The 71419-nt window shown below is 37.9% G+C and overlaps 6 protein-coding genes and 2 pseudogenes across 7 annotated transcripts; 5 read left to right on the forward strand and 3 right to left on the reverse strand.

The window, feature by feature from the left end:
• Positions 1 to 437: 437 nt before the first annotated feature.
• LOC133866297 (uncharacterized) lies at positions 438 to 2705 on the reverse strand. The gene has a single exon (XM_062302824.1). The coding sequence runs from the start codon at positions 2703 to 2705 to the stop codon at positions 438 to 440; it is 2268 nt and encodes a 755-aa protein (XP_062158808.1).
• A 2955-nt stretch (positions 2706 to 5660) lies between these two features.
• Positions 5661 to 10619, forward strand: LOC133867393 (uncharacterized). 2 transcript variants are annotated; one of them, XM_062304135.1, is made up of 4 exons: positions 5661 to 5817; positions 5901 to 5966; positions 8150 to 8492; positions 9630 to 10619. In XM_062304135.1, the coding sequence occupies exon 4, from the start codon at positions 9632 to 9634 to the stop codon at positions 10349 to 10351; it is 720 nt and encodes a 239-aa protein (XP_062160119.1). In that variant the 5' UTR covers positions 5661 to 5817; positions 5901 to 5966; positions 8150 to 8492; positions 9630 to 9631; the 3' UTR covers positions 10352 to 10619. The 2 variants fall into 2 exon arrangements, with proteins under 2 accessions (XP_062160119.1, XP_062160120.1); XM_062304136.1 differs by lacking the exon at positions 8150 to 8492.
• A 338-nt stretch (positions 10620 to 10957) lies between these two features.
• LOC133866587 (pentatricopeptide repeat-containing protein At1g28690, mitochondrial-like) lies at positions 10958 to 13306 on the forward strand. The gene has a single exon (XM_062303155.1). It carries the CDS (start codon positions 11628 to 11630, stop codon positions 13224 to 13226), a length of 1599 nt encoding a protein of 532 aa, XP_062159139.1. The 5' UTR covers positions 10958 to 11627; the 3' UTR covers positions 13227 to 13306.
• Positions 13307 to 20706: 7400 nt separating this feature from the next.
• On the forward strand, positions 20707 to 23412 carry LOC133866488 (ABC transporter I family member 17-like). The gene is made up of 4 exons (XM_062303027.1): positions 20707 to 20934; positions 21060 to 21389; positions 22635 to 22822; positions 22903 to 23412. The coding sequence occupies exons 1-4, from the start codon at positions 20919 to 20921 to the stop codon at positions 23155 to 23157; spliced, it is 789 nt and encodes a 262-aa protein (XP_062159011.1). The 5' UTR covers positions 20707 to 20918; the 3' UTR covers positions 23158 to 23412.
• Positions 23413 to 25430: 2018 nt separating this feature from the next.
• Positions 25431 to 25988, reverse strand: LOC133866489 (calvin cycle protein CP12-1, chloroplastic-like). Its single transcript, XM_062303028.1, has one exon. The coding sequence runs from the start codon at positions 25930 to 25932 to the stop codon at positions 25546 to 25548; it is 387 nt and encodes a 128-aa protein (XP_062159012.1). The 5' UTR covers positions 25933 to 25988; the 3' UTR covers positions 25431 to 25545.
• A 5435-nt stretch (positions 25989 to 31423) lies between these two features.
• Positions 31424 to 32623, forward strand: LOC133866298 (uncharacterized mitochondrial protein AtMg00810-like; annotated as a pseudogene).
• A 9770-nt stretch (positions 32624 to 42393) lies between these two features.
• LOC133867063 (uncharacterized) lies at positions 42394 to 42961 on the reverse strand. The gene has a single exon (XM_062303741.1). The coding sequence runs from the start codon at positions 42829 to 42831 to the stop codon at positions 42610 to 42612; it is 222 nt and encodes a 73-aa protein (XP_062159725.1). The 5' UTR covers positions 42832 to 42961; the 3' UTR covers positions 42394 to 42609.
• Positions 42962 to 47616: 4655 nt separating this feature from the next.
• On the forward strand, positions 47617 to 48364 carry LOC133866299 (ethylene-responsive transcription factor CRF3-like; annotated as a pseudogene).
• The last annotated feature ends 23055 nt before the right edge of the window (positions 48365 to 71419 follow it).

A 71419-nucleotide genomic window follows, 5' to 3' on the forward strand; every position in this document is an offset into this window, starting at 1 on the left:
AGAGGGAAACTATCTTTTGGGCATGCCTTGTTGAGATCGGTGAAGTCCACGCACATTCTCCATTTTCCGTTTGACTTTCTCACCAGGACAACGTTGGCCAGCCACTGGGGGTAGTCCACCTCTCGGATAAAACCGGCCTTTAACAGCCTTTCCACTTCCTCATGTATGGCTTGGTTTCTTTCTGGAGCAAAGCATCTTCTTTTTTGCTTAACGGGTCGGTGATTAGGGTCGACATTTAGCCTATGCGAAATTACCGAAGGATCAATCCCCGGCATATCGTCATGGCCCCAGGCGAACACGTCGGTGTTATTCCGAAGGAAAGCTACCAAGGATTCTTCGACTTCCGAAGATAACAGGGATCCGACCCTAACTTTTTTCCCGTTACCTCCTATTTCAAATTCTTTCATCTCCTCGGTTGGTTCCCCCTGCTGTGATTGCTATTTCTCGCCCTTCTCCCTGCAGCTCTTCTGTGAAGGGGTTCCTTTCAGCGTTATGTTGTAACACTGACGTGCCACTCCCTGCTCTCCCCTTACTTCCCCAACACCTCTCTCGGTTGGGAATTTGATCTTCAAATGTGAAGTGGAAGTGACCGCCTTCAGATCATTAAGTGCTGTTCTTCCAATGATGGCGTTGTAGGCCGAGGGTTTATCGATCAACAAAAACTTGACCATAATAGTTTTTGTGGTCGGATAATCCCCAGCAGTTACGGGGAGTTCAATGGACCCAATCGGCAAGACCTGTTCCCCAGCAAATCCTACCAGAGGGCAGGTAGCCGGGATCACCTTTTCTGGGCTGATCTCCATGTTCCGAAAGGCTGACCAATATAGGATATCAGCCGAGCTCCCATTATCAATGAACATTCGATGAATTCGGTGGTTAGCCACCTGCAGCGTGACCACGATCGCGTCGGTATGCGGAAGTGAAACTCCCGCGTAATCTTCATCTGAAAACCCCACCACCATAGATTCCCTCCTGTGGGATTTGTGGGGTCTTTCTATAGCCATCACCTCCTGATGTTTCTGATACCGAGCGTATGCCTTCCTATCCGCACTTGTTTCTCCTCCTCCGCCAAAGCCTCCAAATATAGTTCGGATGTCGGCGATGACCGGCCCATTCCGTGGCTCATGACCTTGTGCGCCTCTGCTTCTGCTTCTGTCTCGGTGAGGTTCATCCCTTCTGTCTCGGCGATCCTCATTACGTCTCTGAGGAGAACGCCCTCTATGTCTCTGAGGAGAACGCTCTCTATGTCTCTGAGGAGAACGCTCCCCACGTCCTTGCTCTCGGTCTCTACGCTCTTGAGGCCTCTGATTCTGCCGAGGCAGGCCCTGGTTGTCTGCTATGAAACGGAGTAACTTTCCGTTTTTGATAAACTTCTCGATCAGGATTCTGAGATTTCTGCACTCCTCGGTAACATGACCCCGAGCATTATGGTACGCGCAGAACTTGTGTCTATTTTCTTCCCTTACCTGCTTGTTGTGAAGGGGAAAAGGCCTCTCATAATGCGGATCCTTCTTGATTTCCATTAATACCTCGTTAATGGGAGCATTCAAAGGAGTCCACTCCTCTATAGAGAACTGGTAATACTTTGCTGGTTTGTTTTCTGTCCGCTTTTCTTCTTTCTGACTCTTTTTTTCCTTCTTTACGGAGTTGTTAGATTCCGCAACCTTCTGCCTTTGGGATTCCCTCAGAGCTGAGAGGGTTTCCTCTTGGTTTACATATTTCTCAATCACGTCTGTCAAGTCGGTCAAACTTTCAGGGTGATTGAGAGCAATTTCCGACATCAAGGGCCCTTCCACTCGTAAGCCCTGATATAAGGCAGCATAGACCATTTCGTCAGTTGGATTATCAACTGTGAGCTTTGCTTGATTGAATCGGGCCATATAGTCTTTCAGAGACTCGCCCTCCTTTTGGCGCATCGCCATCAGTTGCCCAGAAGGCTTCTTCCTCTTACACCCAGCCAGGAATTGAGTTACGAATTTCCGCCCGAGATCATCAAAACTTGTGATGGAATTTGGCGGGAGTTTTCGGAACCAATCCCGAGCCGAACCGGACAGGGTAAGTGGAAAAGCTCGGCATGCCATCTCCTGAGGGGACCCATGTAGGTCCATATGCATCTTATAGCTGTCGAGATGCTCAGTGGGATCTTCAATCCCGGTATATGCTTGAATGGCCGGAATTTTAAATTTCTCCGGAAGTTGAATTGCCAAGACATGCTCGGTAAATGGGGAAGACCTGTTCAACAGGCTATCCACCCGAGAAGTCTTTCCTTTGTGGTTTTGTTGGATTTCGAGTTGCAGTCGGTTATACTTATCTTCATATTTCTCATCAAGGGTGGCGATGGCTTCATTAAGTCTTCTTTCTTCATGTTGATGATTCACCATACCTCCACCAGGAGGGGGGTTTGCGATCCCTTCAGCTGCCCGGGGTTGATCTTCTTGCTGAGTTCTTTCTGTGACCCTTCTGCTCTCCCTGTCTGCTTCGTTGTGGGTATTGCTCTCTTCTTCTTCATTTCCCTCGGCCATTTCAGGAATTCGTTCGTCCGCCAATCGCCTTAAGAGACGAAGGTTCTGCTGAGTTAGGACCTCCATGTCCCTAGACATCTGGGCCAGTCGTGCCTCCGTCTCAGTTGCATTCTGGTGAGACCCACCTCCCGTCTCGTGGCGAGGAACGTTTGCCCCTGAGGTCGTGGCTCTTGTTCGTACCATTTCAGATAATTTTGTTTTTGCGTAGAAAACGACACACACGTACTAGTCGTTCCCACAGATGGCGCCAAACTGTTAGAACAGTTTTTGATATGGTAGTTGATGAACCAGTCGAGCCTATCTTCGCTATCCTGCAAGTAAAACAAACTAGGTCGGGGGGAATCCGACAATCCCACTCCGATGCCTTTGTCAGTTTTTATCTTAGGTGTATATCACTCTTATAATCAGAATGAGCAATCTAAATTACCTGCCCAGTAGTGAGGTATTTATACATGTCGTGTTGCAAGCGATCTGGTTCTTTCGTTGGACCACGTGTCAGGTTTGGAGTGGGATCAGGGCACACGCTTAACAATCGTGGCCAGGTTGGTTTTTTAACCGTCTGGAGATCGTGGAGAATAATGCTTCACGACCACTACTGGAATCTGTTCTCAACCGCCGACGCGATCGTGGTCCAGTCGGTCTTCAACTGCTCTTAGATCGTGGGGACACCTTCCTAAGTAGTAGCGGTCGTGTAGGTAGTGGGGTTTCCTCCCTGGCTGGTACAAGGTCGGTAATTTACCGTCCTTAGCCATATCGTGGAAGTCGGCAAATTACCGCCTTAAATACGCAGACTCGGCTAATTAGCCGAGTATGATTCTGATGGGTCGTGAATCTGGCCCATTGGGCGAGATCGGGATTATTTCCCAACAGCTGACTAATAGAATCTATTAATTTTTTGATGGAAAATATGTTCATGGACTGATTTGTAATTATTGTTTACTATGAGGATCTCTCATGAACTTTTTGAATCACAGGGAGTAAAAAATAATTATGGCCAATTCTAGGGACCAACAATACAATTATCCCTAAAAATTATACACTTACAAATATGAGTGTAAGTACATAACATTTTTCTTTAATTAGTAAAAGCTTTCTAGAGTCATTGGTGGTGGCTAAGACACGCCAAAGTGTGATGGAATTAGAATTTTCTATTTGGAGGGCTAAAGTATAAATGAGGGATCAAATTTCTTTTTAGTAAAGGTCTAATCTAATTTTTAAGCTTAAAAGTACATATATATTTAACTTAATAAAAAAACTTTAAAAGAAAATCTAAAAACTAAGGGAGACCATTGCCCCCTTCGTTTATACATGGGTGTGTCCCTAATGACTCAAGGCCGGTTGGAGCCTTAGGTGGATTAGGCAGTTGCCTAAGGCCCTCAATTTAATAAGGCCTTAATTATTATTATTTTATTATTTTTTGAAAAAAAGCCTTAATTACCAACAATACACTTTAATAAGCTCCGAAATTATGGTAAAAATAAATTTAAGAAATGCATTAAAATTAAAAAAAAATGCTAAGAAGATATGGAAAGTCTCAAAAGTCATAAATATCTTAATTACCAAAATTGAAGGCCTTAAGTTAAGTCCAAAGTTCAAAGATAAAATAAAATAAAATAAAATAAATGCTAAGAAGATATGGAAAGTCTTAAAAGTCTGGCTTTTGAGGCTTTAATTACCAAAATTGAAACCCTAAAAATTGAAAGCCTTAAATTAAGTCCAACATTCAAAGACAAAATAAAATGACAAAAAAAATAAATAAATGCTAAGAAGATATCGAAAGTATCAAAAGTCATGAAGTCTTTAATTACCAAAATTGAAGACCTTAAGTTAAGTCCAACGTTCAAAAAACAAAATAGAATGAAAAATACAAAATAAAAAATAAATACTAAAAAGATATAGAAAGTCTCCGAACTCAAAAGTCATGAAGGCCTTCTGTTAAGCTTTGGTATGTCAAGGCTTTAGTTTGTAATTTCGTTTTCAAGTATCTAAAATAAAAAAAAAAAAAGGAAAAAATAAAAAAAGAAAAAAAAAAAGAAGGTCATGAAGGCCTTAAGTTAAGTCCAATATTCAAAAACAAAATAGAATGAGAAAAAATAAATCCTAAAAAGATATGGAAAGTATAAAAAATTATGAAGGACTTAATTACCAAAATTGAAGGCATTAAGTTAAGTCCAACATTCAAAGACAAAATACAATAGAAAAAACCAAAAAAAAAGCTAAGAAGATGGAAAGACTCTAAGTTTCCATTTTAAATCATACTCTTTATAAGACCCTATCAAAAATCCTACTCTTTATAAGTTTCCATTTTTATCTCAATTTTTCTATCCAAGTCCTATTCGAATTTGAATTTATCTCTTCTTCTCCATTTTCATTATTTCTCAGTAACTTACTATGCAATTCCTTAAAATCATTCCAGAAATTTTTATTTTCAGAACTAAAAGTTTTAACAGAAATTTTACAAATAGAAGAAAGTGCTCAAATTGGCACATTAAATTATATAAAAATACTTGAGGTAAAAAAAAAAAAAAAATTATATAAAAAGACTTAATTTTTTTCTTGATGCAAGTATCGCTTATATAATTTTATTGACAATACCTGTTACAGTTGCTTATGTAGAGAGAAGTTTTTCAAAATTAAAATTAATAAAATCTTACTTAAGATCAACAATGTCACGAGAAAGATTAAATGGATTAGCCATATTATCAATTAAAAATGAAACGTTCCTATAAAAAAAATAAAAAGGAACAAGGTTAAAAAAACTCAAATATAAAAACTTGATAAAAAATTTTGCATCAAAAAAGCGAGAAGAATGATATTTAAATAAAAATATAATTTTAAATAAATAATATTTAATTTTAAATAAAAACCCTTTCTTAAACTTCTTCCCCAAGACTCCAAAATACATCAAGTCGGCCCGTAAAGACCAATGCTAAAGATATACTTTTAAAATCACATCAATTTTAAAATGACATAAAAATAAAAATAAAAAAATAAAGACATTTAACATTGTCCATCTCAAAAATCTTCGCCAAAGAGTAAAAAAGAAAAAAAGGGAAAAAACTGAATTTAATAATGGGAAGAAATAAGTTTTACTTTAATGAAAAATGTTTTTTTTTTCAATGAATAAAAAATTTCTTCAGACCTTTTAAATCTCGTTTGTATTCCTCTCTCCCACCCTACTGAAAACCCTCTCTCCCTCTCCAAATTCCCCCCACGAAAACTCTCTCCCTCTCTCTCTGGAACGGGTTCCAGCCCGGCAGTAAGAGCTCTGGCGTCTCCGGCGAGATAAAAACTGGTACTCTCCGGTTCTCTCTCTAGCATTTTTATGGGTATATTGTAGTGGGTGAAGTTTTGGCTTAATGTTTCTCCATGTTCTAGATCTCGCCTCCGTTCTCTGTCTCTCTCCGCTGGCGTTCTTCTCTACCGGTGCCGTCTCCACCGCCGGTGACTCTCTTCTCTCTGAAATTAGTGAAATTTTTGAATCATATTGTTTGAAATTTTTGCTTGGTTCTGATTTGGTTTGAGGGGAAAAAAAGAAGCAAAAAACAGAATTGTTTTGCTACAGTAGGTCTTTTGATTTATATTGGGTTTTGATTTTGGAAATAATATAAGCTGATTGTTGGATGGTGTGGGTGATTTTTCTTGGTTCTAATTCGGTTTGAGGGGAAAAAAACGATTTGATTTGGTATTGCGTATTTTGATTTATTTTGGGTTTTGATTTTGGTTGTAGTTTGTTGTTAGTGGGTGATTTTGTGATGAATTTTTTGCTTGATTATGATTCAGTTTTAGGGAAAAAAAAACAAGGATTTCTTTTGGTATTGGTAATTTTGATTTATTTTGGGTTTTGATTTTGGTTGTAGTTTGTTGTTAGTGGGTGATTTTGTAATGAAATCTTTGCTTGATTATGATTCAGCTTGAGGGAAAAAAAAAGAAAGATTTGTTTTGGTATCGGTAATTTTGATTTATTTTGGGTTTTGATTTTGGTTGTAGTTTATTGTTAGTGGGTGATTTGGTGATGAAATTTTTGCTTGGTTCTAATTCGGTAATTTTATTTAATTTTGAATTTAATAATATTTTTTACTACCGCATTAAAAATTATACACAAAAAAAATTGAGTACACTTATATGGTATTTCTTTTTAATTAATGAAAGCTTTCTAGAGTCATCGGTGGTGGCTGAGGGAAACAGATCCTCTCTAGTTCAAATGAACCGGAGAGTATCCAGTTCCTTATAGCCTAAGAGTATTTTTATCTTTTCACATTTTTTTGGACAAAAATGCCCTTACACTTTAAGGAATTAGATATTCTCCGGTTGAAATGAATTAGAGAGGATCCTAATACGTGGCTGAGACACGCCAAACAGGGACGGAATCTGGATTTTTCTATCTTGAGGGGCTAAAGTATAAATGATGAATCAAATTTATTATCAGTAAAGGTCAAACCTAGTTTTTAACCGTAAAAGTACATAGATATTTAAATTAATAAAAAAACTTTAAAAGAAAATTTAAAAACCAAGGGGAGCCATTGCCCCCTTAGTCTATACATGGGTTTGTCACTAACTGCTAATACTAAATTTGATGTTTTTAAAACCACATCAATTTTGAAATTACATAAAAAGGACATCTAACATTACTAATCTCAAAACTCTTTGCCAAAGAGAAAAAAAAAGAAAGTATTTTTTACGAGAAAAAAACTGAATTTGATCATGTGAAGAAACAAGTTTTACTTCAAAGAATATTTTTCAGCTATAAAAGTTATCAATTAATTCAAGTCAGTTTTACAATATAATTTGATAATTAGACTGTAAAACTAATTTTTTAAAAAATTAACAGTTAGTTTTTAGCATTTTTTACTATCACATTATTAATATAACAATTTAATAAAATACATCAAGAAGGGGAAAAACCCCTTGTGCAAGTAAAAGTATCACTGACATTTCTGATTGCTTCGATTGTAGCAAAAGGAATCATCTCATCTCCTGTTTCTTTCGCATCAAACCCATTTATTTTTTTTCCACTATTTTTTTTTCTTTTCTGATTCTCGGGACGAGTTTGTCTATATATTAGTCATCCATAGTCTCTTTAGGTTGGTTACCTTAAAATCTCAAACCTGAATCCCCAGTATTTGAAAAACATGAAGCCAAAACCATTGAACGTCACATCGCTTTCTCGTCCTCACATGGAAGATGGGAAAATGCAATAATTCCAATAACAGCAGTGGGAGGTTTTGGGAACAGGTGTTTTTATTCTTTGAATTATGCTTTATCTGTTTTTCATGTGTTTTTCTGTTGTCATGTTGACATATCCGAGGCAATATGGGAAAATGAAATCATGTGAGCTTTGCAAATTTGGTTAACTTAGAAAACTGAAATCCCCATATAAGTATGGAATAAGCTAAGCCGAAGTGATATTTGGCATACAATTTGGTAAAGCTTGGAATAACTGAGCTTTCATGACTGAGGTTACTTTTTGATTTGCTTAATTAATCGTATTGTTAGACGAATATTAATTTCATATAATGTCTAATGATGCACTATTAATATATTTTAGTGTAGGGAAGTCATTTTAGGGTTTTCATTCATAAAATTCTTTTTTTGCTAAACCATCGTGTGCGTGTGGTGGTGTGAAGGTGTGTTGTTTGCCGTGTGTGGTGGTCTGCGAGAAGTGTGCTGTGGTGGTGTGGTGGACCGTGTGGATGCAGTACTGTGCCGTGCGTGCCTCCTGGGCTGTGCTGTCGGTGGCCCGTAGCCGTGTGTTGTGGGTGTGCGAGGTTGGCCGTAAGTTGTGATCCGCGTGTAGCTGGTGGTGGAGAGCAGTCGCAGTGGTGTTACTGTGGTTGGGGCCGTGCAAGGAGGCCGTGAGTGGCGGCGCGAGGGGTGGCTGGCGAATTTAGGAGTTGCTTTTGTTTTTGTGAAGAGAGAAAAAAAAAGCCTATCGTTCAAACAGTAAAAATCCCTCGGTTCCTATCACAAGTAAGCTCCTCTCTCTCTCTCTCTCTCTCTCTCTCTCTCTCTCTCTCTCTCTCTCTCTCTCTCTCTTTTAAGAAGTTCCAATTGGGCTTTTCATTAAGCATATAAATGGGTTCTTTAGATTTGTGTTTTGGTTGGATACTTCTGCCTGAGTGAAGGAAAGTTAAACTGAAACATTGTGAAGCTTCAATTCTAGTCTTGTTTGTCGAGTTCGTTATCAGATAATGAAACCCATTTTGATGAATAAATAATCAAAGACTCTGACTTTAATGTATGTGTTTTTCTTTTCCCATAGTTTTTCAGCAGCCAAACCGGGTACGATTGGAATTGAATTATTTTGTTTAACTCGGGGAGTGTTCTGACCTTGTTTGGCTACTGAGGAAATAATACTAACTTCGTTTCTTTTTCCTTTTTTCTCTTGAAATTTGTATTTTTGTCTGTTTGCTTGCTGAGAAACTGAGGAAAAGAAGAAAAAAGAAATAATTGACTTCTCTTTTTTTGGGCTTCCAATTTAAATTGTGAAATTTCGGGTCAAGTAAGATGAGAAGCTATATCAATCTGCTTGTGGGCTAAGATTTTTTGTTGATAGGGAAGAATTAAGATGAGCATATCTGCTTATAGGAAATTGTATGCCCATAGGGACCTCCTGAATGAGAATTCTGAGGAGAAACTAAAACCTATTATGAGAATTTTGACTTTCAGAAATGATTCCGTTCTTTGATTCTTTTGTTAGTTGTGATTATATCCATATACTGAGAGAAACCAACCTTGTTAAGGAATTTGTTGCTACCTTTTATAGTGATACACATTGGATCAAATGATTGTTCTGTTATAAAGTTGATTAAAAGGGGATATGTCTCCTTGTAAATTCATTTGGGTAGTTTTTGGATAAAATTCTGAAGTAATGAACACAACACTTTTTTTTTTTTTTGTCGGGGGTGCCTGATAAATAGAAGCAAATAAAATTTTACTTTCTTCCCTATTCCTATTGTTGTAAAGCAACCCCAAATAAAGACTGTTTCTGTGATTGGTTTGGTAGTGTTAAAAAATTTGAATGTTCATATCCAACCATGCATGAAAATAAGGTTCGTATTGCTTCTATGTAAGTAACATTCTTTGTTTTGCGATTTCTTTTGATAGAAATGAGCCGATTACAAGGGCCTTCATCCCTGAAGCGTAAACAACCAGAATCAAATTCATCTTCGAGGTCTTTGACAGAACATGAACGTATCCTCTATGATCTGATTAGAAGCAAACAAGACATGGCAATTTGGACAAGGGACATGAAACGGGAAACAAACCTCCCTGACAATGTGGTTACCAAATCCCTGAAGTCGCTTCAAGCTAAGAAACTGATAAAAGAGGTAGTCAACATCCAAAATAAAGGTAGAAAACACTACATAGCGGCGGAGTTTGAACCATCAAAGGAAATCACTGGTGGGACTTGGTATGTTGAGGGAAACCTTGATACTGAATTTATAAACTTTCTGAAAAAGCACTGTGTAAAGATCATATATGAGCAGAAGGTTGCTACACTGGAGGGAATTTTGGACACAATCAGGAAGAGTAGAGCCTTCAATGTTGAGTTCACGCCACAGCAAATTAAAGAGATCGTGAATGCTTTGGTTTTTGACAATGAGGTAACTGAGGTGGAAAGCAATGGAATGGGGGAGTTTGATTATATTCCTGTTGGGAAAGTTTGTTATAGGTGCACAAGCAAAGGAGGCCTTAAGGGGGAACCGAAAAAAGGCGCCATGGCTTCCATTCCATGTGGAGTTTGTCCACAGATAAGTTTATGTACAGCAGATGGCATAATTTCCCCGCAGACCTGTGTCTACTTCACTAAATGGTTGGACTTCTAATTAGATTCCTGCCAAGTTTCCGATATGGTTACATGGGGTTTCTCTCTTCCTTTTCTTATCTCTTTTCATTCCCCATATAGGGTTTCTTTCTTTCTTTTCTTATCTCTTTTCGTTGGGGGCAGTTTTAGTGCCTCAATTTTATTTATTTTGAGTTTTGTTTTCTAGCTTCTTGAATCTCTTTTTGGTTGTTACTGCTGCTTGGGATATACAGAATTGAATAAGCAAATGTTGAGCTCCTCAAGAATGAGTTGATACTTTTTGGTTGTTACTTCTGTCAGACTGTCTATAAAACTCATCCATAGTCTCTTTAGGTTGGGTACCTCAATTTTAAAAAAGCAAACCTATAATTTTAAAGGTTAAATTGCGATTTTGTCAAACGTTTAACTACGTTTTTAAAATTTGCTTTTTTAAATCGCACTTTTTGAAATCACAAACTTAAACGGATCATTAACTATTTATTAAGTTACATGAGTTAAGTTGTTATCTTATTTGAATAAATTTAAATTTTTGCATAAAAAGTATGAGTTTTAAACGGTATATTTCATTTTTACGGTGAAATAGTATGTTTAATTAGCCATGGATTCTGATTATGAGAATGAAAGGATGAAAGGTAGTGCCTTTAATATTTTTTAAAAGCAATGTACAGGGCTAAAAGGGATGGAAATGTTTGTGCATGGTATATGATATTTGTATATACGGGCTTTTGAGATCATTAGAGGTCTTGCTTGTACACGAGATTAAGATTTTTTAAAGGATTTTTAGTATTAATTCAAATGATAAAGCATCGATTGATCGATCCTCGTCCTCGGTCAATTGATGCAAACAGAGAAATGGCAAAAAAATAAAATAAAATAAAATAAAATTCAGAACCAAATAAGAAAACAAAAAAACCATATGATTTTACTATTCAGGTTTCACTGTTCATTTGTTATTATATTTAGAATTATGGCCGAGAAGGAACCTTCAATAGTTGATATTTCTGTTTCAGTAATTAATTTATGGGGCATCTTTCCTGCGAATATAAAAAGAACAGCGCGCTCCAAAATTAAAAACCTTCCTACCCTCTTTCAACAATCTTTTCAAATCTCCGTTGTGCAAGTAGAAGTAAATATATATCACGGAATCACTGACATTTCTGATTGCTTCGATTGTAGCAAAAGGATGCGTCTCATCTGATCTACAATTGTACCTTGCTCTCCATGTCCGGCTTCTTTGCTATGCTTTCTCAGCTCAGGCGATCCGCAGGCAGTTGTTTTGTATCAGACGAAATGGGAAGATGAAAAACGCCAGACTACCGACAATCAGACCATCAGTGTTATCGTCACCCCAGAATCACAAATTTCCGGTTACACCAAACCAAACTTTCCCGCCAACACAAGAGACTCTCTCTCACCCAACTGCCGCCGCTCTCTCCTCTGCTCTGCAGCACTACATCAACTCAGATAACCCTTCCCATGGCCAAAAGATACATTCCCATATTCTCAAAACTGGGTTCAGGCCCAGTACCAATATCTCCATCAAACTCATTATATTGTTCTTGAAATGCCGTTGTCTGAAATATGCACGCCAGGCGTTTGATGAATTATCTCAAAAAACTCTTTCTGCTTATAATTATTTGATTGGTGGGTACCTCAAACATGGGCAGGTTGAAGAATCACTTAGTTTGGTTCGTAGACTGGTTTTGTCTGGTGAAAAGCCTGATGGGTTTACGTTTTCTAAGATTTTAAAGGCGTCAACTTGTGGTTGTAATGTGCCTTTGCCAAGTAGTTTAGGAAGACTGGTACATGCCCAGATACTGAAATCTGATATTGAACCGGATGATGTTCTTTATACGGCACTTGTTGACTCGTATATTAAGAATGGGAAGGTTGGTTATGCAAGGACTGTCTTTGATATGATGTTGGAAAAGAATGTGATATGCTCAACGTCCATGATTTCTGGGTACATGAATCAAGGCTCTGTTGATGATGCTGGAGATATATTCAGGAGGACAGTGGAAAAAGATGTCGTGGTATATAATGCGATGATTGAAGGTTACAGCAAATCAATTAAATATGCTAGGAGATCACTTGAGGTTTATGTTGACATGCAACGATCAAACTTTCGGCCTAGTATCTCTACATTTGCTAGTCTGATTGGGGCTTGCTCTGTGTTGACCACATTTGAAATTGGCCAACAAGTCCAAAGTCAACTTATGAAGACTGAATATTTCACTGACATTAGGCTGGGAAGTGCTCTGGTAGATATGTACTCTAAATGTGGACGAATAGAGGATGCAAGAAGAGTTTTCGACCGCATGCCTGAAAAGAATGTATTTTCATGGACTTCCATGATTGATGGATATGGGAAGAATGGATATCCAGGTGAAGCACTTGAGCTCTTTAGCAAGATGAAAAAGGAATACCACATTGAACCTAATTATGTTACATTCCTTGGAGCTCTATCAGCTTGTGGACATGCTGGGCTTGTTGAGAAGGGCCAGGAAATCTTTGAGAGTATGGAGAGAGATTACTCAATGAAACCAAAAATGGAGCATTATGCTTGCATGGTTGATCTCTTAGGTCGTGCAGGGAGTTTAAAGCAGGCATGGGAGTTTGTAATAGGGATGCCCGAGAAGCCCAATTCTGATGTTTGGGCAGCTCTGCTTAGTTCTTGTAGGCTGCATGGTGATGTTGAGGTTGCAAGCATAGCTGCCAATGAACTTTTTAAGTTGAACGCTAATGATCGGCCTGGCGCATATGTTGCACTATCCAATACTTTGGCAGCTGCTGGGAAATGGGACGGTGTAAGTGAACTTAGGGAGATAATGAAGGCAAAAGGGATATCCAAACATACTGGCTGCAGTTGGGTTGAGTCTGATAGTGCTTTATTATAAGTTTTCATGTTGAGCCGAAGATATAAACCTAAACTGACATTTTTTTATGAGGGAGATAATTCAGATTCACATAAGCCATCTCTTAGATCAAGTCATTCTTTTTAAGGATTTTCAAGTATTGTTGTGTTTCAATAAGCTTATTTAGCTCTGAAATTATATAATGCAATTTTCTTCAAAGCAACTGGCTACACTGAATGAACACTCATTCTCCCTTGTCGAAAAAAAAAATATTCTATGGTCTCGGAGGTAGTATGAACTATGAAAGAATGAAATCAATACAAAATTTTGCATGTGAGCTTTGCAAATTTGGTTTACTTAGAAAACTGAAATCCCCATATAAGTATGGAATAAGTTATACCGAGGTGATATTTGCCATACAATTTGGTTAAGCTTGGAATAACTGAGCTTTCATGACTGAGTTTACTTTTTAATTTGCTTAATTAATCGTATTGTTGGACGGATATTTATTTCATATTATGTCTAACAATGCCCTATTCATATTTTTTACATTAGTTCCCTTGAATCCATTCAGTTTGCACATTGGCGATATTTACTGTTTTAGTTGATACTACAAAATAATTTAGGTTTTTGAGTTGTTTTTTTGTTAGTGTCGATTGAACAAAACGACACTTACCAACGTCGTTTTAGTTTAAAACGACGTAACTCATGATAGTAATGGCGACATAATTTTTTTTTTTTTTTTTTTCAGAGTAGCAATTCTATCAGCTTATTCTCAACTAGAATATGAAGAAAGGTGATATATTTCAATAGTTCAAAAAACTCACATACTATGTCTAAAAGGTAAATGTAAGCATTAAAGAAAAAAATGAAGCTAGGTGGCAAACACCTAAAGATGACCAAAATATGCAAAATTTGAAAACAATGATTGAGATATTGGTTGGCTTAGCGTGGATGAGCATGAGCTAGGGAATTAATAATCCGCCTTTTCCCACTAAACCAAACTTCACATCATATAACATTTTCCAATCTCACTTCATCCAAATGGACAACAAGATTGTCAAAAGACAAAACTATGACTTTAGGAGGCAACTTATAATGATGCCAATCTTCTAAAAGATGGCTTGGGGAAGAAGGTATAACATAGAAAATATCATAGAGAAAGGAAACTGGAAACATGGTGAGTTACCCCTTTTTGGGCTTCAAAAAGCTTACATATTTTTCTGAGTTTCGATACACAGATTCTTTTATGTCACTCGACCTTCTTTTGGGTCATGTCTGTATTTACTTCTTTGACAATCATATCTTTCCTTATACCTTTTACCGACGTCGATCGTTTTTCTTCTTCCTCCTCTAATCCTTCCTACTACTTTCACATTAATATAATTACTCTTTCTTACTAATGCATTCGTGTCTTAGTTGTACAAGTCCAAAACATCTTAAATGTCCCTAGTTTTATTTTCAATTAGTGCCATCCCCACCTTCTCATGGTGATTTCATTCTTTATCCTATCTTTACTAGCGTTGTAACATATCCATCTTGATATCTTTATCCTTGCTAGACCCGAGAGCTCCTATTTGATGCAGTGTCCGAATAGTAAACTACGGGCTGCGAACAGTGAAGACAACAAGCAACCGTTCGGACGCTAAGGCTCTGCCGTCCGGACGTGCTATTGAAGACTTCTGAAGAAAAGCCTGTTATTTGAAGTAGGTTGCTGCTTGACGTCCGGACGTCCTTTGTCCTAGCCCGGACGCCGCCTAGGGAAATCCAAATTTGTGTCAATTAGGTTTTTCAAAACCTATTTAAAGGGGTTTTTAGGCTTTTGTTTTGTAAGAATTCAATACTAAATTCATTGTGCTAAGAGAGGGTTTTAAGGTAGAGATTGTGAGATCGGCTAACTATCTTAAAGTTTTATTTGTGTGATTTGACCAATCCATTGAAGTCTAGTTTAGAAAAGAGCCCTAAATTGATGCCACCCAAATTGATGCACGTGTGACCGTTTAGAATGATGTGCCTTACCAAGGTAGAAAGTCAAGCACCACACAGAATGTCATGTGCATTGCAGACCTAGACCTTTGCTTCACGTATCTTAGACTCGGTTTATAATACTTATGCTATGTTGGAGACTAGTCTTTTGACCATAATATTTGGAGACTTTATCTATGTTATGATATTTTAATCTTGCTCTAGTTGTTCATATCGTGATTGTGGATTTTAATTGCTATCTTTGTGTTATAAGCGAAAGTCTTCCGCTGCAAATTTTCTTTGGAGATGATTAGATCTCTGTGGTCTTTTTTTTTTTTAGACTAAGACTGGGAGGCGAACTATGAAGTTGACTACCATTTAGTTAATTTTATCACAGCGTTACATGAATGACAAATACAAGGATTGAGCTCAAACTTTTGTTATGATATCATGTTAAATCACAACTCGCCCAATAATTTACGGTTCTAATTCATGACTTTTATTCTGATATTATATTAAATTATCTCTTTTCCAAAATACTTAAGCGAATAAGAAAAATTAAGTTTAATTATTTAATTTATATTCTAATTAATGCCGTCAACTTAATAGGCATGCACCATGCTAATAATACATGGTTTAACATATTTATGCATATTCAATCCCAATGACAGATAGCAGATAGGTCATGCTGCCTACTAAACAATGCCTTTACACTTCAGAAAGCAGATGGCGGTGCAAATTAAAACATGGAATTAAACCACTAATGCGTAAATTCAATTGGAAACCTGAGCTGCGTTACCGAGATCTCCTTGGTCCTAGTGAAACAGCCACGTACGTGGGATATGTTCTGGAACAAAATGAACGGCAGAGATATGTTCCGTACACACACCGAATGCACTTGCAAAAGTGGTCTCTTACCTTTCAACCCCATTAAAAGAATCAGAACCAAGAATCCGTTAAACAAATATTTTCTCGAGACCGTGGCATTGGGATTACTTTTATCCGAGTGGGAAAGGTTGTATTCGGTAAGACAATTTATTTGGGTCCGGATGAATAGACATCCAACAAAATAGTTAATAATTGGTTTAGAGCATTCCTAGTAGCCTCATCAAATTTTACTCACCAAAATAATTAAAATTTACTTTTTTCTATTCTGATAAGCCACTTTATTAAAATTCCCCCAGCAGCCTCACCATTTTAACTAGTCAATATTCACTATTCCATTTAAATAATAATTTTTTCATATTTCTTTATTTTTTCTCTATATAATATTTTTATAAAAAATCATTTATATCCATGAAATAAGGACATTATCGTGTGAGAGATGGGAGATGAGAGAAGAAAATGAGAGAAAAAATGAAAAAAAGTGTGCTAATCATGTGAGAGAGAAATGTGAAACAAAATTTGGTGAGTGGGTTGTTGAGTGAAAATGTCTGGTCTAATTTGACTAGTAATTTCAGTCATCAAATTTTTTTGGTTAAAATGGTGAGGCTGCTGGGAGTGGTTTTTAAGAGTTTTCATCAAATTGGCTCACCAAAATAGCTAAAAAACTAATTTGGTGAGGCTACTAAAAATGCTCTTAGGTGTGTGATTTTTAAAAAAATCATAAATATTGAGAATAGGGACAGATTTAGGTGGCCGGCATAGGCAAGGGCCCCCTCAACTTAAAAAAAAAAATTAAAAATTAAAAATTTCAGGTAAGAAATAAAAGTTTAGCTTACTTGCCCTTTCTAACAATTTTTTTTTGGCTATTGACTCCCTGCCCATAAGAATTTATGGCTCTGTAATTGACCGAGACAAATTGTTTTTTAAAATTATGTTTGGATGGTTAAAAAATCTAAAGACAAAATTAGAAAAAGTTAGATAAATCTGAGTAGAATTTGATATTTAAAAACAGTATTTGAAATTTTTTTTTCACCCAAACATACCATAAATGGTTCATAATAATCAAATTGAATTATTATGAGTCAAATAGGCATAATAAAGTTTTTCTTTCTAGTGTGACGAATAATAAATAGGCAAAAGGCCTCCTCTCTCTCTCTCTCTCTCTCTCTCTGATATTTTCTTCCTTGAGAGCCCCCCTGTGAGTATGGCTTTCACCGGGAGGGGGGGTGGCCTCACGCCTCCCTCATCCCGATGGTGATTTTTCCTTTGGCTCCTCGTGAGTCAGGGTGGTTTTTTGTTTCCCTTTACTTGTTCCAGTGAGGATAGATTTCTCCTAAACAATAGGGTTGTGGAGCTTTTATTCCCCCCGGCTAGATTTGGTGATGGATGTGATTCTCCTAGCTTTTAAAGCTATGGAGTTTGTTCATTTTGCTTTGTTTTTTCTTCTTCTCGTTCTCTAACAGGAAGGTTCATCTTGAAATGTCCGGTGGTGAGTTATTGTTATCGTTTGTGTCACCAGTGGAGTGTATGGTCGGACTTCATCATTTCCTCTATTTTTTGATGCCAGATCTTCGCTTCTCCACTGGCCTCTGAGAGACACGCGCCTCTCAGATGGGTTCACCGTCGACTTCTGGTCTTGCCGTCGTTTGCATCGGCTGTGTGGGTTACCGGTGACCGGCGCATGGCTGTCACGCGCCAAGGAGGTTTCCTTCTTGTGCTGCGCGTGACGGTCACGCTTTGCCTTTTTTCGCCGTGCAAAGGTGGTAACGGGAGATAGGGAGGCCGATCTGCTGCTGGGTAGCTCCGGGGGAGGCATGTACCTTACATGCCCCGGTCTTTGGCGATGACAGTGCCCATACTGCCGACTTTGGTGATTTTTCTGTTAGATGTGTTTGCGTATTCCTTTGTTTCTATGTACAGTCTGCCTATGTATGACTTAAATTTTATTGGAATTTTATTGTAAGGGGGGCTTAAATGTAATTCTAGTGAGATTTATGATTCCGCCTAGGCAACTATTTTTAAGTCAGATCATTTTGGCTTAAAGTGTTGGGAGGTTTGTCCCTTAATTCTCAAGTTGCATGCCTTTGGGTTTTCCAGTATCAACAATAGCACATGCTATTTGTTAAAAAAAAAAAAAAAAAAATAGGCAGAAGAGCCTATTTACTATTCACACTAGAAACGGTTTTTTATTATGTTCTCTCTCCCTATTTTCTCTTACTCTATTCCACACAAAATAATTATATTTAAAGAAAATAAAGAGTAGAAGAGAGAATATGTTGGAGAAAGTATAGAAAAAACAATAGGTAAAGTAGAGAGTTGTACTTTTTCAATAGCTACTTTGACTATTATTGCTGGAGATGCTTTAAGAATATTCTTAGTAGCCTTACCAAAATAGTTTTTTAGCTATTTTGATGAGGCAATTTGGTGAAACCCCCAAAAACTACTCTCATCAGCCTCACCAGTTTAACCAAAAATTTTTGGTGAGTAACAATACTATTCACTCATCAAATCATTAAAAATTATAAAAATTGTCATTTCTCATTTTTTTTCCTTTCTTTCTCACACAAATCAATCCCAGCACAACCCCGTTAGAAAAGAGAAATTTTCAAAAATATGACCGTTAGAATAAGACAAATATTCATAAATATGACCGTTAGGAAAAGACAATTTAAAAAAAAAAAATGACCATTAGAATAAGAAATATTCAAAAATATGACCGTTAGGAAAAAAAAAACATTCAAAAAAGATTAAATAGAGAAAGAATAAAAAAAATATGAAAAAATATTATTTAAATAGAATAGTGCTAGTGAATAGTTAAAATAGTGATGTTGTTCCTTTAAAAAAGTGGCTAACTAGAATAGAGAAAATTGATTTTTAGCTATTTTGGCTTGTAAAATTTGGTGAGACTACTACGGTTATTCTTATTTAAATAACTACAGTTGCAATCGGTAAACAGGTTGCGGTTATTACCAACAGCCGGTTATTTGGTTATTAAAAATAAGTTTTTAAGCGGGTAACCGGTTTTCATACATTGTTGATTTTTTTCAGTTTTTTTTTTTTTTGAATCAAATATCCAACCATTCAATATTTAATGCTAAATAGTAAATACTACTGGGCGTGCATAATTTTTTTTACTATTCACCATTCATTCATCTCAATGAGCTGACAATCAAGTCCATAGATTAAATAAAATGATTGCAAAGAAAATCAAACAAACAAATATTATAAAATATAATGACAATTGTATTATAATTAAAATATGATGACAATTTGAAAAAATACCAAACATTCATATTAAAAAACTTAAGATAATTCATTCCTTGAATTTAAAGGTTGAGTTTGAGGCTCATCTACAATAAATATAATTATTTGTGTATATATATATATATATATATAAACCGGTTACTCGGTTATTAACCGGTTTCCTAAAACCTTATAACTGATAACCGCAATCGGGGTACACGATTATCCGGTTGCGGTTATTTTCGATTTTTTAGTTAGTAGTTATTGGCAGTTATTAACAGTTAATAACCGTCCCAGTTGTACACCCCTAATTTGTATGAACAGGTGAGTGGATAATTTGACATTTATTTGGATAGGTAAGTCTTATAAAAAAAATTCTCAATTGTTTTTGTATTATTAACAATTTGGGAAGCAAAAGAACTAGTGGGCCATTGCCGATCCGGTAGAGGATTTTCAGCAAGTCTTTCAAAGAACACAAATTTGGAAAATGCCTTCAGGTGAAAGAGATCGAGAAGGAAGATGAACAGTTTAAAGAGAGAATCTTGGACTCTTGTATGTTTAAGAGAGAAATAATTTCATTTGTTAGAACTTAGAAGAAGAGAGGAGTTAACCGTGTAGGATTTTGTAAAATGATTCTAATCAATTATTACTTATGTTTGCTTGTGGAGGTCAAAAAAGTGTTAGATTATCTCGTTATAAAGTGCTCATTTGATAAATCAGGATTTTTATTTATTATAAATGTTGCTAAAAATATGCATAGGATATGAAAAACGTTATAAATAAAATAATAAAAAAAATTATTTGAAGCTAAAAAAGAATTTCTAACAAATTTATTACTATCAATGTAATAACGTTGTTTCTCGGAGTGAAAAAATAAAAAAAATCACATTAACTAACAATCGATTTTAAAATAGTTTCTTGAATTTTTAAGTGTGCTAAAGTAATTCTTTAAACTACCGATGTATGTAAAAAATGTCATTTTTTTTCTTCTTCGATAATACTCTTATTTTCTTAAAAATTAAAATAAAAAATTATTTTTTTTTAAAAAAGAAATATAAAAAGTTAAATAAATTAAAAACTTTAAAAAATATATAATTTAAAAAATAATAGAAAAAAGGAAAGGGTAACTGCCGACTGGACAGCCACCCCAGAGGTGGTCGGGGCCACCTCTACTCCTTAAAAATTAACGAAATCTGTCAAGTGTTTTACCTGCAAAAAACACTTTAACTCACTCAAAAATTTATGAGACTATTTTAAAATCAATGATTAATTAAGGAAACCTTTTTATATTTTTATATTATATTTATATTTATATTAATATTTAAATATATAAAAAAAAAATGCCTCATCTAAAATTCTTGTCTTAAGCCTCACGATATATAGAGCGGCCTTTATGGTGATAGACTGATAGTGGAGTTAGAGAAATTTCATGGTGATAGACTGATAGTGACCACCACAAAACAATGGTCCTCTCAAATTCTCAATATCCTTTTGTAGTCATCAACTGAGCCAATCAAGCAGTTGGCTCCATCTGCTCGGAAGTCGGAACTAAGGAAGGCTTTTCCTACACCGTCCATAAATAGAGTCTGTAATTTCCTTTTGTCTCTCTCTCTCTCTCTGTCGACTGTCACAATACACACAATGGCTTCTTCTCTAGGTACGTCCAAATTCTATACACAGAAAACTCAAACACCATCTCTTCCTTTTTGAGGTATTTATGATAATATCCAACGGCTCTCATCTCATCTTATCTCATATCTGATTCTGTTTGTTTCTTTGCAGAGATCGAGCACGTACGACTGGTGGTGGACGTAGACGATCCCGGCCCAGATGAAGCCCAACCGAAATTTCGGATACGTGATCTGAAAAAGAAATCGGACGCGGGGGTTCCGATACTGAACGGGATCAACGTGGACATACCAAAGGGCGTGATCGTAGGGATCATAGGGCCCAGCGGGAGTGGGAAATCGACGATGTTGAGGGCACTGAACCGCCTGTGGGAGCCGCCTTTGGGTACCGTCTTTTTGGACGGCCGGGATATTTGCAAACTCGATGTGCTCAGCCTTCGCCGGAAGGTGGGCATGCTCTTCCAGCTTCCCGCTCTCTTCGAAGGTACCTTCGTCGTTTGTTACCACCGCTAACTAAGTACTCTCGGAGATTGGCCGGTAACAAAATGTTTTAATTCATTTTTACATGATCAGTTATTAAATTAAGAACAATACAATAAAGAGGCGGCCTTTGATCAGTGAAATAAGTTTATGATAGTGGAACAATGGATAAGATGATACACACTTTAACAAAGTTAGTCCCGCTCAATAGATTTTGAGGCCGAGATTTTTTTAGATTTAAATTTATATTAATTAATTAATTATTAAGTTGAAAAATTGTTTTTATTGCTTCTTGCAAGACATTTTGTTTCCATGAATGACATATTTTGTATATATTTGCCTACATAGAATTTTTTTTATGAAAATTAAATAAAATTTACTTTATTCTAAACATTATTTTAATGATGGAAACTTAGTCAATTTGTTAGTTTTATGTTCAGGCAAAATTACTTAGGGTGCCATTAATGTAAGTTTTCATTTCTTTTTTTTTTTTTTTTTTTTTCCCTCGAAAGTCGAAGTAATTTGGAATTCAATTTTTTTTTCTAAAGCTAAAGTTCACCTACTTCCCTCAAACTACTACTCAATGGATAATGTCCCACTGTAAACTACTAAAAATTATCAATGTTTTTCTAATAACAAAAATATCCTTAATAAAAAAAATTAAAAAAAAAAGTTATATAAAAGAAATACATAAAATTCAAGGGTGACCAAATTTAAAAATTAAATGAAAAATTAAAAAGTTTTACCTTTTTTTTTTTTTAAAGAAATTAAAATTTGTCTTACAAAAAAAATAAAAATTCTCTCTCTCTCTCTCTCTCTTATAAAAAATGATTATTATTATTATTATTATTATTGAATTTATGTGGGTATTTTTGTTTATTAAAAAAATTGTAAAGTAATTTTTGTCTTCTTGCTGGCCTTGAAATCACATTGATAATATTTTGGTAATTTGAAGAGATTGCCAATTGAGTAATTTAGGTGGTAATTTAAGGGCAGTATGTAGATTTTTTCCCCTTTTTAATCATAATTAAGCCTTAATTACAAAGCATTTGACTAACAACTTTACCATAATTGAGGTATTAAAAGATTTTTTTTGTGAACAAAACTTAATTATACTATTGCTAATTGTGGCCTTATTCCATTGGAGATGTTAAGCGGCCGCCTAATTTGCCGTGCCAAAGGTACAACTATTGCTCTTCACCAGTGTTTTGTGTTTTAGTCACCTTACCATGGATATCTATCTTTCCAGGCACAGTGGCAGACAACGTCCGATACGGACCACAATTGAGAGGGAAGAAGCTAAGTGATGAGGAGGTTCACAAGTTACTAAGGCTTGCAGACCTTAATCCCTCTTTTTCCAATAAGACTGGTGGTGAGCTTTCTGTAGGACAAGCTCAAAGGGTGGCTCTGGCTAGGACCCTTGCTAATAAACCAGAGGTAACCCCACCTCTTAACACATGATAATATATCTTCACATGTTTTGGTGGTGGATCTGATAATGGGGTCTCTGTTGGAAGGTTCTGCTGCTGGACGAGCCAACAAGTGCCTTGGACCCAATATCGACTGAGAACATAGAGGATGTGCTTGTGAATCTGAAGAAGAAACAGGGGATGACAATTATAATCGTCTCTCACAGCGTCAAACAAATCCAGAGGATTGCTGATATTGTCTGTCTCCTTGTCAAAGGTGAAATTGTTGAAGTGTTGAAACCTCAAAATCTCTCAGAAGCCAAGCATCCCATGGCACAAAGATTTCTTGAGCTCAGCTCATAGTTCTTTTTTTTCTTTTCTTTTCTTCTCAAAAGAAGATCATGTCTGATTGTCTGTGTACATATATATATATATATTCCTCTGAAGTCTGTCCATTACTAATATGTCCTTGTCTTCAAACTCTATTAAGCAAGTTGTCTTGATAGCATTACCATAGATAAAGTGTTGTGAAGCATGCATGGAGATTATAGACAGCGTGTTTGTTAATGGAAGTTAGTAACATGCTACTTTGGAGCATCGAGGCTTCAAATTGATGAAGACACACCATGGGTTCATTTCAAATGGAGGGCATGTTTTATCACCTTGAATAATGGAAGATTTTCTTTATAATGGAACATCTCATCAATATAAAACACAGTTATCAAATACAACTTATTCAGAAATTGGCTCCAATGATCACCAAATTACAAATTATTGATTCCCTACTAATTCCCATTCCAACTCTACATTTGATCCAACATACAAACTTGCCCTAGTCAATCAGGGAAACGGAATTCTGATGCAGGCAAATGACAAGGGTTTAGAATTCAGCATAACTTACCAAAGATTCTGCAATCACTTTGTAGTCAGCGTCTGGAACTCCAAACAACAAAACTCCAAACAAAGTAAAGATCTTGTAAATGCTTCTAAATAACATCAAATATGGAGGGGCAGGAGACATCAGTGCCTTAACTAACATTCTAATCTAGTGAAACGAGAGTCAAACGTTTCGTTTGATTTTATTATTATTTGGGAGGGAGGGGGGCTTATGCCCTTTCCATGGGTCCAGCTTATGACCAAGCAAATCAACAAGAAAAACAAAGAAACAAAACAAAACAGGGCCTACAAGCAGGTTGAACAAAGCCCAAGCTTCACCTAGAATTGCTCAGCTTGTAAGGTAGGTACATGGAGTGATTGATCATTGCATAGGGACGAAGGTTTTAAGAGAAAAAAGAGGACTATATCCCTTGGTTTAGCTCATTGACTAATTGGCTTTCTAGTAAAATAAAAGTGTGATTACAAAAAAGAAAACTGAAAAGCAATCATGACAATCATATGTCAAAGTTAAGGCAAATAACCAGGCAACTTCAACCCAAATACAAAGCAAAAAGGAAAAACAACATATAGGCAAACATCACAAATTTGATTATTAACATTCATACCTGCAAAGATGCCAACAGTTGCCAGATTTGCAATCGCCATTGTCTGATATATTAGGTATTCAGTAATAAAATGACCAAACGCATAGATGAATGATAAGAAGGTAGCCAAATAAAGTGGCTTATTTTAAAGGTTAAATGCACAAAGAAAGCAAAGGGTGCAAGTTAAAAGTGTCCAAACTCCAAATGTCCTTCCATGAACTTCAGTCACTACAAAGAGGGGAAGAAATTGACACATAAACCACAAAATGAAATGGAAAAATTGAAAATTAATATGGCATAAGAGAGCATAGAAAAGAGAAAGAGAGGAAACTGTTGAAATCTCAATGAGGGAAAACTCATTCACTGCTAGCAAAAGTAAAATAATCAAACAAGAAGAGTTAACCACTAAACCTTCTATTCATCTGTCTTAGATGTCCCGATTCATGCCATAATACAGATGCATATCATTAATTGATGCATGTGTTAAATATCACACCAATATATTGCATAAAAAGAAGGTCACAATGTCAACATTGTGTGAAATTGTCATCAATCATCATTCACTTTATGTCCTTTAGCAGGCAATCAAATTGTAATTATAACTCCTCTACAAAGTATTCAAAAGTAAAAATAAAGACAAAAATAAACCCAGACAAGTTAGACCACTTTCAATGGCTTATTTATTTTTTAATATAAAATAGTTAATTAAAACCCACTTTATCTAGTTTAGCTAAAGGATTTTAAAAAGCACCATCTATCCGATTATGGATTATCTATTCTAAACTCTATTTCTCTCCCTTAAAAAAGAAAAAAAATTATAGATGTGTGAATAGTACAACTCCACGTGTAGAGTTGCACGGTTAACAAGTGGTAGCTAAATCTATTCTAGCTTTTGAATAGATAAACCAATAGAAGACTTTTTTGCATTTTTATTATTTATTCTAGACAAAAGTGAATTTTACATAATTCAAAATGTGAGTGCTCTTAGTAGGCGGGATACTGTCCAGATCATATCTTTATAACTGGTTGTATTTTCATAGGCAGACATCCATGTATGATCATATTGTTATCTGGGTTATCCCTCTTTTTTAGTGGCCTAAATTTTATAAGAATTTAAATGAACATAAGGGGATCGGAGGCTAAAGAAGAAATCCATTTTTAAAAAGAAAGATAAAGGTTCTATCATTAATAGTGTATAAGACAGATAAAGAACTATCAAGCAAAGGATTACAAGAGGATATAAAGCGTAAACATGATCTAATTAATTCTTTCAGTCCTCGTACGTGCGGCACTCGTCGGTCTCCGGGTTGTCCTTGCAGTAGGTCTCCAACGGGTCGGACTCTTTCTTCCTGTCACGTGCGTGGCTAGCCGCGGCGCTGAGCTCCTCCACCTCGTCCCATGCCGCAACGCACTCGCCGCTCACCGGGTCATCGGAGCACGCGCTCTCAGCCTGCTTGATGCTCTCCGCCACCTTTTCCGATATCTTATCCGGTGCTGCAGCCAGGGGTCTGACGACGTGCATGCGACCGGCTCCGGCCAACTGGGTGGACCTCTTCCAAGGGTGGCTGAGCCATGGGCTCTTCAAAGCCTTTGGCGAGTCGGCTGCCTTGGCCAACACTGTAGGGGTTGAGAGGTTTACGCCGGCTATTGTTGCCATTCTGGTTGTTTCTTCTTCTTCGTGAAGTGTTGTGGTAGTAAATGTTTGGGGATACGATAACGAGAAGCCATATTATTGGAATCTGAAATGTTTTATGAACACACACATCTTATCAGGTGGGAGCCAATTCTGAGCTCCCACGTCAGACCGACTTTCAGATATTTTCCGCATAAAACGACGGCCATTTCTACACCATAGAAAATGATTCTATTGGATTAATTAGTTACTGTTCCGTAATCGTCTTTTCCTCCTTCTGTCTTCTATGGGGTTGGCGCTTTTATCTCTTCATATTTTTGGCTTATGCGAAGAGAAAAGTGAAAGAGAGGAATGGGTTTCAACTTCGAAGGACGGACACGTACGTCGCACACATGAAAGCATGTCATAGATGGGAAAACTCTGCGATAGTCACGTGACCTTGCTCTTCGCGTTTGAAGCAGTCAAAAGAAAGATGAGCATCTTTCTTTGTTTTGATAGATGAAGATGCTGGAGCCGTGATATTGGTTTTTGTGGATTGATTACTCTAAAGCTAAATAGATCTTGGTTGGAGACTTGGAGGCAAGACAAATCCGGCTGATACCTTTGCTGGAGAGACATTTTGGACTTGCAGAGACAAACCCAGTCGAAGAGAGGGGTCGATGCAGAAAGCCCATTTGTGCGGCCAGTGCGGGATAAGCCATACACTGCCCAGTGTCGCCACGCCACTTTCCACGGTCCAGCCCAGCGCCAACAAGCTTCAGCACTGTCGGATTTGTTTCCAGCGCTTCCCACTGTCTTCCATGGCTGTTTTCAGGTCCTTCATCCACGTCTTAGCATTTCTGGCGAATCCTTTAGTTTCCACCTCCGGCATCCTTCGACACTTCGTTGTTCTGATTCAGAAAGAAAGAAAGAAGCATTTATTTTGTGTTGTTGAGAAATGTTGAGATGCGAAGATTGTTTTCTTCGTGGTTCTGGTTCGGCAAGAAAGAAAGAATAGGTTATTTTGTTCGTGAAAAAAAGAAAAAAAAGGAAAGCAAAGAAATTAAGAAAAAAAAAATCCGGTCAAAAAGAACAAGAAGAGGAGAAAAGTAAAGTTGGAAAAAAAAAGAAAAAGAAAAGAAAAATCAAATAAAGTCAAGCTGCATACCTTTAGGCCATTTGTTTAGCCCAATTGTTAGGTTTGGTTTTGGTGGTTAAAATGTTGATCGAGGCCTATTTTCTGGTATGGTTCAAATTCAGGTCTATTTCAGCCTATTGTTGGTGATTTTATTTTGGCTTATAGTTGGTCTATAATTTTTTTTTCTTAATTTTTTTTACATTTGTGGTATTGTTTAAAATTCATGTCCATTTTAGCTCATAGTTGACTTTGATTTTTTGGCCTATAATTAACCTATTGAAATTTAAGGCGCATCTCCAACCATCGTCATTGACTTCCTCCGGTCATTGTTGTCGACCGTTGTCATATCCAGCAAAAAAAAAAGGGATAATTGCACCATTGGTCTCTGTGGTATTTCATAATTATTTTTCACTCCCTATGGTTTAAAAAGTGCATAGGAGGTCTTTGTGGTATGCAATAATTACAAATCGATCCCTGGCGTCAAATTCTGTTAAAATTTTTAACAGATTCCATCAAATACCACGTCAGTTCCACGTGTTGCCATCTTATTGGCGACATGTGGCGCTGACATGCACATCTTAATAAAATAATATAAATTTATTAATAAATAAATAAATATACTTATTATTTTTTTTAAAAAAAAAAAATGGGGCAAGGGGTTGGCCGCGCGCCACCCCCAGTGGCCGGGGGTGGCTGCCACCCCCTTGCCCCATTTTTTCTTTTATTTTGCTTTTTGTTTTTTTTTTTTTAAAAAAATAAGTATATTTATTTATTTTTTAATAAATTTATATTATTTTATTAAGATGTGCATGTCAGCGCCATGTGTCGCCAATAAGATGGCGACACGTGGCACTGACGTGGTATTTTACGGAATCTGTTAAAAAATTTAACAGAATTTGACGCCAGTGATCGATTTGTAATTATTGCATACCACAAGGACTTTCCATGCACTTTTTAAACCATAGGGAGTGAAAAATAATTATGGCATACCACAGGGACCAACGGTGCAATTATCCAAAAAAATAATTAAAAAAAAAAACTTATTACAAACTCAAGCTTTTAAATTGTTACACCTTGAGTTTGAAGAGGAATGTTAGAATATAAGAAAATGTATACATAATCCCATCAAACTACTACCTCATTGTTAATGTCCCTTCAAACTTTTAATTGTATCAATATCTTCTCAAACTATCAAAAAATGTCAATGACCCTCTAAGACCAACAAAAACACAAAAATAACCCTAAACTTTGTTCAATAAGACAAAAATAACTCTAAAAACAAAGACCACTCCTTAAGCCCTTTTTATTACGTGAAACTGCTTGATACATCTCTCCACCAACTCAGTACTCTTTACGGTCTTTTGTGGGGCGAATACAATTCATGTGAATGAATATGAACTGCTTTTTTTTTTTCATGAATTTTTTCGTTTTTGAAAGGCATTTATTTATTTATTAATCTAATTTTTTATTTATTCAATAAACATAGTTCTTAAATCGAACCACATAAAATTTTTGTTTATATTTGGATTTATTGCACTTTTCATTTTATGATCTATATCTTTTCTTTAGGTCCATGATCAGCATGCGTTGAGAAGTCACATTTATGAGAAGTCACTAGACTCAAAATCACGGTGCTAAATTAATTCATTGCCCTTGTTATTGTTCTTAAAATACTCTTATGTAGTTCCTTGAATTTTCAACTTGACTCAAAAACCAGAGTGTTTCTGTTGAATAGTCATTGAAATTGCAATCGACCATTGTGTATCTTTCTTGGTTTTGGTAACTGCATTCTGACTACAAACTTTAAGCAAGTCATTTTATCGAGATCAGAGACCCTTAGCAAGACTCAAACTCAAAATATATTTTTAGCAATGTTTGATATTGTTTCTCCCTGTTAGAATATTCTGAATATATATTTTAGCATTTATCATATATGTTGATTTACCATAATTTATGTTTCTTTGTATAAGTTGATTTATTCAGCCATAAATAGGACCCTCTTGTACACAGTTTAATATACACATAAATATAATATTCTATTCAGCATTCTTCAGTTATTTTAATATGGTATTAGAGTCAAGTTTCTGTGTCTAGTATACTAGGATCGTCCTGAGCACCGTCACGTGCCAAACAATTTTTTTTTTTAATTTTTTTAATTTTTTTGTTAGACAACCGACTCTACACGCTGCCCGGCCACCACGGGCCACTTTCGTCAATGTTCTTCCAAATTGAGCACCAGAACCCAGATCAGAGAAGGCCGATCTACCCTTCGGTGGAGTCTACGTGCCCAAACGTAACCTCCTCGTCATAAGGTTGCTGCTGTCACTCATCCTAATGCACCAGATATGTCTCTTACCAGCATTGCACCCTCACCTAATACCCTTTCTCCCACAAAAATTGAGGCACTTATTCATCAGGTTGTCTCTAAGTCCAATCTCAATACCGTCATGTCCACCACCCCAGGTACTTCTTATTGGTTTATTGACTCTGCTTGTTGTAATCACATGACACCAGACTCTTCCCTCTTTTCCTTCAAATCTGTTTTACCTAGTCCTACCAATATTTACACTGCTAATGGTACACAGCTAAATGCTAGTCACATAAGGTCAGTTTCTACTCCTCAATTGTCTATGTCTAATACCTACTTTGTGCCTAATCTTTCATTAAATCTTTTATCTGTTGGTCAACTTTGTGTACTTGGCCTTGAATTACATTTTTCTAATCGAGGTTGTGATGTGCAGGATCTGCAGACGGGGCAGCTAATTGGGACTGATCGTAAGGTTGGACGTTTGTTTGAGCTTTCATCTCTCCATCTTATAGCTTCTCCCTACTGTATCTGCTGCTACTCCATCTTGGTTGCCATCCACAACTCTCAGTTTATGGCATTCTCGTTTGGGTTATGCTTCTGTTTCTCGGGTTAGTTCTTTAGCTAATTAGCTCACAGTGGTCAGTTAGGGTCTATTGGGTCTGAGTCGTTTGATTGTGTTGTGTCTCAGCTTGGAAAGCAAAGTGCTTTACCTTTTAATAAAAGTGACTCTGTTTCTTCCTCTCCTTTTAATTTGGTGCATTCTGATGTATGGAGCCCTGCGCCCATTCCTACTATGGGGGGATCTCGTTATTTTGTGATATTTGCGGATGATTTTTCTCGATACACATGTCTTTATTTTTTACAAAATTGGTTTGAAGTTCCAAAAATTTATTCTAAATTTCAAAAAATGGTTCACACCCAATTTTCCCGCAATATCAAAATTTTTCGGTCTGATAATGCCATAGAGTATCGTGAATCTATCTTTCTTACCACTCTCAAACAAAATGACACTCTTCCCCATCGTTCGTGTCCTAGTACTTCTCAACAAAATGGTCATGCTGAACGCAAGCATCAACACATCTTAGACATGGTTTAGACTTTGCTCCTTTCAGCTTTTATCCCTGAACATTTTTGGGGAGAGGCTGCTCTTATTGCTGTTTACACTATCAATAGAGTCCCATCTCCCACTACCCTCAATAAGTCTCCTTATGAACTTCTGTATGATTCTCCTCCTAATTATCAATTACTTCGTGTTTTTAGTTGCTTTTGTTTTGTTCTCCTTCAACCCCATGAACACATTAAATTAAAACCATGTTCTCGCCTTTGTTTTTTTCATGGTTATGACATTGAGCATAAAGGTTATCGTTGTTATGATCCTATTGCTAAACGTCTTTGCATCTCTCGTTATGTCACATTCTGGGAGCATCGGTTCTTTAGTAGCATGGAGTCTTTTCCTCCTAGTCCTTCTAGTGCCTCGCCTATCTTTTCTGATGTCTCTTTTGATTTGCTCCCCGAACCTACTAATCTTGATGCAGGGACTATAAGTTCTTTTGATTTGCTCCCCGAATCTACTAATCTTGATGCAGGGACTATAAGCTCTTCTGACGACTTCTTGACGAGTGACTCCAATATACTTGACCCGCCTGCTGATCCACCTACTACCTCTTCTGAGACTCCCCACTTCTCTCCCTGTCGCTCAACTTGGGTAAAAACTCTTCCCACTCATCTTTGTGATATCATTGTTTTTCTACCATTGCTACTTTTCACGAACCTCACTCTTTTCGTGAGGCTCGTACTGACCCTCTTTGGCAGAAAGCTATGTCTGAAGAACTCTCTGCTCTCTCCAAAACTCACACTTGGGACTTAGTTGATCTCTCTTCGAGAAAAACTGCAGTGGGGTGCAAGTGGGTATACAAGATTAAGACAAAATCTGATGGATCTGTTGAGCGATACAAGGCACGTCTTGTGGCTAAGGAGTTCAATCAGGAGTATGGTATGATTATGAAGAGACGTTTGCACCGGTAGCTCGACTTACCTCTATCCACTCCATTCTTGTAGTTGCCTCTGTGCGTCACTAGGATCTTTTTCAGATGGATGTGAAAAATGCATTTCTCAATGGTGATCTCAATGAAGAAGTGTGTATGCAGCCTCCCCCTGGATACACTCATCCGCCGCACAAAGTTTGTCGTCTTCGTCGGGCATTGTATGGGTTGAAACAGGCTCCCCATGCTTGGTTTGCAAAATTCAGCTCTACTATTGCTCAGATTGGTTTTGTTTCTAGCTCCTATGATTCTGCATTGTTTATTCGGCGGTTTTATGCTGGGCTTATTCTTCTCCTACTATATGTTGATAATATGATTATTACCGAAGATGATACTGTTGGTATTCGTAATCTTCAAAAAAATATGTGTCAGCAATTTGAGATGTTGGGTTCCCTCAGCTATTTCCTTGGCTTGTAAGTCTCTTCTGATTCAGATGGCTATTATCTCTCTCAGGCTAAATATGCTTCTGATCTCCTCTCTCGAGCTGGCATTACTAATTGTAAAACTGTTGATAGCCCTTTAGAGACGAATGTCAAGCTTCGAGCCACTGATGGTGAGCCACTGCCTGATTCCACTCTCTACAGATAGTTAGTTGGGAGCCTCATCTATCTTACTGTCACACGACCGGATCTTGCCTATGCGGTTCATCTTGTCAATCAGTTTATGACCGCACCATGCTCAGTTCACTATGTTGTTGTTCTTCGCATCATTCGCTATGTGAAGGGCACCTTATTTCATGGTTTGCATTTTTCTTCTCACTCATCTTTAGACTTACATGTGTATTTAGATGCTGATTGGGTAGGTGATCCCACTGACCGTCGTTCCACCATGGGTTATTGTTTTCTACTTGGTAATTCTCTCATCTCTTGGCGTAGCAAGAACCAATCTGTTGTTGCCCGCTCCAGTACTGAGGCTTAGTATCGCGCTTTTGCTGACACCACCTCTGAGCTCCTCTGGCTCCGTTGGCTCCTACATGATATGGGTGCTACTCAGACATCTAGTTCTCCTATATTCTGTGACAGTCGGAGTGCTATTCAGATTGCACACAACGATGTATTTCACAAACGCACTAAACATATTGAGATCGAATGTCATTTTGTGCGTCATCATCTCTTGCAGGGAACTCTCCACCTTTGTCTAATTGCTTTTGTTGATCAGTTGGCTGATGTGTTCACCAAAGCGCATCCACTTGGACGTTTCTGTGATCTTGTTTCCAAACTCAAATTGACTTCAACATTACCACCTTGAGTTTGAGAGGGGAATATATTCTAAATATATATTTTAGCATTTACCGTATATGTTGATTTACCATAATTTATGTTTCTTTTTATAAGTTGATTTATTTAGCTATAAATAGGACCCTCTTGTATTCAGTTTAATATACACAGAAATATAATATTCTATTCAGCATTCTTCACATATTTTAACACTCCCTAGACAATCAAATGAATCTTGATTATCCAATTGGCAGGAAGGTAAATCATCCCTTCTCATCTAGATCTTAACAATTGTAAATGTACGAGAATGTAAAGAGAGCATGTTTTGATAATTAAGAACAGAACATTGGTTAGAAAGAAGTATGAAAATTTTAGAAACGTGGAACTGAAAAGGAGTGCAGACTGGCGGACATTTTGTATTAACAAGGAAATTATCAGGCACTTGTAACTCGGCCATCGAGGTTCTACCGTCAGACTCAGCTGACATCTCCACATTCAAAGGCATTCCTCTTGCTAATTAGTAAACCAAAACCTCAACACAAATACAAAATGCACTTGTCAAAATCCCTACAAGCTAAGATATAATTTGCTCAAGCATTCAGATTTCACTTCTCTTTGTTTCAAAAGCCAAAAATACAGAGATTTTAGCTTTAAGAAGCACGAAAAAGCACTTCCAATATGCAAAACATTAATCCCATTTCATCGGAGTATAAGAAAGATCCAAAACTTTGGGATTTGCCACCCCTTTTCTTTCTTTCTTTCAATGTTAAACACAGATCTCTTGCTTGAGGTACACAACCCCACATGCGCGCACAAATCTTGCACCTTGTCCCCTGGGTTCACCAGAACACATCAACATTGCCGATCTTTTGCTGAACAATCCCTTTATGGGCCGGAGTGAGTGTTCTTATTAAAAACTGTATATGGAATTTTTAGTTTAGTTTTTTTTTCATGTTGGGTCAACGAAGATGACATTGGTGTGTAATTCTGATCTATTAACATGAACTGAAAATTGAAAGAAAAGATACATTAGGAGAAATATATTATTTAATAACTACATAAAAAAAAAAGAGAGTACTAATTTAACTTAGAGCATTTATAATGGATTGTCTAAATTTCAATCTATTCTAGATAACTAAAACCTACTTATTGCTAGTTTAACTATCCACTCTTAAAACTATCATCTAACCGATTATCTAAATTTTTTATCTATTTTATTAAAATAATCATTTTTTTTTTTTTTTTTTATTATTCTTTTTGTTAAAACCTCATATTCACTCATCCCGGCCATGCTTTCCACCGAAACACCAGAATCTGCCTCTCCCTCATTTTCGTCTTCTCCTTCTCCGGGTGCGATCTGTCCACATGGCTCTAGAGCATGCTCTCTGAGTTTAACCCCCCACCTACCAATCAATTCAATCCTATGGTTTCCATCGACTCACCGTTGGAGCTCCGCCGATTCCTCTCAACGATTTGTTTTTGGGCCCAGCCGGGGACGCAGGAGCAAAAGCCACCGACCTGCCCAAGCAACAACCATCGGCGATACAAAGAGAGGGACACGCAGGGACGCACGAGAGAAAGAAGAAAGCCAGAGAGAAAAGGCAGGCGAAAGGAGAGAATAGAAAAGTAGAAGTTTCAGGAGAGAGAAGAAGACAAAAATTAATAAAATAATAATAGGTTCACGGTAGGTTATACATAATCCACTGTAAATGCTCTCAGAGTAAATAAGTTGATTTAGAGTAGGATTGGGATTAGCAAATACCACTTGTCTATCAAAATTAAATTTGGTGCCAAAAAAAAAAAAAAAAAAAAATTTAGTTAAGTCTAGCAGAAATGTCAGTATCCTGTTGTTCTAGACATTGACATTTACTTAAAATCAAAACATCCAACAATCAACATTCACTTAAAATCAAAGACAGTTATTTGTCAAACTTCTTCTTCAGCCTTCCTTGTTGGTAGCATTTTTCTTCAGCTTTCCCTTGTTGATAGCAGTTCCCTTCGACATTCACTTAAAATCAAAATATCAAACCATCAACATTCACTAACATAGTTATTTGGCAAACGTCTTCTTCAGCTTTCCCTTGTTGGTAGCATTTTCTTTCTTAATATCCAATGTCATATAGAAGATACTTATCTGCTTCAGGTTTTCCATTGAGACTCGATGGTCTCATTACATTTTCGTAACCGTCTTTTCCCAATCGTTTACCCCAATTATTTTTGATGGAGTAAAAATTGGTGCCTTCATCCTGCAACTATCACCAAATAAGGAATAACCAAAGAACGGTTAGCTTGTTAAGCAACACAATGAGTCATATTAGTTATGAATAAAACAATAAAACAAAGCAATAGATATATATTCATCTAAACTTAAAAGAATGAAAAACAAGTTAGATATAATTCTAAAAAAATATATACCTGTTGTGTATATTCCCAACACCGCTTATTCCAGTGAACAAAATTATTACATTTTCTCCATCATTCAGGTGAAGATGAGCCAGAGAGATGGGGTTGGGTGGTTTATCCTTCATATTTTCCCAGATATCTAAGATTAAAAATTGGGATTTAAAAATAACGACCATGGATGGGGACTACGGACTACGGAGAGATTCTTATAGAAGAAAAAAGTGAAAGAGAGGAATGGGTTTGAACTTTGAAGGACGGACATGCATTAAAGCATGGTATAGATCTGAAAAAAAGCTCTGCGGTAGTCACGTGACCTTGGTCTTCACGTTTGAAGCAGTCAAAAGAGCATCTTTCTTCTCTTTTTTGTGGCACACCACTACTGGAAGCCTTGTAAGGACTTTTGGACAACTGGAATTCGTAAAGACTAGATTAATAAATAAAGAATAATGATTCAATGCCACCTAAATATATAATTTTTCATCATCTTGCTTATGTGGTAAAGTGGTCCCCCACAACTTTTTGAGTTTTTTTATTTTTTTAAAATAAATTAAAGTGGGGGACCACCTTGCCACATAGACAAGATAGTAAAAAGTTGTATATTTAGATGGTAGTGAATTACTACTCATAAATAAATGCCTTTTGAGTAACGAAAAATTCATGAAAAAAAGCAGTTCATGTTCACTCACGTGAATTGTATTTGCCTGACAAAAACACTGTAAAAAGTAGTGAGCAGGTGAAGAGAGATATAAGGAAGCAGTTTCGCGTGAAAGAAACTGTAGAGTACCTTCAGATTCTGGTAATTATTGTGATGTTATTTTCTTATTTTATTTTTTATGTACCTTTTATCCTTTTATTAGATTTAGAATTCGTTTGAATTTGCGATTCTAAAAAAAATACACTTTAAAAGTAGAGATTTTAAAATGCGTTATTTGAAAATTATAGTTTGATATTTAAAATTACAAATTAGCCTTTAAAATTCTGTTTAAAAAAAAAAAAAACAAATCATTGTCTACGATTTGAAAAAACAATACGTAATTTTTTAAAAACGCAATTTCAAAACGATTCACTTTCTGTGATTTAATTTAAAATCATATTTTTTATATACGAAATCACAAGCTATTTTGATGAGGTTGTTAGGATTTTTTTTTTATTTTATTTTATTTTTTATTTTTATTTCTTTTTAAGGTGCTAGGAATGTTCTAACCAGCTTTTTGAGTGCTATTGATAATCTTCCATTTAAAAGTTTTTAGTGCTATTGACTTTGTATATTTTTTTTAAAAAAAAAAAAAAAATTGAGTGATGATGTTCGGCGCTTTTAGAATTATTTATTTAAAATTTAAAAATTTTTATTGTCAGATAGTTAAGTTTAAAAACTTTAGGGTGAAATATATTTTTTGATCCCTGAATTTTGAAAACTTTAATTTTTAGTACTTGATTTTCAATTCACATCAAAGATAGTACCTCAGTTTTGGGAAAAGGCTAAATTAGTACTTTAGTCAAATTTTCCGTCCAAAAACTAGGGTTTTATATCCGGCAAGTGGTGACATTTTTTAAGAGAAAGTGGATCGGAAGAGATGTTTGCCCTGTTAACCCACCTTCTAGAAACCTTCCCAAAGTCAGCCTACACGTAGCCAAACTCCCCACCTCAGCAGCCAACTCACCCACACAAGCAACCACACACCTTGCAGCAAATCATGTCTCAAACCTTTTCATATCAGAAACCTTTTCTCCTAGCCCAACAGCCGCATATCATGCTGCACATCATGCAGCAAATCTTCCCATATCAGCAGCCTTCCTTCGTAGACCAGAAGCCACATCCATTCCAAAAGGAAAGAAATCAACCTCAACAAGACAGCTGCGCACAAACCTGTTTTACCATATCATCAGCCGTGCTCTCCAAGTCAAGAGTAATGAACAAGGCAGTATCAATCCCCAATGCCAGTGTGACACAAAAGACCAAATCTGCTATAGAAGGAAAGATTCTCTGCACAGAACAAGATTGTCTAACACAAATTCAGCAAAGGAAAATTAGTGATTTTATTCTGTAATTATTTGCAAGAATTGTTTCCTTGTTGTATGTCTTAGACTTATTGATGGTTGTATATAAAGTCGCGTAGCACCTCATTGTAAAATTAAGTCATTCAAGTAAAGTATCACAGAATTCTTTATGGTATCAGAGCACCTCTAGGCACACGCCAACTTTGATCCAATTTTACCTATGGCTTCCTCTTCCTCAACCCCGATTTCTGTTGTTCCCAGTTTCTCCCTTCCCACAACCAACCAAAATGCCTCTCTCAAACTTGACAACAATAACTATCTTATGTGGTTGACTCAAGTCCTTCCTATACTGCGTCACCATGATTTGTTGGGTATCGTTGATGGCTCAGAACCGTGCCCTCCAAAGTTTATCACTACTGAGGATAAAAAGGAAATCCTCAATCCAGAATTTGTCTTATGGAACAAGAAAGATCAGTACCTCCTAAGTGTGATTACTTCTTCTCTCACTGAAAGTGTCCTAGCCTCTGTCTATGGACTGCACACCTCCAAACAAGCTTGGACAGCCTTGGCAACCAAATTTGCTTCTCAATCCAAATCTTGAATCTCTCATCTGAAGAAACAGCTCCAAACACTGACTCAATGACCAAAAACCTGCACTGAGTTCCTGCACACAGCCAAGAGTTTGGCCGACCAACTTGCTGCTACTGGTAATCCTATCACCGATGATGAATTGATTTCATTTATAGTTAATGGGTTGAATTCCTCCTTCACCAGTTTCATCACCACTTACTCTTTTGCGACCCGAGAGAATCAAATCAGTTTTGATGACTTCCAAGATGAACTGCTTAGTCACGAGATGCTGCTCAATCAACAGCAAACCAAAGCCACAGATCTCTCCACCATTGCCTTGATAGCATAGCGTCACAACAATCCTCAAACCTCCAAAGGCAAAGGCCCAATGTATCCACCATCAAGGTATGCTCAGAGACCTTATCTGCCAAGGCCAAACCATGGACATCCAAGTCATGGATTTCAAAGCCTACCTCACTACCAGGAGTACAAACGAGGTCCTTACCCCTACAATCAACACAACCAGGGTCCTCAACAGCAGCACTCTCAAGGCTCACATCAGCAACTCACTCAAGGCCACTTGCAGCCAAGTCCCAACTTCTCTAGCCGACCCCAAACTCAGGGAATACTCCCAACTCCAGGTAGTCTCTTCAATAACAGCACCAGAGTTCCTTGTCAGATATGTGGAAAGACCAGCCACTTAGCCATTGATTGTTATCACCGGATGGACTATGCATTTCAAGGCCGAAATCCACCTCAGCAGCTGGCTGCAATGGTTACTAACACCAATGCTGCCTATGAAGAACCCCAATGGCTGGCTGACAGTAGTGCTAATGCCCACATCACCAATGCCTTGGAAAATTTGCAAATCCAGCAGCCATTTCAGACCTCTGAGGAAGTTGCTATGGGCAATGGGACTGGCCTCACTATAGAGAACACTGGTTCCTCTCTTTTTCACTCTCCCCATTCCTCCTTTAAACTCAATGATATATTACATTGTCCTCAAGCCTCAGCCAATCTCATTTCTATTCAAAAATTCTGTATTGATAATTCTTGCTATTTTATACTAACCTCTTCTCATTACTTTGTCAAGGACCTGAAGACGCACACCCTGCTCCTAGAAGGGAAGAGTGAGAATGGCCTCTATCCACTGCGCTTTGGAGGGAAGCTTCTTAAGAGCAACAAGACCTTTACAGCTTTGTTAGGAATAAAGACCACATCTTTAATGTGGCACTTTAGATTAGGCCATCCATCCTTAGAGATTGTCAATAGGGTGGTTAAGGATAAACACCTTCCAGTTTCTGTCTTTGATTTCCATAATACAGCAGCTTGTAATTCATGCCAATTTGGCAAGAGTAAAAAGCAGCCTTTTCATAATTTTACTCGTGTTTCTCTTCATCCCTTAGACTTAATTCATTCGGATGTTTGGGCATCCCCCATTACTTCTATTAGTGGCTTTAAATATTATGTTATTTTCATTGATGACTTCTCTCGATTCACTTGGATTTATCCCCTCTATAATAAATTTGAAGTTTTTGATAGTTTTGTAAAATTTAAGCTTCAAGTGGAAAACCAATTTTCCACCAAAATCAAACAATTCCAATCGGATGGAGGTGGGGAATATGTCTCCAACCATTTTCAATCATTTCTCACAAAACATGGTATTATACACAGAAAGTCCTGCCCATATACCTCTCCCCAAAACGGCATTGCCGAGAGAAAATTGAGACACATTTTAGAAACTGGATTAACACTCTTGGCCCATTCTCAGCTATCTAATAAGTATTGGGTGGATGCTTTTATCACTGCTGTCCATTTGATTAACAGGCTGCCTACTCCTACCCTTCAACTCATGTCTCCCTTCTTCAAACTTTACAACCGCGAACCCAACTATCAAGAGCTTAGAGTATTCGGATGTCTTTGCTATCCTCTTCTTCGACCTTATGGTCTCCATAAACTTGAATATCGTTCTAAGCCTTGTTTATTTCTTGGTTATCATCATGCAGGCTATAAGTGCTTAGATCCTGTTACTAACAAAGTTTACTTGTCAAGGCATGTGGTCTTCAATGAAGCTTCCTTCCCAGCACAAGATCAGGCTGTCTCCCTTCTCCCTTCCAAGGTAAGTGCCAAAGGTGATGCTCCTTTTATTCTTCCTGTTCATTTTCCCTCTATTCACTTGCCACCCACACAATCTCCTTCCCCTTCTTTTGCTCCCTGTACCTCCCCTGCATCACCACCACTATCTTCTCCTTTACCACCTCCTGCAGCCTCACCTTAACCTTGTGTTTCCTTGCCTACCTCTCCTGACACACTTTCTCCCATTTTACCCACATCTCCTACATCTGCTATTTCCCCATCAGTACCTCCAACCTCTCCTACTAGTCTTTCTCCTTCCCTGCAGCCCCTATCTACTTCCCCATTACACCCTCCTTTCCCGAAAAACCCACCTACCACCACTTTTGATACCTCTCTTCCCCTTTCTGCTACCTTTCCTGCCCCACCCTCTCATTCCATGGTTACCAGGTCTAGAACTGGCTCTCTTCGTCCAAAATCATTTTCTGATTATAAGCTTTTTCACTCCCAATTTTCTGAGATTGAACCGAGTTCTTATAGTAAGGCAATCCTTGATCCCAAGTGGCAGGCTGCCATGCAACTTGAATTTGATGCCTTGATGTCCAATGGTACTTGGTCCTTGTGTCCTTGACCTCTTCATCACAATATCATTCGAAACAAATGGGTGTACCGGATTAAGAGACATGCTGATGGCACTATTGAACGGTTTAAAGCTCGTTTAGTTGCTAAAGGTTTTGACCAACGAAGTGGCATTGATTACACAGAAACCTTTAGTCCTGTGATCAAACCTTCAACTATTCGAGTTATTTTAACCTTGGCAGTCCACTTTTCTTGGGATATTCGGCAACTTGATGTGTCTAATGCCTTCTTGCAGGGGACTTTGATTGAAGAGGTTTATATGGAGCAACCCAGGGGCTTTGTTAACAAGTCTCATCCTGATTTTGTTTACAGGTTACACAAGGCCTTGTATGGTCTCAAACAGGCCCCTCGAGCCTGGTTCACAAGATTCTCTACCTTCCTCCTTGATATAGGTTTCACTGCCTCCTTGGTGGACACCTCATTATTTATTTTCTGCTCTGGCAAGATTCAGCTCTACCTTCTTGTGTATGTGGATGACATCATCCTCACTGGCTCACATCCAGCAGCCATTTCAGCCTTGATCTGCCGACTCCAAGCTGAATTTCCCTTAAAGGACTTGGGACTTCTTCATTTCTTCCTTGGAATTCAGGTTACTCGCAGTCCACAGGGCCTTCATTTGTGCCAAACCAAATACATTAATGATTTGCTCAACAAGACTAACATGAGTGGTGCTAAGCCTGCCAACTCTCCTTGCTCTTCTGGTTCTAAGCTCTCTCGCCATAATGGCAGTCCCATTCCTGATCCCACTGCTTACCGACAGATTGTGGGAGCACTTCAGTATTGCACTCTCACTCGGCCTGATATAGCTTATTCTGTAAATCAGCTTTGTCAACATCTTCATGCTCCCTGTTCCACTCACTGGACTGCAGCAAAAAGGGTCTTGCGCTACCTCCAAGGCTCTTCTGATCATGGCCTCTTCTATACAAAGAGTAATTTGCAGCTAAATGCCTTTTGTGATTCGGATTGGGCAGGCTGCCCTGATGATAGGCGTTCCACAACCGGTTTTGCAGTTTTTCTTGGTGATTGCCTCGTGTCTTGGAGTGCCAAAAAGCAGGCTGTTGTTTCAAGGTCCAGCACTGAGGCTGAGTATCGGTCTCTCTCTACTACCACTGCTGAACTCTTTTGGCTCCGAATGTTGTTCAAGGAATTATGCATCTCCTTAACCGTGGCTCCTGTTCTATGGTGTGACAACATTAGTGCCTTAGCCTTAGCCTCCAATCCTGTTTTTCATGCCTGAACCAAGCACATTGAAGTTGATTATCACTTCATCTGTGAAAAAGTGCTTAATCGTGACATTATCCTTAAGTTTATTTCTACTCTTGATCAGGTTGCTGATGTGTTTACTAAAGGCCTTCCTTCTTCCCGGTTCACTCATCTTAAATCCAAGCTGATGGTGGTTTCACCCCCTATCATCTTGTGGGGGAGTGTTAACCCACCTTTTAGAAACCTTCCCAAAGTCAGCCTACACGTAGCCAAACTCCCCACCTCAGCAGCCAACTCACCCACACAAGCAACCACACACCTTGCAGCAAATCATGTCTCAAACCTTTCCATATCAGAAACCTTTTCTCCTAGCCCAACAGCCGCATATCATGCTGCACATCATGCAGCAAATCTTCCCATAACAGCAGCCTTCCTTCGTAGACCAGAAGCCACATCCATTCCAAAAGGAAAGAAATCAACCTCAACAAGACAGCTGCGCACAAACCTGTTTTACCATAGCATCAGCCGTGCTCTCCAAGTCAAGAGTAATGAACAAGGCAGTATCAATCCCCAATGCCAGTGTGACACAAAAGACCAAATTTGCTATAGAAGGAAAGATTCTCTGCATAGAACAAGATTGTCTAACACAAATTCAGCAAAGGAAAATTAGTGATTTTATTCTGTAATTATTTGCAAGAATTGTTTCCTTGTTGTATGTCTTAGACTTATTGATGGTTGTATATAAAGTCGTGTAGCACCTCATTGTAAAATTAAGTCATTCAAGTAAAGTATCACAGAATTCTTTATGCCCAACATACAAAGTACTCGATTTTACGCTAACAAAACGACTCGGTAACAATATAAGACCAAATTACGTGATTGGAAGCTCAATGACAAAGCAAAAGCTGAGAAGAATTAGTGAGAAAAATATGCAGCAGTATGTTTTATTAATTCCAATTACAACCAATTAATATACACCCAAACCAAACGCAACTTCCCAATTGAGCTTTCAATACATCAAAACTCATCTCAACACATGGTGAAACATCAAAAGATCACACTCCTTCAACATCGCATAGGAAAAAAAATAAAGAAATAAAAGCCGGATAAGCGTGGTGGATCTAGAGGGACTTAAACATTGGCAGAGTTGTTAGGCTTGAAATGTGTTGGAGGAGACGAGGGGTAAGAATTAGGTGCTCCTGCACTCCCTGGTGGTGGTGTAGGTACCCCATAAACTTGAGCATTGGTCCGAACCTCCTGTCTTCCTTTGGCTCTTCCGAAGAAGTAACACCCAAAACCAAGTAGGATGGAGAAGAGAATAAAAGGCAGCGAAATCACCACCACCATACCCATTTTTCGCCTTTTTCTTCGATTCTCAAGGCCCCCAAGTTTTTTTTTCTTGGATGTTTGACTGTGGGAATGAGAAAGAGAGAGAGAGAGGTTTGTTGCGTGCAATTGGGGAAGAGACGAGAGTAAATAGGAGGTTTCAGATTCTTTCCAGCAGAACAAGCTTAAAATGCTTTTCAACGGTAACCTTAACGTTCAAGTTTATAACGGTTACTTTCTGCGGGCCAATAGCATTAGCGCAAAGAGTGATTGAAGTGTCCTTCCCACGTGGGAAAAGAGTGATTGAAGTTTCCCTAAATGCCAGTCAGCACTGCTAAGAACTAAAAAAAATTAAAAATTAAAAATTAAAAATTAAAAATTAAAAATGGGTCTCAACTCCAGTGAAGGTGAACAAAAGATAGCCAGAGAGATGGGGATGGGTGGTTTATCCTTCATATTTTCTCAGATATCTAAGATTAAAAATTGAGATTTAAAAATAACGACCATGGATGGGGACTACGGAGAGATTCTTATAGAAAAAAAAAAAAAGTGAAAGAGAGGAATGGGTTTGAACTTTGAAGGACGGACACAAATGAAAGCATGGTATAGAGATCTGAAAAAAGCTCTGCGGTAGTCACGTGACCTTGGTCTTCACGTTTGAAGCAGTCAAAAGAGCATCTTTCTTTTCTTTTTTGTGGCACACCAGTGGAAGCCTTTTAAGGACTTTTGGACAACCGGAATTCGCAAAGACAATAAATAGGGTTAAATTTAGTATCTCAGTTTTGTTTTGTATCATAGGTGGTACCTGAATTAAGGGTAAAAACCCATTTGGTACCTCTGTTAGATTTTTCGTCTGAATTTTAACGTCTCGCCACGTGTCAACCGCTGAAGTTGACACGTGGCACTACATTAAAAAAAATTAAAAATAAAAAATTGAAATTTTAAAAAATGATTAAAAATAATAAAATTTTAAAAAAGAAAATTAAAAAAAGAAAAAAGAAGAGGGGTGGCTGAGCCACCTCCCTTGGCCACCATGGGGGTGGCTATGGGGGTGGCCCAAGGGGGTGGTTCGGCCACCCCCAAGGGCCATGGGGGTGGTTCGGCCACCCCCATACCGGCCGGACTGGGGGTGGCCGATCCACCCCCATGGCCCTAGGGGGTGGTTCGGCCACCCCCAAGGGCCAAAACCATAATTTTTTTTTCTTTTTTTCTACCCTGGGGGGCCGAGCCACCCCATGGGGGGTGGTTCGGCCACCCCAGACTGGCCAGACCGGCCAAGGGGGTGGCTGGGCCACCTCCTTGGCCAAAATGGGGGTGGCCAGCCACCCCTCTTCTTTTTTCTTTTTTTAATTTTCTTTTTTAAAATTTTATTATTTTTAATCATTTTTTAAAGATTTCAATTTTTTATTTTTAATTTTTTTTTATGTAGTGCCACGTGTCAACCTCTGAGGTTGACACGTGGCGAGACGTTAAAATTCAGACGGAAAATCTAACAGAGGTACCAAATGGGTTTTTACCCTTAATTCAGGTACCACCTATGATACAAAACAAAACTGAGGTACTAAATTTAAAATCACGTAAAACTCAGGTACCAATAGGGTATTTAACCCTAATAAATAAGTGCCTTTGAGTAACGAAAAATTCATGAAAAAAAGCAGTTCATGTTCACTCACGTGAATTTTATTTGCCTGACAAAACGCTGTAAAAAGTAGGGGTGTGCAAAACCCGCAATCCCCGCCCCGCCCCGCCCCGCCCCACCCAGCCCCGCAGAGGACCGGGTTTTCAAGTTTTTTTGCGGGTTAGGGTTTTAATTTGAGAAATTTATGCGGGGCGGGGCGGGTTTAGCCTTTTGAAAAATGCGGGTCCCCGCCCCGCCCCGCCCCGCACCGCACAAAGGAGAAAAAAAGAAAAAAAGAAAATAAAAAAGGGATCAACTAGCTCATTTCATTGTGTGAGAAATACAATTTTTATGGTTCAATTTCATGGGATGTTAAAATGTACACATTTTTATTGTATTGTTATTTGAAATAATCTTTTCATTACTTCTGAAAAAGACAAGAAAATTGATTAAATGGAATAGTGAAATATTATAACTTTTTATTCTTTATATTTATTCAATTATGCTTTGTTGATAGGAGAAAATAGAAATTATGTTTCTTAGAATTTTATCTTATAATTAATAGGGCTTTTAGTTTAAAAGACTAATTCCATAAAAAATGTTCTTGAATGGAAATATGAATTTAATTTTTTATTTACAAAACCAGTATTTTTTTGAATTTTTATTTTTTTACAAAATAAAATCAAAATTACTTAAATGCAACTCAAAATACCCACCCCGCCCCGCAATACCCGCAATCCCCGCCCCGCACGGTTAGTCTTTATCAAGTGTGGTTTGCGGGTTGGAAATTTCCAACCCGCAAAGGTGCGGGGCGGGGCCAAAAAAGGCGGAAACCCGCCCCACCCCGCCCCATGCACACCCCTAGTAAAAAGTAGTGAGTAGGTGAAGAGAGATAAAAGGAAGCAGTTTCACGTGAAAGAAACTGTAGAGTACCTTCAGATTCTGGTAATTATTGTGATGTTATTTTTTTTATTTTATTTTTTATGTACCTTTTCCCCTTTTATTAGACTTAGAGTCTCTTTGAATTTATGATATTAAAAAATACACTCTGGAAATAGAGATTTTAAAATATGCAAGTTGAAAATTGCAGTTTGAAATTTAAAATTACAAATTAACTTTTAAAAATTAATTTTTTCAAAAAAACACATCATTATCTACAATTTAAAAAAACAGTTTTTTTGTGTATTTAAATCGTAATTTTTTAAAAACATAATTTCAAAACGATTCATTTTTTGTGATTTAATTTAAAACCGCACTTTTTATATACGAAATCACAAACTATTTTGATGAAGTTGTAAGTTTTTTTTTTATTATTTATTTATTTATTTATCAGGTGCTAGGAATGTTCTAATCAGCTATTTGAGTGCTATTGATAATCATCCATTTAAAAGTTTTTAGTGCTATTGACTTCGTATATATTTTTTTTTTTTGAAAAAAAAAATAAAAAAAATTGAGTGACGATGTTCGGACTTTTAGAATTATATATTTAAAATTTTTTATTGTCAAATACTTAAGTTTAAAAATATTAGGGTTAAATACATTTTTGGTCCAGAGTTTTGAAAACTTTATTTTTTAATATATGATTTTCAACTTGTATCACAGATAGTATTTCTATTTTGGGAAAAGACCAAATTAATACTTAGTCAAGTTTTCCGTCCAAAAACTAACGGTCCGCCACTTGTCAATCCTGAGGGTTGACACATGTCACAATATAAAAAATTACAAAAAAAAAAAAAAAAAATTAATTATAAAATTAAAAAAAATAATAAAACTAAAAAAAATTATTAAAAACTTAAAAAAAAAATGAAAAAAAAGAAATAAAAAAAAAGAAGAGAGGGTGGCGGCGCCACCCCTTGGCCACCATGAGGTGGCCGGAAATTTACTTACTGATCATGAGTGACGAAGTTTCAGCACTTTTACAATTATATATTTTAAATTTTTAAAATTTTCAATGTTAGATAGTTAGGTTTAAAAACTATAAAATGTTATTTTTTTCGTTCGAATTTTTTGCTAAATTCGAATGGAAGACGAGCCTTGGCTCAGCCACGGTCAAGCCGTGGGTTACGTTGCCAGCCTTGGCCATGGGTTCTAACCGGACGTGGAACCCTTTTGTTAGAATTTTTGGCTTTTTCTCGTCGGCAGCCAATTCAAAAGCTTCTAATTTTTTTTATTTTTTTTGAATTTTCATGATTTTTTTTAATTGAAAAATGACATGTGACAAATGTATTATAGAAATATTTTATCAAAATAGACATTTTTAAAAAGGTTTTGGTAGTTTGAGGACCAAAATGCAAGCCTTGGTCGTTTGGGAAGTCATCCGAAAAAAAAATGATAGTTTGAAAGGCTAAATTGTATTTTTCTCGCGAGGAAGAGCAAAAATCCATGCTTAAAGTTGTAAAACTAAACATAAGAAAAACTAAAGTACACCATCTGCCTTGGAAATAAGATAGAGAAATATATATTGACTTGAACAAAATTAGAAGTTTTTTTTTTTTTTTTCTAATTAAAAAAAGGTAGTAGTGGGCGACTGGCTAATATAAAAAAGCCTTTGAAACTAATAACCGATTTTAGAATAATAACTGATTTTAGAATAGTGGCACGCCAGCTGAAGCTTTGGAGGACTTTTGGACAAAGGCAATCCGCAAAGACTAGATTAATAAATAATTTTATTTTTTTTTTAAAAAAAAGCCTTTCAAAAACGAAAAATTCATGAAAAAAGCAGTTCATGTTCATTCACGTGAATTGTATTCACCTGACAAAAGACTGTAAAAAGTAGTGAGTTGGTGGAGAAAGATATAAGGAAGCAGTTTCACGTGAAAGAGACTGTAAAGTAACTTATTCAAGTAATTATTGTGATGTTAATTCATTTCTTTGTTGAGAAAAAAATAAAGAGATTAATTTGTTTTGTGTAATTCTCTTGTCTATTTTATTAATTATTTATTTTCTTTCTACATTTCACCCTTTATATTAGACTTCGTGTACCTCCAGCTACTCACAGATTTCGACAGACGACCTCCAACGTGTCTTGCATGTCAATCAACCATCCCATAACAACAACAACATCATACCTTTAATTCTTCCAATTTTTTCCAATTGTGGTGCGATGTATGAAAGCACTTGTTCGATCGCTCCAAACCAAGATGAAGGGCACAGCGGAGAGCAGAAAGGTATTTTGGTTCAAATAAAACGAAGTCATGAATGGGAGGTTTTGGGAAAGAAGGTAATAAGTTTTTATTTAGGTAATACACATATCACCGAAACTTTACCAGAAAACACATAAAGCCTAGAAAACAACAAGTAGATCCAAACACTCTGAGGGAGGTATGGATATTTGTGACTAACCCAGACGCCACTGACTCGTTCAGCGACGAGGACAACGAGCTCTCCTCCTTCGACCGCAGGTGAGTGAATCGGTCAGTGAATGAGATCGATCAACATCGAGATAAGCTCCAAAACCAACATGTTGAACCAGAAGAAACGACCTACCAGAGAGTCCTGTCATCCCGCTGGCGGCCAGTGAAGTCAGTTCTTGCGAATGACAAGAAGTTTTGGGGAGTTCTGCAATGGCTGTGTGGCAAGTGGGCAGCCGAGATTCTAGATCCGGCGAAACATACTGGGATTAGGATCCGAGGACCTGACGCGTTGACCAACTTTGTCACTCCTTCACCGAAGGAGGAAAAGCCTAAAGTGAATGTGGCCTCCGTTTCCGGTTACAATTTAGGCGAAGAATCTTATACTACAAAAAAAGCAGCAACTCGCCACGTGGCGCACCGTCACAGTCTCTCTTCTCCAACCTCAGTTCTTCAATACAGAACTCATTCTAACGAAGAAGCCCAACTGCGAAAACCCGAAAAAGAACAACAAAAACAACAAGAGAATTAAAGAGAGCCTAAGAAAGCTTGTCTCTCTTACAACGAGGGAAACATGAGGGCATTTTGGTGAAGTCGAGAGCAAAAATCACCCGTGTGGTGTACATGCGGCAATTTCCATCAGGGAAGACAGAATCATCTAATGGAATAGCTACATTGCAAAATTATGAAACTTTGTTGAGATCCATTGCAAATTTTTTCACTTTGGAGTTTGAAGGCAAGATTGAAAAATGGGTGAAACATTGAGGAGGTAAAATGTAGTTTTTCCTTTTATTTATTATTATAGCATGCATGAAATCAATTGTCAAAAATGACATTCTTAGTTTCTCTATTATCAGTATCAAGTTCACTTGAGCAGTTCTTTCATTTCTTTTAATCCTTATACAATATGTTTGTTCAAGGTAGATTTTTGCCATTCCAGTTTTTGACTTGCTAGAATCATTTTTGGTATTGAAGATGAATTTCAAGCCAACTAGGTTCCTTCGTTTCAAATACGCAATGCATATGTGATATGTTGGTAAGTACTTTTTCCATTTTTTTTCTTGATTGTGCTTAGGTCTATTACTTTGGTGGTTTCACTAGATAGTTAATTAGGGTATGTTTGGATTTGCAGTTTCACTACTTGGGTGATTCTTTCCATCTGAAAAAAACCTTGAATCTTCTTTGGTGCAGCACTTACCATGTTCCTTGAATTACTTTCCCTTTCTTTGTAGGGCTTCCCAGCTTTTGCTCCCGCAACATACTTTGAATGTCATAATATCTCTGTTTTCTTAAAGCAAGAAATTTGATAAAAGCTTTGTGGGTTTCTAATTCTATTATTTTGTAGCTGCCTTGCATCATGTGGTTAACCATCTATAAACCTAAGAGGTTCAGCTTATCCTGGTTCACAAATTGGGTATGTTAACTAGAAAATTGCTGTTTCATTAGTATATTTCTTATGTTTTAATTTTTACAGATTTTTCTTTTATCATTAAGTTATGTAATCTGATTTTGATTCTTACAATATCAATTTTGCATTATAGTTGGGGTCATATTGATGATCTTAGCCCCTATTGGTGCACTGAGGCAGATCATACTTCAAGCCAAAGACTTTAAATTTTACTCTTGACTGTCTTCTCGAAAGGAGGGTGCTGTAAAATGCTTTGATCTAACAAATTGTACTATGCATTTGATGTGATTTTGCCATGTCTATGTGGTTGGTTAATTTTCTTCTTCTCCCTCCACCCACAAGGTGAATGCGCAATTGTTTATCTAGCTTGTGTTGATAGCTTTCGTGGTAATTAGGAGGTGTTTATGGATGTTAGGGTTTGAGAATTTCTTTCAAGGCAAGTTTTAAGTGTCATGGGATGGGGGCTTTCACTACAAAAATTGCAGCAAATAGCCACGTGTAGTTTGACACGTGTACAGTGTCGTACACGTGTCAAACAGTTAGACACGTGCAGTTTGACACGCGTATTATGCGTGTCAAATGTGCATGTCACAAACTGCACAATTTGACACGTGTATTGGAATACACGTGTCAAATTGGACACGTGTATTCCAATACACGTGTCAAATTGTTTTTTAATAAAAAAAAAAAAATCCAAATTCAGTTTTTTATTTAAATCAAATTTAAATTTAATTATTTAATTATACAATTAAAAAATTAAATAAAAATTTTAATTAAATAAAAAACTGAATTTGGATTTTTTTTTTAAAAATAATTTTTTTATTGTTTTTTAAAATTTATTTGGGTTAATTAATTTTTTTTTTTAAATTTTTCAAGTTTTGTAATTTTTCGACCACAAATAATGCAACATTTATTTTACCCAAAACCAACACGAAATCATACTACACAAACAAATAATTAATAACATATTCGTTAACAAGCAAATATTTACGAACAAAAAATAATTACACAAAATATCTACAAATCTGAATGGCGTCCCTGCGAATCACGAGGTACCGTCCCAGGCGTGTTCTCGCCAACCGGCGATTGCTGCGCAATGAATGGTGTAGCGGGCGAAGGTGTAGCGACAGTGGAGTGCTGGCTCAGCTGTCGTCCAACAGGCGACAACGTACCAACCGTTGTCGAATTACCTGCAAATAATATAGACAATTAAAGTATATAATATTACTTGCAAAATTAAAGGGGTAATGAAAACAAATTGAAATTAATTTTGTCCTATACACAATATAAATCATACCTGCAGATGCACTACCAACGGACGACGTACTACCTACGTGTGCAGGAGAAGACTGATTACCAACACATGGTGCTGGTACTCCCATGGAGGACATGAAGACCTCCATCTGTCGCAAGCGCTGCTCTATGCCGTCGAACTGTTGCACGCGCTGCTCCAACCGGTCATTCCTCGCTCGCTCAGCCTGTAGCTCCGCTTGCATCTCTTCCATCTTCCGAGACTGTTCGAGAATTTCTTTCAAGGCAAGTTTTAAGTGTCATGGGATGGGGGCTTTAATTTGGTTTCGATTTTTTCTTTGATCTGAATAAATAAATAAACTGTAGGGTCAATTAAATGTAGATGTTGTCAATGGAGATGTGAGTATTTTCTTATATCTACATGTAGCCTGTTTTTATATGTAAGAGTCCCATATCCAAATCTATTTCATCAAAAGTAAGCAATGGAGAAGAGGCAAAACGGCCGAATTTATACTAGCAATAATGAAGAAGATCATAAACTGGTAGAATCATTTTATTGTCTGGATCTTTTTATTGCGTCTAACAGTGTACATGATGCTACGTGATGAATATGTTATCATGTCATTTAAAAATTTAAATAATGTGATACCATATTTTTCCGTTAGAAGCAACAAAATAAATTTATAACCATAAAATTGCTCGAAATGGAATGATCCTTGTCTCGAGGGGTTGTGGATTGCTTCCTCCACATGTAAACTCTCTAGATGTTCCTCCCCACCATTGTTATACCCAAACTATTGAGAGATTCGATTTCTCAAAATGTCTTAAGTCATTCATGTCACAATAATGACTAAACTATGACATTCAATCAGTATCTCCATATAGAAGAGCTCGGGACCAAGTTTTGTTAAGATGATTCTTTTAGCAATAGGTTTTGAATCTATGGAATTCATTCCATATAATTGTTTATTAGTGAAATTTCTACAGAAGTCATATTTTGGAGAACAATTATTTGATTGTATAAAGCACTAGAGATATGTCTAGTGTTAAAATATTAATTAAATGATTAAACTCATAATTTCTTATCGACTTAACCTTTTGGGCCAATTGATAATTTAATACGACATCAAAGCACCTTCACTTTACAATTTACCCCCCATTTTTAGTTAAATATTCTACATGGTAGATCTCACTTGTTGACGGGAATTTTTTCAAGTAAATATTCTTCATTTTTAACGTCAAACATGAAGAGCTTTAAAATATTAATTTATCATTTCTTATCCGCTTAAGCTTTTTGAACAATAATTTAATAATGAGATCCATTCCTTTCTTGTATGCATTGGTGCAACAATTTCATTAGCCCAAACAACCATTCTTTTGAGAGGCACACTCTATAGAAACTGTCTTTCAAAGATCATCCATTATTGACTTATAGTTCTTAATACAATAATAGAATGATAAGTAATGCTACCATCGAATTTGGAATGAGTCTTTATTACTACAAGAAATCGTGCATTGCCCGGCACTTGCGTTTTGGGTTGGCCGCTGGTAAATGAGAGTTCTATCGACATTTTACTACTAAACGCCGGTATAGCTTGTTTGCCGGCGTTTGGAGAAAATGATGTTAGAATAGCTGGGAATTTTGACAAAAAATGTGCCCAGCTTCATGCCCACCTTCCTAAAATTTCAAAAAACTATCCCTTGATATCCTCTGCTATCCCTTGATATCCTCTTCCATCTTTATCTCATCTTTATCATTATCTGCGGTTGGTTGGATTAACATAAGATAAACACTATAATACACACCGATCACAAGTCAAGATTTATCAAAGCCAAGATTTATCTCTTGATGAGCCGTCTCGCCTAGGCAAAGAAGACACAATCATTCAAAGTCTGTGGTGAAAAAAGGCTAGCTAGCGAGAATTGAGAGAGATTTCAGGAAAACAGAATGGAGGGGTAGAGAAGGGAAAGCGGGATAGTCATAAATATTAGATGAAGAAACAGATTGGGAAGAGATGGAGTTAGGTAGAGATGGTGCAGTGGTACTATAGTGAATTCTGGAGGTTCTTCACTTGATTTAGTAAACTAACTTCCACATGGTTTTTTTTTTTTTGTTCCCTCTCTTTCTAATTGGTGTGTCTCAATCATATACGAAAAATACTACACGTATTCTCATAATAATTTTAAGGGTTCAATACCCTACATGTACATTTTTTTTTTTTTGAACAAATAGCATTTCCTATCATATATTACTGAAAAAAGCCTCAGGGCAAGGACAAAACACAAGAGGTTCAAGACCCCGAACACCTTAAGCCAGATAAATCTGACTTGAACAGCAATCTAAACAATGTATAATCATTATAGGAACAACAATGAGCCACTCTTTACATTTAAGCATAATCAACAAATAAAAGATGACAAATCTAACACCTAAGCCAACAAATAGTCTAGTAACTTTTAAGCATCACAGAGGCAGACAGTGAAAAGACAATAAAAAACATAAAACACCCTAAAACAGAAGCCAAAATCGAGATCGGCATCGGGTGGCACTGTCGCCGACGACAACGTGTGTAGTACACGCACCGCCATCAGAGACCTCATCTGCATCAGAAAACCGCCAACACACCTCATATCCACCAAAAAAACCCCAATCGCACACTAAAAGACAAGCCGTGATCCACACGTGCCGGTTCAGGGAGTGATCACCTCTCTAGCATGTGTAGGCCACGCGCCGAGCGTGAAGAACCGGTATGGCTATGGTTGGAGGCTGCTGGACCGGAAGAAGCCGGCGACCATCGTGGAGAGGCATGTGTCTTGGAATAACCAGTCGAAGTGAGCAAATCTGACTCCAAAGAAAGAAACCCAAACAAAACAAAACAAAACCAGGTCAGAAACTCCGTCGAAACACACACCAAAAAGTAGCTTCCCAACCAAAATCTTGTGAAGTCTTCTGCCGAGGAACATCAACCACTACCGAATCTAATTCGGGGGAACAAAAATTTCAAAGCTCTAATGGCTAGAGGACACAAAAACTCCACTGGCTCAAGCCAGGGAGGAGCAAAAACCTCCCCCACCCTAGAAGGGCGAGGTGGGAAACACCACCGGGGGGGAGGCATGGAACCTCCCCCCTGTACACCCAATACCCTACATGTACTTGTGAATAGGACCAAAATAAAAAAGATGCCTCGGTTTTAAAAAGTATAACATGTGGTACCTGTCGTTAATAAAAAAACTCACTTGGTATTTTTGCCTAAATTCCGTACTTTTTTTTTTGGGTCATCCACGTCATCACTCTTAAAATGTTGACACCTATCCCAATTGCCACATATTAAAAGCTAACTCAGATTATCATCCTATGTGGTGGTGTATCACAAGTGATGCACAAGCTTTTACTCAACATAAGATGAAAAAAATATTAAAAAATTACCTAATTCTTTCTTAAAAAAAAAAAATAATAAAATTAGGAGGGGTTATGACACCCACAAGGGCCAAGCCTATCATTTTTTTTTTTTTTAATATTTTCTTCATCTTAGGTGACAGTAAAAACATAGGTATCACCTATAATACATTGCCATGTATGATGATAATTTGAGTTGGCTTCAATATGTGGCAATCGGGACATGTGTCAACATTTTAAGAAATGTGATGTTGACGGCCGTAAAAAAAAATGAACAGAACCTATACGAAAGTATAAAGTAGGCTTTTTCATTGACATTATGTACCACATGTGATACTTTTTGAAATCAATTCGGCTTTTTGATTTCAGCCTTAGCCACATGTACAAATTAGGTATTTAATGCTAATTTTTAAGTATTCACACTTCTCATGATATAATAATAAAAATTATCATTAAATTTTTTATTTTATTTAATTATAATTTTTCATGCATCAGAAAATAAACATTTGTAAATATGTGGAAGACTTTCATCATCTACTATCAAACCACCGCTAATTCTATTTGAATGTGGTGTAAACTGATTTTTTTTTTTATTTTTTTTATTTTTTTTGAAGTACAGAATAAAAGAGAGAACAAGTTAAATAACTAAAAAGGAAAAAAAGATGAATCCTTTCCAAAACAGGGAGGAGAGGTTCCTGAAAGAGCAGAGGAGATGGGAATGCAGCCAGAGTGAAGTCTGGTTGCGGTCCATGATGGGCACAGAAATTTGCACTTCGGTTAATATGACTAGCTGACCAGCTAGATGTGGGAGGGATAATAGAATATTATATGTGAAAGATGGTAGAAGCAATACGCCAGTCTTAAGTGATAGACAGATTTTGGAGCGCCAAAGTAACAGTGAGGGAGTCTCCTTCTAAGATAAAAAAAGAAATTCACAAAATAAAGGCCAACTGAGCAGCTAAAAGGGCTGCTCGGGCTTCACCAATAAGTGCACATCATGGAGAGCTGATGAGAGAACTGCAATGTATAACAACTCCAGAGAAATTTTTGATGACAACCGCTTGAGCAGAAAAAGAAGAGCGAACGACTTCTCTCTTTTCCTTCGACTTTCTCTCTCTTTGTCTGCAAAACAAAAGGCTCAGGGTGTTGATCGCTGGGAAGGGGGGCTTCTAAGCCTCCCTTCCCCGGTGGAATTTTTTGCTTCCTCCATGGTGTTTACCATGGGGATGGTAGTTGTTCTCCCAGTCGTTTAGGCTGTGGAGTTTTGTTCTCCGAGTCCTTTGGACTCTGGAGTTTGTGTTATTTGTGTTTGTTTTCTTTTCTGTTCTTCTTGTTCTCTGGCAGGAGGTCCTTCCCGAGGCGTCCGGCGGGGTTTTCTTGCCTTCGTTTTGTCTCGCCGGTGGAGCTTTGTGCCTAAATTGATTTCAAATTTTGACGCTAGATCTACGGCTATCCATCGGCTTTCTAGAGACACGCGCTGCTCAGATGGGTTCACCGGCGTTTTCTTGTTCCGCCGTTGTTGTTTCCGGCTGTCGGGATCACTGGTGACCGGCGCGTGATTGTCACGCGCCAGTGAAGTTCTCTCTTCTACCGGCGCGTGGTGTCTCGTTCCAGCGTTTTTTCGCCGTGCAATGGCGGCGGGCGGGTATTGGGTGGCTGATCTGTTGGCTGGCAGTTTCGGGGGAGGCGCGTGTTGTACACGCGCCGGTCTCCAGTGAAGGCAGTGATCCCCTCTGACGTTTTTGGATTGTATTTTCTGCTAGTTGTGTTTGTGTATTCTCTTGTTTCTAGGTACAGTTGCTTATGTGTGGCTCAAGTTTTACTAGAATTTTCTTTGTTTAGGGGCTGATTGTAATTTTAGTGAAATTTGAGATTCTACATATGTAATTGTTTTTTAAGTCAGATCCTTCTGACTTAAGAGTATGTGGGGGGATATGTCCCTCATTGCTCACAATGTAGCCTTCGGGCATTCAGATCCTAAATAGCACATGCTATTTGTTCAAAAAAAAAAAAAAAAAAAAAAAGAAGAGCGAATGTACAAAATGGAACTATTGTATTTTTTTGTGCATAAATCATTACGTGCTCTTTAAGAAAGTTGACTCTTGGATAACGATCATAATTGTTGTGATAAGGATAATCGTGGACTGCATCCTTTTAATCACGCTAACAACTTTTGATATGCGAATCGAATATAAAATTAAAAAGTTAAAGTTAATGGGCATAATTTCGTTGATTAAATGGATCGGATTAGAATAGATTTATATACTATTATACTCATGTTTCGATACAACTCTAATCCAACACGTGATATTGAAGGCTGACAATATTTGATTCAATACAAGAACCCAACACGAAATTTACAAGTGAATGAGAAAGGTTAATTTTAGTTGTCCTATATAGTCTCATATCCATATTTCGACATAACCGCAACCCAACATGTGAACACGAATCGTCACCTATACTTTTAACTATGTAAATTGGATAATGTAATGTTAATTTAGAAAGGAAAAAAGAAAAATAAAGAGTAATAGTACTTTTAAATTACTATATAATAATTAAGGAGGTTAGAGCATTCTTAGTGAGCTCACTAAATTTTGTTTAAATTTTAGCTAAACAATCTTCTTTTGTTGTTTTATCTATCACTTTTAAAAAGCTTTCTACATCAAGCTTTATAAATATTTCTTTATTTTAAACAGATATTATTTTTTTTTATTAATTTTGACAGCAACCACTTTAACAACTTTAACCACTAGTACTACCAGAGGATATTCAAAATTGTAATCAATCACAAAAAAAAAAAAAAAAAAAGGCCTTTGGCGATTCGTCTAAGTTTCTTGCTGTTTGCCCCTGACAGTCTCTGGTGCGACTTCGCCTCCACTGCCTTCTTGAACATTTTCTCTCACTGTGTCATGCATTGAGTGCGTAGGGATGTTGGGGGATTGGAAAGTTCCGGAAAGAAGTATATATGGCAGTGTGTAAAATTAAAGAGAGAGAGAGAGAGAGAGAGAGAGAGAGAGAGAGAGAGAGAGAGAGAGAGAGAGAGAGAGAGAGAGAGAGAGAATTCCTTTCTTTTCATAAGGATAATAAACTGTGTAACTGTTATGCTGGAGCGTCGAGAAGAATCACGAGAGGGGAAGGAAGTGAACAAGAGAGAAAAGTGAAGAAGGGAGAGAGAGAAAAGTGAAGAAGTGAGAAAGGCGGAAAACGAAACGAAAAATGATAAAATATTTAATAGCTCATGAAATTTGTGAGCCAAATTTGAAATGAAATTCAAACAATAATCAAGACAAAAAAATTATAGAGAGTTTGTTGAAATAAGCTTATTTTTTTAAGTTTTTCACTAAATTTTGATGAAAATTTTAAAATAAAAAGCTCACTAAGGATGCTTTTACATGACCTCTTGGTTCTGCATTGCTATCGAACTTGATTATGTAGTGGGTCGTTAGATGCAGATTAATTTGTCTTGATCTATAAGTCAATTTTTCTCCAAGGAAGAGCAAAAAACCATGCTTAAAGTTCTAAAACTAAATATAATAAAAATTAGGGTTAAATACCTTACACCCCTTGTAGTTTAAAAACCTTAATTTTTGTCTCATCAGTTTTCATTTTTTTTTTTTTTTTTTTTTTTTTTTTTTTTTTCATACGTGGTACCTGTACTATGGAAAAAGATGGGGATGGTACCTCCATTCATTTTTCTGTCCAAAACTAACGGATTTCCATGTCAGCGACACGTGACACAATTAAAATAGATGCCATATATATATATATATATATATATATATATATATATATATATATATTTCATTTTGAGGGTTTTTCTTTTTTTTTTTTTTTGTAAGAAAAAAAAAAAAATTGTAGGGATGACTGAGCCACCCCTTTGGACCACATGGAGATGGTCGGCCACCCCCATTTTGGCCAAGGGAGTGACCAAGGCCAGTTTTAGGGTGGCCGAACCACCCTCATGGCCTTTGGGGGTGGGTCGACCACCCCTAATGGCCAAAATGGGGGTGGCCAAAACCACCCCCATTTGGCTTGGGGGTGGCGGATTTGGCCTGGGGTGGTTCGGTCACTCCCAAGGCCCCAAACCTCTTTTTTTTTTTTTTCTTTTTTTTTTTTTTTTTTTTTTTTTTTTTTTTTTTTTTTTTTTTTTTTCCTTAGGGATGGTTCGAGCCACGGGTGTGGTTCGACCACCCCAGACTAGTCGATTTGTAGGTGGCCGAACCACTCCTAGGCCAAATGGGGGTGGCCAAGCCAAATGAGGGTGGTTTCAGCCACTCCCATTTCGGCCATTGGGAGTGATTCAGCCACCCTCGAAACTGGCCTTAGGGATGGCTGAGCTCACCCCTTGACTAAAATGGGAATGGTCGGCCACCACCATGTGGCACAAAGGGGTGGCTCTTACAATTTTATTTTTTATTTTTTATTTTTATTTTTTTTTTAAAAAAAAAGCCTCAATTTTTTTTAAAAAAATATGGCTGCCACATGTCACAATTTTAATGGTGCCATGTGTCGCTGACGTGAAATCCGTCAATTTTGAACGGAGGTACCATCTTCGTCTTTTCTTATAACACATGTACCATCTATGTAAAAAAAAATGAATATTTATAGAGTAAAAATAAAGTTTTTAAACATTTACGTGGAGTGAGGAATGTGAGGAAGCTTTCGGAAAGTTGAAAGAATACTTAACGAACCCTCCATTGTTGAGCCGCCCTACTGAAAGGGAGATACTCTATCTCTATTTGGCAGTATCCCCCTCAGCGGTAAGCTCGGCGCTAGTCAGAGAAGATTCAGGAATTCAGAAACCTGTCTACTTTACGAGTAAAGCACTTCATGGAGCAGAGGAAAGATATCCCCGGATCGAAAAATTGGCGTTCGCTTTGGTTATTCAGCCAGGAGATTGAGGCCATACTTTCAGACTCATGCTATTAGAGTCTTAACCAAGTATTTGATGAAGAAGGTTCTTCAAAAGCCTGACCTCTCGGGAAGGTTAGTCAATTGGGCAATGGAACTCGAACAATTTAATATCGAGTTTCATCCTCGGACGGCTATCAAAGGACAGGTTCTAGCAGATTTCTTGGTGGAATTTTACAACATTCCCGAAGCGGAAGAACTTCCAAAAGAATTAACCTGGGTCGTGTTTGTGGATGGCTCCTCCGCACAGGGCAGAAGCGGGGTAGGTGTCCTCCTCAGGATTCCTGAAGGTCAAGAGTTCGGTTTTGCTGTAAAACTGGACTTTGTCACAACAAATAATGAAGCTGAATATGAAGCCGTAATAGCAGGTTTGGCATTGTCCCAAGAAATGGGAGCAACTAATGTTGAAATCCGAAGTGATTCTCAAGTAGTTGTGGGCCAAGTTCAAGGACAATTTGAAGCACAAAAAGATCGAATGGCTAGATATCTAGACCAGGTGCGCCATTTCCAATCTTATTTTGAAAGGGTCGTCATCACGAAGATACCTCGGAATGAAAATATCCGAGCAGATGAATTTTTGATGATTGCATCAGGAACAGATGAAGAGATTGAAGCTTCAAGACGACAGATTATCGTTTTGACCGAGCCATTGATAACCCCGAAGGCTAACGTCATGGAAGCAGATCCAACACCGAATGAACCAGAATGGACTATGGAGATTATTCAGTTTCTGAGAAATGGGTTGCTACCAGAAGACAAGGTTGCGGCTCGGAAGGTAAAGATACAAGCAACACGGTTTTGCCTCCTTGGAGAAGTACTATATAAAAGAGGATACTTCGAACCCCTGCTCAAATGCCTCTCTAAAACAGAGGCGGATTATGTTCTGAAGGAAATCTATGAAGGTGTGTGCGGAGACCATTCGAGAGGAAGGATGTTGGCACAAAAAACCATCCGAGCAGGTTATTATTGGCCTACGATCAGAAAGGATTGGGCTTTTCTCAAGAATTATGAAAACAAGTCCCGAGAAGCTTACTCCCCTCACTTCTCCATGGCCATTTGCGAAATGGGGGGTAGATATTGTCGGCCCAATGCCTGTAGGGAAAGGGGGTCGGAAGTTCTTAGTTGTAGCTGTAGACTATTTTACTAAATGGGCAGAAGCAGAAGCAGAAGCATTAGCAGCTATAACTACAACAAGTATCACAAGTTTCCTTTGGAAGTCGGTGGTGTGCCGGTTCGGGATCCATCATGCTTTTGTCACAGACAATGGGAAGCAGTTTGACTGTGAACCATTCCGGAGGTGGTATTCAGAACTTCGTATCCGAAACTATTATGCCTCGGTACTTTATCCAAAGGCGAATGGTCAGGTAGAGGAGACAAACAAGACCCTGGTAAGGACATTGAAGAAAAAGCTCGATAAGAAGAAAGGAGCATGGGTTGAATATGTTCTAGAGGTGCTCTAGTCGTACCAAACCACAAGAAGAACTCCAACAAGCGAGACGCCATTTTCACTTACCTACGGGGCCGAGGCTGTGATACCAGTCGAAGTGGGATCCCCGAGCTTTCATGTAGCTTACTACAATCCTGGGCTTAACGACGAAAAGGCCAAGTTATATCTAGATCTTTTACAGGAGAAAAGAGACGATGCTCAAGTTACATGGGCAGCATATCAGAATCGAACAGCTTGGTATTTCAATAAACTGGTGGTCCCTAAAAAGTTCCAGCTCGGAGATTGGGTACTTAGGAAAGTGAGCTTGATGACAAAAGATCCAACGGAAGGCAAAATGGCGCCAAAATGGGAAGGTCCATATGAGGTAGTAGGATGCCATCAGAAAGGAGCTTATCGTCTGATGGCCGAGATAGGGAAGACGCTCCCGAGATCATGGAACGCCGAGCACTTGAAGAAATATTACATGTAATTCTTTGTTTTTTCTCCACAAATTTTATCATCAATAAAGAAGATCTCTTTCCAACTCATTTCAAAAATTGTGGAAGTCTAAGAAATGGCCCGACTCCCCTCTCGAACGACTCGAAAGAGTTATGGGGGGATGCCCAGAAAAGAATCCGCCCTCATCCTTTCCTCGGACAACCCGAAAGGGTCATGAAAATGATGCAATGGGAGGAAACCCCTCGGTTAGGGGTTACTAAAGATATAAAGTTAAGATTTTGCCCGATTCCTTTCCTCGGACAACCCGAAAGGGTCATGGAAAGGATGCAATGGGAGGAAACCCCTCGGTTAGGGGTTACTAAAGATATAAAGTTAAGATTTTGCCCGATTCCTTTCCTCAAACGACCCAAAGGGTTATGGGAAGAATATCAAGGCAAGAAACATCTCAGTCAGTCCAAAACCAAGAAAAGGGAAGAACCACTAGTCCCCACGAATTGATTGATCTCTGCTAAGAAGAAAGCAGCAGTTCGAAACGAAGTAAAAGCACTTCTTCATCAAACTCCTCCAAAGATGGTCAAGCTACATCAACATCCACCCGACTCCCCCCCTCGAACGACTTGAAAGAGTTATGGAGGGGATGCTCAGGGAAGAATCCGCCCGCATCCTTTCCTCGGACAACCTGAAAGGGTCATGGAAAGGATGCAATGGGAAGAAACCCCTCGGTTGGGGGTTTTCGAAGGGATAAGGCTAAGGATATCCAGAAAAGAATACGCCCGAATCCTTTCATCGGACAACCCGAAAGGGTCATGGATAGGATTCAATGGGAAGAAACCCCTCAGTTGGGGGTTTCCGAAGGGATAAGGCTAAGGATATCCAGAAAAGAATCCGCCCGAATCCTTTCCTCGGACAAACCGAAAGGGTCATGGAAAGGATGCAAATGGAAGAAACCTCCCGGTTGGGGGTTTCCAAAGGGATAAGGTTAAGGATATCCCGATAAGAATCCGCCCGAATCCTTTCCTCGGACAACCCGAAAGGGTCATGAAAAGGATTCAATGGGAAGAAACACCTCGGTTGGGGGTTTCCGGAGGGATAAGAACATTCAAGATAGAATCAACCCGAGTCCTTTCCTCGGACGACCCGAAAGGGTTACGGAAAGAATACCAAGACAGGAAACCCCTTAGTCGGGGGTCTCCAGATGCTATGAATATGGATCATCCAAATTCAGAGATGAGGAAATTGAAAGGTTAAGATTTCAATTCAGTGATTTCATTTCAGTAATATATAAAATCTTTTCAGGTTACAAAGATTTCAGAAAGAACGAAGGAAAAATTCAGGCCCGAGGAACAACCCTTAGCCTGCAGCTTCTTCAAGAGGATCCTATCAGGGATCCGGTGTGTCGGCACCCCAACTTGGAACATCTGGCATAAATTCTTTACCGAATTCTTCCATTTCTTGGACTGCTTCGTCAGGAAATCCTACTAGTTGCTGCCCAACAGTTTCGGGGTCGAACTTATATTTAGGGTTCGTCACCAAAGTTTGAAAGTTTTCGAACCCCCAGTTGAATCCTCGAGCCCAGCTCTGGTCTCGAAGGAATGGCACATAGCTTACCTGCTTCAGATAGCGCTTTAGTTTTGCCTGGCCCGCGTCATATCTAGCTCTAAGCCTGATCAAAAGACTCTCCGAACGGTCCTGCGCCTTAACAGCTTTGTCCCTTTCAGCCTCGAGTCTTTCAACTTCAGCCTTCAGCTTCTCATTTTCTGCTTCGGCATTTTCGGCATTCTTGCCCGCTTCGGAGCATTCGTTCTGTACGGCCAACAGGCGAGAGGCTAGTTGATATGCACGATCAAGTTCAGCAGAAAGACTTGCAACAGAGTGAGTATACCGCTCATTTGCCTCAAATACTTCATTTTTTAAACAAGCATTGGCAGAGCGCTCCTCGGATATAATCAAGTCCCGGGAAGCAAGCTCTTCGTCTCTAGATTGAAAGAGAGCTTTCAAAGTTGCCATTTCCTTCTCTAGGCTCGAGAGTCGAGCTTGCACTTCGGGAGCTGGAGCAACAGGCTGCACTACCTGACGATTCTCATATCTTTGCCATAGGGCTGTCATCTTCACCAGAAGCTATAAGGAAAAAGTAGGCAAATTTATAATCGAATGCTTAAAGTTGGTCTAAAGAAAATCCGATTTCGGAAACTCACCTGGTAATGGGAGATAAGAATGCCTTGGGCAATTTTCTCTAGAGAAGAAGCCCCTGCGTTTCCCAGAAACCCTTCGGGAATTAAATTTTTTATGGCCTCCATCGGATGACCAAGAAGGCCTCTACCCAAAATTTTAAAGGCCGCAGTAAATCTAGAAGAAGAGTTAGGGCCCACAGAAGGAGCAGCTTCCGTATTTGGTGATGACCTAGACTCATTAGGCATTAAGGCGCTTTGAGATGTTGGCTCGCTTCGGGTTGATCCGCGCCCCCCACTTCGAGGCCAGCACCGGTGTATTCTGAACACCTGCTTGCTGAGAATTTCCTGGCCCTTCGGTATTTACCCTCTCGGGTGTTTCCATTTGGGGCTCGGTCTGGTCAGGAGCTGTACATGGTTCTTGAGGGGTGGCATGCCCCATTTCGCAGTCACAGCTGGGGGGTGGTGGAATTCCTGGAAGCTCTGATGAATGAGTCCGAGGAGTGCCCTCTTCCACAAAGTCTTCGACGAAAGCTTCATCTCGGGGGGTGCTAACATCCTCATCCCTCTCTTCAGCAGATTCTTCACCCAAAGGAACAGATTCTTGCCGGACCTCCTCGGCATCAGAAGGCCTTATTACCGGCCTACCCCACATACGCTCGGCCTCTGAAATTATTCCGACCAGACGATCTTGGGCACCGAACTTCATTTTCCTTGCCGGGTGCTTCACTCGACGCGTGACTTGCACGGTATGGGTCCTAGGTATCGGTTCGCCCTCCCCTTCAGATCTCTCTGGTACCGGACTTGTTGTTGTGGAGGCGCCGAAATTGGCTTCCTCAAGAGGAGTATCTGAACCCTGGTATGACGCCTCTGATAAGCGTCGAATGTTGCACATTCAAGCCCCTTAACTTATATATGTTAATTCCTTAGCATTATTATTTGTTTGATTTTGTGTTGTTTTATTGTTTTCAGGTTTTAAATAAAGATGCAATTAATTCCATTGATTTTGGGCTTAAAGCACATTTTGAGAAGACCTAGAAGATATGTTTAAGCTTAACCAATCATAAAAGAATACCTATATGATGTGGTTAAGTTTAATCAAATCAAGTGAATGATTAAATCAGAATTTCTCCACTAAGAGTCAAAATCGGATTGGATTCAAATTTGAATTCTGCATATTTTTAGTGTTTGGATCATAACTTTTGTGTCAAATATCGGATTGCAATGAAATTGGTGGCGTTGGAATGCTAATAAAATATTCAACAAATATGTCAGAAATATCTTTTCTCTAATTCGAACGTTTACTATGCTAAAATTGCCTCGTAATAAAAGACCACAATTCTTGCCGAATTTGGAATCCTTTTCCTACTTGGATTGAAGTTTCAATCTCCTACTTGGACAAGAAGACTCAAGAGATGATTTTTCTGGAATTCCAAAGGCTTCTAGGACTTGTGTGCTCCCTATAAATAAACCCCTAAGCTTCAAGAGAAGGTGTGCTTGGTGCTTGATGCTTGGTGCTTGGTGCTTGGGCTTATGCTTAATTAGATTTAGACAAAAAATTCTTCTTGGAGGCCTGACAAGTTGAAGAGGAGAAGAATATAGCAGGAGGCCATCCCAGCACCACGATGAGCGGCTAAATTCCTAATAGGGCGTTGATGTAGCCCTTTCTAAGTAACGATGATTTAATTGTATTTTAATTTGAGATTTTTTCTATGCATGATAGTTGTATAACTGTGAGAATTAATTTTAATGTTTATATTCAATCATTATGAATTTCTTATCTTGTCTTAGAAAGTCTTTTATATTGATTGAACTCAATCCTTCATATTTTCTGTGATTATGCGAATGATTGTTATACAACGGTTTTAATTGACATATGATCAAGAGGATTAGATAGACCATGCCTAAGGAAGACGGATTGTACTACACCCTAGTTTAGTGTAATTTAGGTAGACAGTCCGTGCCAACCGAAGATGGGTTATACTATTCCATTGATTGTGTGTATATCCTATTAAAGACGTAGCTAGTCCATGCCTAGGGAAGACGGGTCGTACCGCATCTTAGTGGTTAGGTGGACGGTCCGTGCCAATCGAAGATGGATTATACTTATTATTTAGAGGTAATTTTTTGACTACTCGAGTGAGACGAGCCCTTTATCATGCATATTATGAATTTTCCTTGTTAATTTATTATTGACCATTGTTTGCGGTGAGTGATGAGTGCCAAATATTGCATATGTGGACCCCTTAATTTGTATTTACTAAACCTTTAGTTTTGTTATTTTCTAATGTTTTTGGTTAGTTTTGGTATTTTAGTATTTTGTAGGTCATTGAGAGAAAACATTTATGGTGAAAGAAAGCACACTTTGACAAGACCTAGATGATGTGGTTATGTTCAACCAAATCAAGGAGAGGACTAAATCGAAATTTCTCTAATTGGAGTCAAAGTCGGATTAGAATTCAGATTCTGCACATGTTATAGTATTTTGGCCATAACTTTCAGCTCAAGTATCCGATTAAGGTGAATCAAGTGGCGTTGGAAAGCTAACTCAATTTTCTACAAATCCTTGTGAAATAGGATTTTTTTCTCCTTATAAATAGACCTTTAAGCCTCAAGATAAAAAGGGAAGAAGCTAGAGACCAAATATTTTCTTTTCTTTTTAGTTTAGTTTTTCTTTAGTTTAGGATTTATTTTTCATAGCCATGTGTAGCTAATTTTTCAACTAAGGTTGAGGATGAAGCCTCACCATTGAAGAGCAACAATATTTTCATGTAAGTTTATACTATCCGATTTTATTTGGTTTAATTTTTCCTATGTTTTACTTCTTTTCAATTTGTGGAATGATTCTTGGATATCTTTTGTGATTCAAGGATACATTTGATGATTTGAGATAATTTCACATAATTGATTGCTTCGGTTTTTATTTATCAAAACGTTAGATATTCATTGTGTTTCGTTCTACGGATACATTTAATGATTTGGTTTAAACTGGATATCTTTTGTGATTTGTGCAAAGAACGGATTCATTGAATGATTTAATGATTTTATTAAGCATAGTATAACATACATAAGAGTTGTATGGTGAGAACTTCGGATGTGTATTGATGAACATGAGAATATGTTGCTATGATTTGGTGGGTGTGGATTCCAAAACCTTAGTGTCTTTTCTTTTGTTTTATTTTACTTTATTTACTTTATGTTGTTTTTTCTTTTTATCAAAAATCAAACCTTTTTTGGAAGTAGGTTAAGATTTAATTAGTTTAGACATAAATTTGTTTTTCAAAAACACAATTCCCTGTGGGATCGACCTCGCACTTGCAAAACCCTTTATTGCAAACGATTCGTGCACTTGCGAGTACATTTAAAATTCACATCAGTGAGTGGTGAAATCAATCCCCTATTCTTTATCTCATCCCTACTATCTTTAAATTTATGTCTTTTACTTTTATATATTTATTTTTAAAAAACAAAATCAAATCAAACATATTTTAAATTAAGTTATTTTTAATCTCAAAAAGCTTGATAACAACACACACGTAGTCCTTGAGGTTCGACACCCTCTCTGTAGCCTTATCCTACAAGGATTCGTCCTATTGCGAGTGGTTATTTATTATTGATATATTTTGGTAAACAAAAGACCACATCAACCTCGGAGCAAGATTCATCTCTCAGTGCAAAAGGAGGCAAAGAGCCAGCTCCTTGGGTTGGGGAGACTTCCGAAACAAAACCCTGAAAGCCTGCTGATCCTTCTTCAGTGTTGGTTCCAGCCATGAACACCCTTGGAGAAGTTCTCTTCACACCTGAGGCGGCCGGAGGAATGTTCCGCTTCTTTCTCAAAGGAACATCCTTAGGAATCTCTTCGGCTCTGCTAGAAGGTCTCTTCTTAGTAACAGGACTCGGAGATTGAGGTGCATCACTTCTTTTCTTGACTGCTCCTCTTTTGGTGATCGTCCTCTTGTCCTTCGAAATATTGTATCCAAGAAATTGCCTCAGATTCTCCTCGGTCACAAGGTTGTCGAAATCATCTTCCTCAAACTTCTCGGCTTTAACCCTGACTGCAGACCAGTCGCTTATCTTCATGACATCTTCCCGGTCAGATATGCAAAGTGAAAGGGGTTCACTTCGGTCAGGCCGCAACAATTTCCAGCTCCAAGACATCCTACGGTTCTCGGGCAAAAGAGTACCTTCGGGGCATTCCCATTCCCCAGATACTCGAAAGAACTGTTGCTCCCAGAATTTATTGTTTGTCAACCCACTCTTAAGTTTGATGAATATAGGGGGGTGGCGGACGCACAATTCGATCATTACCTCCAAAGTCTTCCTCGGCCTGTAAATATTCAAGAATTGAAGAATCTTCATCTCCTTCTTCAACACAAGCCTCCAAAGGATATACGAAGTGAACAGATATCTCTAGGCGTTGGCCATGATTTGACTAGGAGCAACCATCAGAAAGAGGACGAAATTCCGAGCAATCTCCGAAAAAGGTAGCCGGAGTCCGGCCAGGAACATCCTTTCAAACAAAGTGATGTCGCCGCCATCAATAAGTCGAGCCCCAGGGGTTTGATAAAACATCTTCACTGTCGGAGGAATGTCGTAGTTCAGTCGTAGAACACCCTCATGCCTTTCAAAGAGGGTGGTTTCCACCCTGCTCTCTAGGGGAGAAAGGTCTACGTAGCCGTCAAACCTTTTAGTTCGAGCCTGAGAGGTAGGAGGAATATTCGAGGTGGCTTTCTTGGGAGCCATTTCAGAGAGAGAAAAGAAAAGTAGAAGTTTCAAGAAAAAAGAAGCTCAAGAAGATGGCAATAATGGAGGAAAGGAAAGAGTACAAAAATATGTAAGAGGGCGAATAGTGAAAGCAGCCTAAACATTAAATGCTCCCCCACGTGTCCGAAATATGAAAAGGCGGCATCATTTCAATATCTCCAAAAACTGAAAGGGCGCACGTTTCAGACCCAGAAATTAAATGACGCAACCTCGAGAATATCACGTCATGATTACAAAGGAATGTCGGTTCAGGGCTGACGTCTTTATGAGAAAAAGAAGCGGTAAGGTTCAAACATTCAAACTTTTGAAAAGACGCGCCATTTATGACAAAAGTAATAGCAGGTATAGGTTGGCAGGCGATAGATAATTCCCTTAATTTCAATTTATTTTTGAAATTAGAGAATTATGGGGTAATTGTTGGGGATAAAATTAACTCCGTGGACACGTGGATCCTAATCTTGAAACATCTTGGTGTTATATCTCGGACATTTGTTATGACCAGTAGAAAAATGTTGTTTAGGTAAAATGACGCCTCGGTCCTATCGAACCCAGTAACGGTAAGAAATATCTCGAGATCTCCTAGTCTGATCGGAGCGAACATATCTCAGATATGTATGCCTCGGAGATTTGACAGAAGCTACGAGACTGTTCGGGAAGTTTGAATCACAACCCGGTATAAAAAGATTGCCTCGGTATGATAACACCTCAGATAAGATTGCCTCGGTATGATAACACCTCGGATCTTCCACAACCCTGTTACGGTGCAGCAATATTCCGAGATCTCCTAGTCCTGTCGGAACGAACATGTCTCGGATATTATCACCTCGGGGGTTGGTCAAAGTGTGCTACAATTGTCTTAGAGTGAGATAAGGCCAGTATCCCGGAAGATCAGGGATAAGCCTCTATCCCATGATTAACGGGATAAGATAGCTAGTAACGTGGAATTAAGATTAAAGAGGTATGAACGCAATTCAATTTGGACTCTGTAGCCTTATTCAAATTTCCTAAAGATAAGGTTAAGGTTTAACCAGACTAGGACTCAAACTCCTAGTTCAACTGGGCTTCAAGAATTCCAGTAGGACTGCAACTACCAGCCTATAAATAAGACCATCACACCAGGTATTAAAGACGCATATTCTCTGAACTTGTGAAATCACAGATACTTTCCAGGAAATTGATTTGAACTGACTTAGGCATCGGAGTGGGCATAGTCGGCACCCCCGACTAGTTGTTTGTTGTTTTACAGGAATCAAGGTTGTACAGTTGAGGGAGGCAGCGAATCACTAGGCGACACGTCACCATACCAGAAATTGTACCAACATATATAATGGAGCTGTTTGAAATTTTGTGACAACTCTGTTAAAGTCTCCTGCCACGCTCAGTTTGAAATTTTTTCCCATTGATTTTTCGTTCCTCCCACTTAGCATATTTTCTCTCAGTTTCTTTAAGGTGCGCGTCATATTTTCTCCCATGCTTCAGCCTTTTAGATTTGAGCTTCTTCATGCCATCAACCCACCTCGATCCTCACGACACTCCATCAGCCCTCTCGCTTTACCTCTCTCTTTTGAAAATTTATCTCCTCTCTCCAGTCGGTTCAGTCATAGACGAATAAAGAAAAAGGCTGTAAGATTTCTCATTTTCAAGCCAAATGCCATCAACACGCCATGCCTAGTGATTCAGACAAGGGACATGCATTTTTGACCGTTTACCCATCAATTTTTCCCCTCCCCTTCCTCACCTCTCTCCAACATGCTATAATAGCTATGTGTTATAGTTTTTTGATACAAAATTTCCTCTATTAATTTTTCTTAATAGGTAAATTGCTTAAGTATGTTGTAACTATAATGTTATTCAAATCCTTGTTCGTATTATCACTAAAAAAGAAAAAGAAAAAAAGAAAAAAAAGAAAAAACAGAACATGAACCTTGGTAGAACTAGTCCTAGCATATTATTATTTTGTGTAAGTTCCTAGCATATTATTTAAGCTTAGGATTTTCACATTAATTTCTTGGTCCCCCTCAATTTTATATCTATACCTTATTTACATATAGAAAAGTATTTTTTTTCCACTCATATAGAAAAAGGTCACCTCCTCCGAGGAGTAATTATAGAAATATAAAAGAGTTCAACTACAGATAAGTTAGGAATAAAAGGATGGCAGATGGCAACTTACTTTGTAGAAATTGCAAGTATCTTTTAAATGGAGTCAAAAGCGAATAGTGCAGATCTGGATGGGATCCCATAGTAATTTTTAATAAAATTTTCCTTATGGCATGTTACTTTAGTATCAAGTATTACTATAATCATATTACTCTTAATGATTCTAATTATTATTTTGTTGAGTGAAATAACAGAATGACCATATCAATCAATTAAATTACTTTGCCATTGTCATAGATGTACGATATCGGTACCACCTTTGAAAATCCCCAAGGAAGCACCAGATTAGGGGTTCGGGTTAGCCCAAGCCCCCTCCCGCTGTATGGTCACGAGAAAATGAAGAACACCTGGTCTTTGTTTTGTTGGGGCTGGTCCGAAAAGGAGTTATGCCTCCGTTCGTTAGCCACCTAAATAAAATCACCGAGGACCTCAATTATTGTATTGACAATTGTCATTACAGCACCCGCCAAGTGAAGAATAAAATAGGAAGCTTAAAATAAAATCACAAAGATTTTACTATGCTCCTGAGAGGCAAGGTCGGTACAAGGTTCGATTGGGACCATACAACGAACACGTTCACCAATATTGAGGACAAGTGGGAGCAACTGGAACTCGTAAGCATCAACTCAGTTTTCTTCTTATAAATTTCATGTTAAAATATCTCGTCGTAAACTAATGAATTGGTTCATGTTCTCTTTGTTTTGAAGGACTATAGTGCAGATAAATACTACAGATTCAGGAACAATCCGATGCACCTCTTCTCATTGTTAACCACCATATTTAAGGGATCGTATGCCATGACTCACGAGGGAGTTCGTCTATGCCAACACACAGGATCCGTCTGACACCGATGACGAACTCGGCTTTGACGACCCGTTGATTGATCTAAATAGCCTGTGTGCCATAATTGACTTGGAAGAGCCCAAGATGTCTCGTGCTGGCAGAAGGATGCCACAATTTTTTATTTTATTTTTAAAAAAGAAAAGAAAAGGGAAAGCGGCCTGCAACACCCCTCGAATCCTCCCAGAGCAGCAAGCGTACTAACACAACCAATTAATGAGGACTTGGAAATCGAGAAAATGTCTGGTGACTTGTTAGAAATGAAGAGAAAATTTGACTAAATGCAATGCAGGTTAAGAACAGCCAAAGGGTCAGTGGCTAGTAGTAGACCAGATGTATTGGCAGAGGCGATGGCGGTTCTGAATGAGGTGGTAGCTGAGCACCTTGTGACAGAAGAAAATTATTAGAGGGCTGCCAATTCCTTCACTGACAAGAACAAGACAATGATATTCATTGGCATGGAGGAGCCTATGAAGAGAGTGGGATGAGTCATGCGAGGGATTAATATTAAGGACTTGTGATATCGTAGTTTTGTTACCTAGTTATGCTAATCCTTTAGAAATTTTCAGACTATTGCATCTAAATTTCAAACATTGGCTCTTGTCAGAGACGGAGGAGGGGGGGGGGGCCGGCAGGGGCCATGGCCCCCCCCCCAATTTTTTGAAAAAAAAAATTTATACAGATGAAAAATAAAATTGTAAAAAAAAAAAAAAAAAATTCAAGCCCATTGGCCCCTACTCAACAAATTTTGTTGGCCCTTACCCAATTAAATTTTTTTGACTTAACCAAATAAACCTAAAAAGAAACCCACTACAAGTCTACAATCCACAAATTTGCTAAATTGCTAAAGACATCAACAGCGC

The sequence above is a fragment of the Alnus glutinosa genome, chromosome 4 (genome assembly GCF_958979055.1).
Source record: "Alnus glutinosa chromosome 4, dhAlnGlut1.1, whole genome shotgun sequence".
Lineage (NCBI taxonomy): Eukaryota > Viridiplantae > Streptophyta > Magnoliopsida > Fagales > Betulaceae > Alnus > Alnus glutinosa.

Excerpts from the sequence above, each read along its gene's own strand:
- LOC133866297 (XM_062302824.1), bottom strand. The coding sequence starts at position 2,705 with ATGGTACGAACAAGAGCCACGACCTCAGGGGCAAACGTTCCTCGCCAC.
- LOC133867393 (XM_062304135.1), top strand. The coding sequence starts at position 9,632 with ATGAGCCGATTACAAGGGCCTTCATCCCTGAAGCGTAAACAACCAGAA.
- LOC133866587 (XM_062303155.1), top strand. The coding sequence starts at position 11,628 with ATGAAAAACGCCAGACTACCGACAATCAGACCATCAGTGTTATCGTCA.
- LOC133866488 (XM_062303027.1), top strand. Across the intron at positions 21,390-22,634 it reads GCTTCCCGCTCTCTTCGAAG|GCACAGTGGCAGACAACGTC; the intron begins GTACCTTCGTCG and ends CTATCTTTCCAG. Across the intron at positions 22,823-22,902 it reads CCCTTGCTAATAAACCAGAG|GTTCTGCTGCTGGACGAGCC; the intron begins GTAACCCCACCT and ends CTCTGTTGGAAG.
- LOC133866489 (XM_062303028.1), bottom strand. The coding sequence starts at position 25,932 with ATGGCAACAATAGCCGGCGTAAACCTCTCAACCCCTACAGTGTTGGCC.
- LOC133867063 (XM_062303741.1), bottom strand. The coding sequence starts at position 42,831 with ATGGGTATGGTGGTGGTGATTTCGCTGCCTTTTATTCTCTTCTCCATC.